Source organism: Petromyzon marinus, unplaced genomic scaffold (genome assembly GCF_048934315.1).
Source record: "Petromyzon marinus isolate PM22_M1 ecotype Great Lakes invasive population unplaced genomic scaffold, UKy_Petmar_22M1.pri1.0 PM_Scaffold_485, whole genome shotgun sequence".
Lineage (NCBI taxonomy): Eukaryota > Metazoa > Chordata > Hyperoartia > Petromyzontiformes > Petromyzontidae > Petromyzon > Petromyzon marinus.
The window spans coordinates 5,263-67,907 of NW_027423485.1; the positions used below are offsets into that span (position 1 = coordinate 5,263).

The following is a 62,645-nucleotide window of genomic DNA, read 5'->3' on the forward strand; positions in this document are numbered from 1 at the left end:
CATGTCACACACACACACGTCACACGTGACACACACACGTCACACACACACGTCACACGTGACACACATACACGTCACACACACACGTCACACACACACGTCACACACACACGTCACACATCACATACACGTCACACGTCACATACACACGTCACACACACACGTCACACACACACGTCACACACACACGTCACACATCACATACACGTCACACGTCACATACACACGTCACACGTGACACACACATGTCACACACACACGTCACACACACACACGTCACACGTGACACACACACGTCACACATGACACACACATGACACACGTCACACACACAAGTGACACACATGTCACACACGCATGTCACAAGACCCGGGGAGATGTTGACTACCTCGCCAGGTATACAGGAGGTCACGTGTCACTCTCTCTCATCATCATCATCATCACGGTGGCTAGGTGAGATGTTGACTACCTCGCCTGGTCTACAGGAGGTCACGTGTCACTCTCTCTCATCATCATCATCACGGTGGCTAGGTGAGATGTTGACTACCTCGCCTGGTATACAGGAGGTCACGTGTCACTCTCTCTCATCATCACGGTGGCTAGGTGAGATGTTGACTACCTCGCCTGGTCTACAGGAGGTCACGTGTCACTCTCTCTCCCATCATCATCACGGTGGCTAGGTGAGATGTTGACTACCTCGCCTGGTCTACAGGAGGTCACGTGTCACTCTCTCTCTCATCATCATCACAGTGGCTAGGTGAGATGTTGACTACCTCGCCTGGTCTACAGGAGGTCACGTGTCACTCTCTCTCATCATCATCATCACGGTGGCTAGGTGAGATGTTGACTACCTCGCCTGGTCTACAGGAGGTCACGTGTCACTCTCTCTCATCATCATCATCACGGTGGCTAGGTGAGATGTTGACTACCTCGCCTGGTCTACAGGAGGTCACGTGTCACTCTCTCTCATCATCATCACGGTGGCTAGGTGAGATGTTGACTACCTCGCCTGGTCTACAGGAGGTCACGTGTCACTCTCTCTCTCTCATCATCACGGTGGCTAGGTGAGATGTTGACTACCTCGCCTGGTATACAGGAGGTCACGTGTCACTCTCATCATCATCATCACGGTGGCTAGGTGAGATGTTGACTACCTCGCCTGGTCTACAGGAGGTCACGTGTCACTCTCTCTCATCATCATCATCACAGTGGCTAGGTGAGATGTTGACTACCTCGCCTGGTCTACAGGAGGTCACGTGTCACTCTCTCTCATCATCATCATCATCAGTGGCTAGGTGAGATGTTGACTACCTCGCCAGGTCTACAGGAGGTAACGTGTCACTCTCTCTCATCATCACGCTGGCTAGGTGAGATGTTGACTACCTCGCCTGGTCTACAGGAGGTCACGTGTCACTCTCTCTCATCATCATCATCACGGTGGCTAGGTGAGATGTTGACTACCTCGCCTGGTATACAGGAGGTCACGTGTCACTCTCTCTCATCATCATCATCAGTGGCTAGGTGGAGATGTTGACTACCTCGCCTGGTCTACAGGAGGTCACGTGTCACTCTCTCTCATCATCATCATCACGGTGGCTAGGTGAGATGTTGACTACCTCGCCTGGTATACAGGAGGTCACGTGTCACTCTCTCTCATCATCATCACGGTGGCTAGGTGAGATGTTGACTACCTCGCCTGGTCTACAGGAGGTCACGTGTCACTCTCATCATCATCATCACGGTGGCTAGGTGAGATGTTGACTACCTCGCCTGGTCTACAGGAGGTCACGTGTCACTCTCATCATCATCATCACGGTGGCTAGGTGAGATGTTGACTACCTCGCCTGGTCTACAGGAGGTCACGTGTCACTCTCTCTCATCATCATCACGGTGGCTAGGTGAGATGTTGACTACCTCGCCTGGTCTACAGGAGGTCACGTGTCACTCTCTCATCATCATCACAGTGGCTAGGTGAGATGTTGACTACCTCGCCTGGTCTACAGGAGGTCACGTGTCACTCTCTCTCATCATCACGGTGGCTAGGTGAGATGTTGACTACCTCGCCTGGACTACAGGAGGTCACGTGTCACTCTCTCTCATCATCATCACGGTGGCTAGGTGAGATGTTGACTACCTCGCCTGGTCTACAGGAGGTCACGTGTCACTCTCATCATCATCACAGTGGCTAGGTGAGATGTTGACTACCTCGCCTGGTATACAGGAGGTCACGTGTCACTCTCTCATCATCATCATCACGGTGGCTAGGTGAGATGTTGACTACCTCGCCTGGTCTACAGGAGGTCACGTGTCACTCTCTCATCACCACCATCACGGTGGCTAGGTGAGATGTTGACTACCTCGCCTGGTATACAGGAGGTCACGTGTCACTCTCTCTCATCATCATCATCATCACGGTGGCTAGGTGAGATGTTGACTACCTCGCCTGGTCTACAGGAGGTCACGTGTCACTCTCTCATCATCATCATCACAGTGGCTAGGTGAGATGTTGACTACCTCGCCTGGTCTACAGGAGGTCACGTGTCACTCTCTCTCATCATCACGGTGGCTAGGTGGAGATGTTGACTACCTCGCCAGGTCTACAGGAGGTCACGTGTCACTCTCTCTCTCTCATCATCATCACGGTGGCTAGGTGAGATGTTGACTACCTCGCCTGGTCTACAGGAGGTCACGTGTCACTCTCTCATCATCATCATCACAGTGGCTAGGTGAGATGTTGACTACCTCGCCTGGTCTACAGGAGGTCACGTGTCACTCTCTCTCATCATCATCATGGTGGCTAGGTGAGATGTTGACTACCTCGCCTGGTCTACAGGAGGTCACGTGTCACTCTCTCTCATCATCATCACGGTGGCTAGGTGAGATGTTGACTACCTCGCCTGGTCTACAGGAGGTCACGTGTCACTCTCTCTCATCATCATCATTAGAGTGGCTAGGTGAGATGTTGACTACCTCGCCTGGTCTACAGGAGGTCACGTGTCACTCTCTCATCATCATCACAGTGGCTAGGTGGAGATGTTGACTACCTCGCCTGGTCTACAGGAGGTCACGTGTCACTCTCTCATCATCATCATCACAGTGGCTAGGTGAGATGTTGACTACCTCGCCTGGTCTACAGGAGGTCACGTGTCTCTCTCATCATCATTAGAGTGGCTAGGTGAGATGTTGACTACCTCGCCTGGTCTACAGGAGGTCACGTGTCACTCTCTCTCATCATCATCACAGTGGCTAGGTGAGATGTTGACTACCTCGCCTGGTATACAGGAGGTCACGTGTCACTCTCTCTCATCATCATCATTACAGTGGCTAGGTGAGATGTTGACTACCTCGCCTGGTCTACAGGAGGTCACGTGTCACTCTCTCATCATCATCACGGTGGCTAGGTGAGATGTTGACTACCTCGCCTGGTGTACAGGAGGTCACGTGTCACTCTCTCTCATCATCATCATCACGGTGGCTAGGTGAGATGTTGACTACCTCGCCTGGTCTACAGGAGGTCACGTGTCACTCTCTCTCATCATCATCATCATTAGAGTGGCTAGGTGAGATGTTGACTACCTCGCCTGGTCTACAGGAGGTCACGTGTCACTCTCTCATCATCATCACGGTGGCTAGGTGAGATGTTGACTACCTCGCCTGGACTACAGGAGGTCATGTGTCACTCTCTCTCATCATCATCATCAGTGGCTAGGTGAGATGTTGACTACCTCGCCTGGTATACAGGAGGTCACGTGTCACTCTCTCTCTCATCATCATCATCACAGTGGCTAGGTGAGATGTTGACTACCTCGCCTGGTCTACAGGAGGTCACGTGTCACTCTCTCATCATCATCATCACGGTGGCTAGGTGAGATGTTGACTACCTCGCCTGGTATACAGGAGGTCACGTGTCACTCTCTCTCATCATCATTACGGTGGCTAGGTGGAGATGTTGACTACCTCGCCTGGTCTACAGGAGGTCACGTGTCACTCTCTCTGTCATCATCATCACGGTGGCTAGGTGGAGATGTTGACTACCTCGCCTGGTCTACAGGAGGTCACGTGTCACTCTCTAATCATCATCATCACGGTGGCTAGGTGAGATGTTGACTACCTCGCCTGGTCTACAGGAGGTCACGTGTCACTCTCATCATCATCATCACGGTGGCTAGGTGAGATGTTGACTACCTCGCCTGGTCTACAGGAGGTCAAGTGTCACTCTCTCATCATCATCATCATCACAGTGGCTAGGTGAGATGTTGACTACCTCGCCTGGTCTACAGGAGGTCACGTGTCACTCTCTTTCATCATCATCACAGTGGCTAGGTGAGATGTTGACTACCTCGCCTGGTCTACAGGAGGTCACCTGTCACTCTCTCTTATCATCATCACGGTGGCTAGGTGAGATGTTGACTACCTCGCCTGGTCTACAGGAGGTCACCTGTCACTCTCTCTTATCATCATCACTGTGGCTAGGTGGAGATGTTGACTACCTCGCCTGGTCTATAGGAGGTCACGTGTCACTCTCTCCCATCATCATCATCATCACGGTGGCTAGGTGAGATGTTGACTACCTCGCCTGGTATACAGGAGGTCACGTGTCACTCTCTCTCATCATCATCATCAGTGGCTAGGTGAGATGTTGACTACCTCGCCTGGTATACAGGAGGTCACGTGTCACTCTCTCTCTCATCATCATCACGGTGGCTAGGTGAGATGTTGACTACCTCGCCTGGTCTACAGGAGGTCACGTGTCACTCTCTCTCATCATCATCATCACAGTGGCTAGGTGAGATGTTGACTACCTCGCCTGGTATACAGGAGGTCACGTGTCACTCTCTCTCATCATCATCATCATTAGAGTGGCTAGGTGAGATGTTGACTACCTCGCCTGGTCTACAGGAGGTCACGTGTCACTCTCTCTCATCATCATCACGGTGGCTAGGTGGAGATGTTGACTACCTCGCCTGGTCTACAGGAGGTCACGTGTCACTCTCATCATCATCACGGTGGCTAGGTGAGATGTTGACTACCTCGCCTGGTCTACAGGAGGTCACGTGTCACTCTCATCATCATCATCACGGTGGCTAGGTGAGATGTTGACTACCTCGCCTGGTATACAGGAGGTCACGTGTCACTCTCTCTCATCATCATCATCACGGTGGCTAGGTGAGATGTTGACTACCTCGCCTGGTATACAGGAGGTCACGTGTCACTCTCTCTCATCATCATCATGGTGGCTAGGTGAGATGTTGACTACCTCGCCTGGTCTACAGGAGGTCACGTGTCTCTCTCATCATCATCATGGTGGCTAGGTGAGATGTTGACTACCTCGCCTGGTATACAGGAGGTCACGTGTCACTCTCTCTCATCATCATCATGGTGGCTAGGTGAGATGTTGACTACCTCGCCTGGACTACAGGAGGTCACGTGTCACACTCTCTCTCATCATCATCACAGTGGCTAGGTGAGATGTTGACTACCTCGCCTGGTCTACAGGAGGTCACGTGTCACTCTCTCTCATCATCATCACGGTGGCTAGGTGGAGATGTTGACTACCTCGCCTGGTCTACAGGAGGTCACGTGTCACTCTCTCTCTCATCATCATCATCACAGTGGCTAGGTGAGATGTTGACTACCTCGCCTGGTCTACAGGAGGTCACGTGTCACTCTCTCTCATCATCATCACAGTGGCTAGGTGGAGATGTTGACTACCTCGCCTGGTCTACAGGAGGTCACGTGTCACTCTCTCTCATCATCATCACCACGGTGGCTAGGTGAGATGTTGACTACCTCGCCTGGTCTACAGGAGGTCGTGGGTTTAATCTTTGACCCTGACGATGCCTGCTGCTGCTGTATATTTGGAGTCTCTCTCGCTGTGATAGTAACTGCGTGGATTTATATAGACTACTATACACTACACTATACACTACTATACACTACTACACTATACACTACTATACACTACACTATACACTACTACTATACACTACACTACTGTACACTACACTACTGTACACTACTATACACTACTACTATACACCACTGCTATACACTACTATACTCTACACTACTATACATACTACACTACTATACACTACACTACTGTACACTACTATACATACTACACTACTATACATACTACACTACTATACACTACACTACTATACACTACACTACTATACACTACACTACTATACACTACACTAATATACACTACTATACACTACACTGCTATACACTAATATACACTACTACTATACACTACACTAATATACACTACACTACTATACACTACTGTACACTACTACTATACACTACACTACTATACACTATACTAATATACACTACTATACACTACACTGCTATACACTACACTCTACACACACTACTACACTATACACTACACTACTATACACTACATCACTATACACTACTACACTATACACTACTGTACACTACTACACTACTACACTATACACTACTACACTATACACTACTGTACACTACTAAACACTACTACTATACACCACTGCTATACACTACACTACTACTATACACTACTATACTCTACACTACTATACATACTACACTACTATACACTACACTACTGTACACTACTATACATACTACACTACTATACATACTACACTACTATACACTACACTACTATACACTACACTAATATACACTACTATACACTACACTGCTATACACTAATATACACTACTACTATACACTACACTAATATACACTACACTACTATACACTACTGTACACTACTACTATACTATACACTACACTACTATACACTACACTAATATACACTACTATACACTACACTGCTATACACTACACTCTACACACACTACTACACTATACACTACACTACTATACACTATGCATCACACTACTATACACTACTACACTATACACTACTACACTATACACTACTGTACACTACTACACTATACACTACTACACTATACACTACTGTACACTACTATACACACTACACTACTATACACTACACTGCTATACACTAATATACACTACACTCTACACTACTATACACACTACACTACTATACACTATGCATCACACTACTATACACTACATCACTATACACACCACTATACACTACTATACACTACATACTACACACTACTATACACCACTATATAAACTACCAAGTACTCTATAAACGACCACATTCGGTGAATGTTTACAAACTAATTGTTTTTACCAAACTCCCCCGGCTAGGCCTCGCCGATCTTTCCCATTCATTTCGTGAAGCCTGCCCCTTGCCTGAGTCGTCCGCCTTGCACGCCTCCACACGCCGACACTGCTATACACCGCTATCAATCAACTACTGCTATATAAACTACTATATAAACTACCAAGTACTCCATAAACGACCACATTCGGTGAATGTTTACAAACTAATTGTTTTTACCAAACTCCCGCGGCTAGGCCTCGCCGACCTTTCCCATTCATTTCGTGAAGCCTGCCCCTTGCCTGAATCGTCCGCCTTGCAAAATTAAACAACAAAAACAACCCCCTCCCTCTACCCACGGAGGGCTTTACACCACCGCCGACTTTACTGAGCGTTTACCAGGTCCGTAATTTGATGGGGTTTTTTTGTTGTTAGTTGCGACGTGAGGGCGAGGAGAGATTTTATGTTAAAATGTTTTTACCTCATTTCGATTGAAGCCGTTGAAAAGCAAATGGCGGCTTTGGGTGGAGGGGGGGGGGAATTTTCTCCGTTGCCCATGGTAACGGGGGGGTGGTGGGCGGGGCTGGTGGGAATCAATTCGTTGTTTGTTGATGATTCTTAAACGTACGGAATCGTTCGCGGCCGGTGTTGAAATCTACGGGATGAGGATCGATTCCCGATTAGAACTTGAATCGATTTTAGATTCGTAATCGACTCCGCCAACGACCATTGAAAACCCCCCCCACCGACGACAACGATCGGTTTCACTAAAAAATGACGGCATCGATTCATTAGGCAGTGGAGGATTCGATAACGGATCGAATCGTTCCACGGACGCGTTGAAAACCTACGGCGCTAGGATCGATCCTTCCTCTTACATTTTCGACTCCACCACCGAATCAATGGAAGCCCCTCCCACAATTGAACCTCATGGAAGGACCCGCCCCCTCATACCGGGCCATATTTATTTATTTATTTTGGTATAGCCCTGTGAGCCATTCGCCTCTTGAATCGTCTACAACCAGAACAGTTTTAAATATAAAACAATAAAAATATATTCTTCGTTCTTTGGGTAAAGTCACCACCACGTAGATAGGGAAAAAATAAAATACTAAAAATGTAAAACAATAAAATTATTATTCTTGGTTCTTTGGGTAAAGTCACCACCACGTAGATAGGGAAACAATAAAAATATAAAACAATAAAATTATTATTCTTGGTTCTTTGGGTAAAGTCACCACCACGTAGATAGGGAAAAAATAAAATAATAAAAATGTAAAACAATAAAATTATTATTCTTGGTTCTTTGGGTAAAGTCACCACGTAGATAGGGAAACAATAAAATAATAAAAATATAAAACAATAAAATTATTATTCTTGGTTCTTTGGGTAAAGTCACCACCACGTAGATAGGGAAAAAATAAAATTATAAAAATATAAAACAATAAAATTACCATTCTTGGTTCTTTGGGTAAAGTCACCACGTAGATAGGGAAACAATAAAATAATAAAAATATAAAACAATTAAATTATTATTCTTGGTTCTTTAGGTAAAGTCACCACGTAGATAGGGAAACAATAAAATAATAAAAATATAAAACAATTAAATTATTATTCTTGGTTCTTTGGGTAAAGTCACCACGTAGATAGGGAAACAATAAAATAACAAAAATATAAAACAATAAAATTATTATTCTTGGTTATTTCGGTAAAGTCACCACCACGTAGAAGGGAAACAATAAAATAATAAAAATATAAAACAATAAAATTATCATTCTTGGTAGTTTCGTTAAAGTCACCACGTAGATAGGGAAACAATAAAATAATAATTCTGGGCTTAGCAATCATTGGAAGGATTTGATAAACCATTTCGGGTCTTAATTGATTGTTCACGTTTACGGTGGCTTTCAGACCGCACCCATTATTTTCGTCTCCCCCCTCCTCTTTTCCGAACATAGATGGACTCGTCCATCTGAACATAGATGGACTCGTCCGTCTGAACATAGATGGACTCGTCCGTGTGAACACAGATGGACTCGTCCATCTAAACACAGATGGACTCGTCCATCTGAACACAGATGGATTCGTCCGTCTGAACGCAGATGGACTCGTCCGTCTGAACGCAGATGGACTCGTCCGTCTGAACGCAGATGGGCTCGTCCGTCTGAACGCAGATGGACTCGTCCGTCTGAACGCAGATGGACTCGTCCGTCTGAACGCAGATGGACCCGTCCATCTGAACACAGATGGGCTCGTCCATCTGAACATAGATGGACTCGTCCATCTGAACACAGATGGGCTCGTCCATCTGAACACAGATGGACTCGTCCATCTGAACACAGATGGACTCTTCCATCTGAACACAGATGAACTCGTCCGTCTGAACACAGATGGACTCGTCCGTCTGAACACAGATGAACTCGTCCGTCTGAACACAGATGGACTCGTCCGTCTGAACACAGATGGACTCGTCCGTCTGAACACAGATGGACTCGTCCGTCTGAACACAGATGGACTCGTCCGTCTGAACACAGATGGACTCGTCCGTCTGAACACAGATGGACTCTTCCATCTGAACACAGATGAACTCGTCCGTCTGAACACAGATGGACTCGTCCGTCTGAACACAGATGAACTCGTCCGTCTGAACACAGATGGACTCGTCCATCTGAACACAGATGGACTCGTCCATCTGAACACAGATGGGCTCGTCCATCTGAACACAGATGGGCTCGTCCGTCTGAACACAGATGGACTCGTCCGTCTGAACACAGATGGACTCGTCCATCTGAACACAGATGGGCTCGTCCATCTGAACACAGATGGACTCGTCCATCTGAACACAGATGGACTCTTCCATCTGAACACAGATGGACTCGTCCATCTGAACACAGATGGACTCGTACGTCTTAACACAGATGGACTCGTCCGTCTGAACACAGATGGACTCGTCCATTGGAACATAGATGGACTCGTCCGTCTGAACATAGATGGACTCGCCCGTCTGAACATATATGGACTCGTCCGTCTGAACACAGATGGACTCGTCCATCTGAACATAGATGGACTAGTCCGTCTGAACACAGATGGACTCGTCCGTCTGAACACAGATGGACTCGTCCGTCTGAACACAGATGGACTCATCCGTCTGAACACAGATGGACTCGTCCATCTGAACGCAGATGGACTCGTCCGTCTGAACGCAGATGGACTCGTCCGTCTGAACGCAGATGGACTCGTCCATCTGAACGTAGATGGACTCGTCCATCTGAACACAGATGGGCTCGTCCATCTGAACACAGATGGACTCGTCCGCCTGAACACAGATGGACTCATATTCTTAGTTTTTTCGGTAAAGTCACGTTGAAGAGAAACAACAAAATAACAAAATATAAAAAAAAAAAAACAATAAAAAATTCTCACGACGTTTCGACCATAACTCAAACGGTCATCATCAGGTGTGTCGGTTTGCATAAATTTATTTTGAAAACGGCATATTTATTTATATATATAAAAATAACGTTTGCGTCACGCGCAACGATGGCAGTTTGCCAGGACTAGTCCATCTATTTTTTGAAAAGAGGAGGGGGGAGACGAAATTTGTTTTTATGTATGCTGTCTGAAAGGCACTGTAAGCGTGAACAATCAATCAAGAACTGAAATGATTTATCAAATCTTTCCAATGATTGCTAAGATAGAATCCATCTTCTCGGTTGAAATTGTCTCTGTGTTTGTATATGTGGATAGCCTCATGAACGAATCTCTCATGGAAGCCAGATGGCTTACAAAGAACCTCCGTCTTGGAAAAGTCAATGGCATGTGAGCCTACTGAATTAGAACAATGATCTGCTACGGCCGAGGTGTTGGTCCTACCGTGTTTAAGGTCTGCTTTATGTTCACGAATGCGGTCCGAGATATGGCGTTTGGTTTCTCCAATGTAACTACTACCACAGAGGCAACTTAGTTTGTAGACACCAGGGTATTGTATGTCCGGAATCACATCTTTTACAGACGGAACCAGATCACGGATTTTATGTAATGTGTTGAAACGGACCTGGATCTTGTGTTTATTCAAGATTTTGGAGATCTTTTTTGTGATCCCAGCAATGTAGGGTAAAGTGATGGTTTTGAAAGGCTCCTCAAGAGGGTTCTTCTTCATGGTTTGAGTGATAGCTTTGCGGATTGTATAGTCGGAGTAACCATTAGCCCTAAGAGCTTGGTGTACGTGCTTGAGTTCACTGCTTATGTGTTCCTGGTCGGATATGCATTGGGCTCTATGATACAGAGTCTTGATGAGAGAATTCTTCTGTGATGGATGGTGGTGGGAATCCGGTTTCAGATAAGCATCCGTATGGGTAGCTTTCCTGTAGACAGAGTGGCTCATTGAACCATCAGGTCTCTTTTTAATTAGGACATCCAAAAAAAGGTATCTTGCCATCTATTTCGACTTCCATGGTAAATCTGATGGCTGGGTGTATGGAATTGATGTGGTCGAAGAATTTGTCTAGAGCAGGCCGGCCATGTGGCCAGATGACAAAAGTGTCATCCACGTACCTCTTCCATAAGGTTGGGCGCAGAGTGGCAGTCTGGATGGCGTCAGTCTCAAATTTCTCCATGAAAATGTTAGCTATAACTGGAGAAAGGGGGGAGCCCATTGGGGTGCCCTCAGTTTGTTTGTAGAAAGTTCCATTCCAAGTGAAGTATGTATTGGTTAAACAGTGTCTCACCAGGGGGGGTACCTCAGTGTTTAGTCCTTGATGAACCAAGTCTTCAATGATTGCAATGGTGTCAGGTACAGGAACCTTGGTGAATAAGGAAACTACATCAAAACTGACAAGCAGGTCGTCTGGGGACAGGGAAATACCCTTGATTGTTGATACCAGGTGAGTAGAATTTTGTACCGCAGAGGTGGTCTTTCCAGTGAAAGGACGCAGGATTTCAGACAAAAAACGAGCTAGTTTGTAGGTGGGGGAGCTGATAGTAGAGACTATGGGACGAAGAGGTGTATCAACTTTATGTATTTTTGGTAAGCCGTATAATCTTGGTGGCCTGGCAGCAGAAGGTTTCAACGAAAACTGTTTAGATTGATCAATTAATGCGGTTGAATCAGAAATTATTTTGTTGGTTTGTGTGACGAGGCTGTTGGTGGGATCTCTTTTTATTTTTGTATAACTACCATCGTCGAGTAATTCTTTAATTTTGTTGTTGTATTCTATTTTATCCATGATAACAGTAGCATTGCCTTTGTCAGCTGAGAGAACTACAATATCATTCCTCTTTTTTAATTTATATAATTCAAAACGCTCATCTTTGCTGAGGTTGCTAGCTGGCATCTTAGCGTTTTTGAGGGTTGCAGCGATTTCAGATCTTGCTACGTCTGCAGCGATGTGACCCAGGCCCCTGAGAGCAACGTCTACTTGGGCAATTATATCATTAACTGGTATGTGTTTAGGTGTGACTGCAAAGTTTAGACCTTTAGCTAAAACGGATTTCAGACCATCGGAAATAGAACTGTTACTGCGATTAATTACGACTTTATTAACGTCTAACTTTTTGGTGTGTGGGTCCGGTCTTTTGTTTAAGAGGAGGTTAAATTTGGAAATCAGGTTTTCCTTACATTTGGTCGACATAGTAGCAGCTGAAGAGGCAGTCATATTGTCTACATGTTCCCAATCCGATGTGGACATTATTGCCGTCAATGATAAGTGTGATTTGTAGAGTGTCTTGTCTAACTGATCTAGTTCTGTGCGTATAAGTCTGATTTTTTCTGAGATAAGAGCTAAGCTAGTTTTGAAAAGAATTCGTTTCGCATTAGAAGAAGTTACAGTAGCAGAGGTGAGTGTAAATGCGATTGGTATTACCCCAGAGTCGCGGCATCTCTTCAGGAAGGTGAGAGACTCGATCAGCTGAGCTTTCTTATCCCGGAGTTTGTTGAAAGATCTTAAAGTTATGTGAAAACCCTCCCCGTAGAGGCGATTAAATTTTGATTTAAAGCTTTCGTGACTGCAGTAATTCATATTCTTAGTTTTTTCGGTAAAGTCACGTTGAAGAGAAACAACAAAATAACAAAATATATATAAAACAATAAAAAAAAAAATTCTCACGACGTTTCGACCATAACTCAAACGGTCATCATCAGGTGTGTCGGTTTGCATAAATTTATTTTGAAAACGGCATATTTATTTATATATATAAAAATAACGTTTGCGTCACGCGCAACGATGGCAGTTTGCCAGGACTAGTCCATCTATTTTTTGAAAAGAGGAGGGGGGAGACGAAATTTGTTTTTATGTATGCTGTCTGAAAGGCACTGTAAGCGTGAACAATCAATCAAGAACTGAAATGATTTATCAAATCTTTCCAATGATTGCTAAGATAGAATCCATCTTCTCGGTTGAAATTGTCTCTGTGTTTGTATATGTGGATAGCCTCATGAACGAATCTCTCATGGAAGCCAGATGGCTTACAAAGAACCTCCGTCTTGGAAAAGTCAATGGCATGTGAGCCTACTGAATTAGAACAATGATCTGCTACGGCCGAGGTGTTGGTCCTACCGTGTTTAAGGTCTGCTTTATGTTCACGAATGCGGTCCGAGATATGGCGTTTGGTTTCTCCAATGTAACTACTACCACAGAGGCAACTTAGTTTGTAGACACCAGGGTATTGTATGTCCGGAATCACATCTTTTACAGACGGAACCAGATCACGGATTTTATGTAATGTGTTGAAACGGACCTGGATCTTGTGTTTATTCAAGATTTTGGAGATCTTTTTTGTGATCCCAGCAATGTAGGGTAAAGTGATGGTTTTGAAAGGCTCCTCAAGAGGGTTCTTCTTCATGGTTTGAGTGATAGCTTTGCGGATTGTATAGTCGGAGTAACCATTAGCCCTAAGAGCTTGGTGTACGTGCTTGAGTTCACTGCTTATGTGTTCCTGGTCGGATATGCATTGGGCTCTATGATACAGAGTCTTGATGAGAGAATTCTTCTGTGATGGATGGTGGTGGGAATCCGGTTTCAGATAAGCATCCGTATGGGTAGCTTTCCTGTAGACAGAGTGGCTCATTGAACCATCAGGTCTCTTTTTAATTAGGACATCCAAAATCTTGAATAAACACAAGATCCAGGTCCGTTTCAACACATTACATAAAATCCGTGATCTGGTTCCGTCTGTAAAAGATGTGATTCCGGACATACAATACCCTGGTGTCTACAAACTAAGTTGCCTCTGTGGTAGTAGTTACATTGGAGAAACCAAACGCCATATCTCGGACCGCATTCGTGAACATAAAGCAGACCTTAAACACGGTAGGACCAACACCTCGGCCGTAGCAGATCATTGTTCTAATTCAGTAGGCTCACATGCCATTGACTTTTCCAAGACGGAGGTTCTTTGTAAGCCATCTGGCTTCCATGAGAGATTCGTTCATGAGGCTATCCACATATACAAACACAGAGACAATTTCAACCGAGAAGATGGATTCTATCTTAGCAATCATTGGAAAGATTTGATAAATCATTTCAGTTCTTGATTGATTGTTCACGCTTACAGTGCCTTTCAGACAGCATACATAAAAACAAATTTCGTCTCCCCCCTCCTCTTTTCAAAAAATAGATGGACTAGTCCTGGCAAACTGCCATCGTTGCGCGTGACGCAAACGTTATTTTTATATATATAAATAAATATGCCGTTTTCAAAATAAATTTATGCAAACCGACACACCTGATGATGACCGTTTGAGTTATGGTCGAAACGTCGTGAGAATTTTTTATTGTTTTTTTTTTTTATATTTTGTTATTTTGTTGTTTCTCTTCAACGTGACTTTACCGAAAAAACTAAGAATATGAATTACTGCAGTCACGAAAGCTTTAAATCAAAATTTAATCGCCTCTACGGGGAGGGTTTTCACATAACTTTAAGATCTTTCAACAAACTCCGGGATAAGAAAGCTCAGCTGATCGAGTCTCTCACCTTCCTGAAGAGATGCCGCGACTCTGGGGTAATACCAATCGCATTTACACTCACCTCTGCTACTGTAACTTCTTCTAATGCGAAACGAATTCTTTTCAAAACTAGCTTAGCTCTTATCTCAGAAAAAATCAGACTTATACGCACAGAACTAGATCAGTTAGACAAGACACTCTACAAATCACACTTATCATTGACGGCAATAATGTCCACATCGGATTGGGAACATGTAGACAATATGACTGCCTCTTCAGCTGCTACTATGTCGACCAAATGTAAGGAAAACCTGATTTCCAAATTTAACCTCCTCTTAAACAAAAGACCGGACCCACACACCAAAAAGTTAGACGTTAATAAAGTCGTAATTAATCGCAGTAACAGTTCTATTTCCGATGGTCTGAAATCCGTTTTAGCTAAAGGTCTAAACTTTGCAGTCACACCTAAACACATACCAGTTAATGATATAATTGCCCAAGTAGACGTTGCTCTCAGGGGCCTGGGTCACATCGCTGCAGACGTAGCAAGATCTGAAATCGCTGCAACCCTCAAAAACGCTAAGATGCCAGCTAGCAACCTCAGCAAAGATGAGCGTTTTGAATTATATAAATTAAAAAAGAGGAATGATATTGTAGTTCTCTCAGCTGACAAAGGCAATGCTACTGTTATCATGGATAAAATAGAATACAACAACAAAATTAAAGAATTACTCGACGATGGTAGTTATACAAAAATAAAAAGAGATCCCACCAACAGCCTCGTCACACAAACCAACAAAATAATTTCTGATTCAACCGCATTAATTGATCAATCTAAACAGTTTTCGTTGAAACCTTCTGCTGCCAGGCCACCAAGATTATACGGCTTACCAAAAATACATAAAGTTGATACACCTCTTCGTCCCATAGTCTCTACTATCAGCTCCCCCACCTACAAACTAGCTCGTTTTTTGTCTGAAATCCTGCGTCCTTTCACTGGAAAGACCACCTCTGCGGTACAAAATTCTACTCACCTGGTATCAACAATCAAGGGTATTTCCCTGTCCCCAGACGACCTGCTTGTCAGTTTTGATGTAGTTTCCTTATTCACCAAGGTTCCTGTACCTGACACCATTGCAATCATTGAAGACTTGGTTCATCAAGGACTAAACACTGAGGTACCCCCCCTGGTGAGACACTGTTTAACCAATACATACTTCACTTGGAATGGAACTTTCTACAAACAAACTGAGGGCACCCCAATGGGCTCCCCCCTTTCTCCAGTTATAGCTAACATTTTCATGGAGAAATTTGAGACTGACGCCATCCAGACTGCCACTCTGCGCCCAACCTTATGGAAGAGGTACGTGGATGACACTTTTGTCATCTGGCCACATGGCCGGCCTGCTCTAGACAAATTCTTCGACCACATCAATTCCATACACCCAGCCATCAGATTTACCATGGAAGTCGAAATAGATGGCAAGATACCTTTTTTTGGATGTCCTAATTAAAAAGAGACCTGATGGTTCAATGAGCCACTCTGTCTACAGGAAAGCTACCCATACGGATGCTTATCTGAAACCGGATTCCCACCACCATCCATCACAGAAGAATTCTCTCATCAAGACTCTGTATCATAGAGCCCAATGCATATCCGACCAGGAACACATAAGCAGTGAACTCAAGCACGTACACCAAGCTCTTAGGGCTAATGGTTACTCCGACTATACAATCCGCAAAGCTATCACTCAAACCATGAAGAAGAACCCTCTTGAGGAGCCTTTCAAAACCATCACTTTACCCTACATTGCTGGGATCACAAAAAAGATCTCCAAAATCTTGAATAAACACAAGATCCAGGTCCGTTTCAACACATTACATAAAATCCGTGATCTGGTTCCGTCTGTAAAAGATGTGATTCCGGACATACAATACCCTGGTGTCTACAAACTAAGTTGCCTCTGTGGTAGTAGTTACATTGGAGAAACCAAACGCCATATCTCGGACCGCATTCGTGAACATAAAGCAGACCTTAAACACGGTAGGACCAACACCTCGGCCGTAGCAGATCATTGTTCTAATTCAGTAGGCTCACATGCCATTGACTTTTCCAAGACGGAGGTTCTTTGTAAGCCATCTGGCTTCCATGAGAGATTCGTTCATGAGGCTATCCACATATACAAACACAGAGACAATTTCAACCGAGAAGATGGATTCTATCTTAGCAATCATTGGAAAGATTTGATAAATCATTTCAGTTCTTGATTGATTGTTCACGCTTACAGTGCCTTTCAGACAGCATACATAAAAACAAATTTCGTCTCCCCCCTCCTCTTTTCAAAAAATAGATGGACTAGTCCTGGCAAACTGCCATCGTTGCGCGTGACGCAAACGTTATTTTTATATATATAAATAAATATGCCGTTTTCAAAATAAATTTATGCAAACCGACACACCTGATGATGACCGTTTGAGTTATGGTCGAAACGTCGTGAGAATTTTTTATTGTTTTTTTTTTTTATATTTTGTTATTTTGTTGTTTCTCTTCAACGTGACTTTACCGAAAAAACTAAGAATATGAATTACTGCAGTCACGAAAGCTTTAAATCAAAATTTAATCGCCTCTACGGGGAGGGTTTTCACATAACTTTAAGATCTTTCAACAAACTCCGGGATAAGAAAGCTCAGCTGATCGAGTCTCTCACCTTCCTGAAGAGATGCCGCGACTCTGGGGTAATACCAATCGCATTTACACTCACCTCTGCTACTGTAACTTCTTCTAATGCGAAACGAATTCTTTTCAAAACTAGCTTAGCTCTTATCTCAGAAAAAATCAGACTTATACGCACAGAACTAGATCAGTTAGACAAGACACTCTACAAATCACACTTATCATTGACGGCAATAATGTCCACATCGGATTGGGAACATGTAGACAATATGACTGCCTCTTCAGCTGCTACTATGTCGACCAAATGTAAGGAAAACCTGATTTCCAAATTTAACCTCCTCTTAAACAAAAGACCGGACCCACACACCAAAAAGTTAGACGTTAATAAAGTCGTAATTAATCGCAGTAACAGTTCTATTTCCGATGGTCTGAAATCCGTTTTAGCTAAAGGTCTAAACTTTGCAGTCACACCTAAACACATACCAGTTAATGATATAATTGCCCAAGTAGACGTTGCTCTCAGGGGCCTGGGTCACATCGCTGCAGACGTAGCAAGATCTGAAATCGCTGCAACCCTCAAAAACGCTAAGATGCCAGCTAGCAACCTCAGCAAAGATGAGCGTTTTGAATTATATAAATTAAAAAAGAGGAATGATATTGTAGTTCTCTCAGCTGACAAAGGCAATGCTACTGTTATCATGGATAAAATAGAATACAACAACAAAATTAAAGAATTACTCGACGATGGTAGTTATACAAAAATAAAAAGAGATCCCACCAACAGCCTCGTCACACAAACCAACAAAATAATTTCTGATTCAACCGCATTAATTGATCAATCTAAACAGTTTTCGTTGAAACCTTCTGCTGCCAGGCCACCAAGATTATACGGCTTACCAAAAATACATAAAGTTGATACACCTCTTCGTCCCATAGTCTCTACTATCAGCTCCCCCACCTACAAACTAGCTCGTTTTTTGTCTGAAATCCTGCGTCCTTTCACTGGAAAGACCACCTCTGCGGTACAAAATTCTACTCACCTGGTATCAACAATCAAGGGTATTTCCCTGTCCCCAGACGACCTGCTTGTCAGTTTTGATGTAGTTTCCTTATTCACCAAGGTTCCTGTACCTGACACCATTGCAATCATTGAAGACTTGGTTCATCAAGGACTAAACACTGAGGTACCCCCCCTGGTGAGACACTGTTTAACCAATACATACTTCACTTGGAATGGAACTTTCTACAAACAAACTGAGGGCACCCCAATGGGCTCCCCCCTTTCTCCAGTTATAGCTAACATTTTCATGGAGAAATTTGAGACTGACGCCATCCAGACTGCCACTCTGCGCCCAACCTTATGGAAGAGGTACGTGGATGACACTTTTGTCATTTGGCCACATGGCCGGCCTGCTCTAGACAAATTCTTCGACCACATCAATTCCATACACCCAGCCATCAGATTTACCATGGAAGTCGAAATAGATGGCAAGATACCTTTTTTGGATGTCCTAATTAAAAAGAGACCTGATGGTTCAATGAGCCACTCTGTCTACAGGAAAGCTACCCATACGGATGCTTATCTGAAACCGGATTCCCACCACCATCCATCACAGAAGAATTCTCTCATCAAGACTCTGTATCATAGAGCCCAATGCATATCCGACCAGGAACACATAAGCAGTGAACTCAAGCACGTACACCAAGCTCTTAGGGCTAATGGTTACTCCGACTATACAATCCGCAAAGCTATCACTCAAACCATGAAGAAGAACCCTCTTGAGGAGCCTTTCAAAACCATCACTTTACCCTACATTGCTGGGATCACAAAAAAGATCTCCAAAATCTTGAATAAACACAAGATCCAGGTCCGTTTCAACACATTACATAAAATCCGTGATCTGGTTCCGTCTGTAAAAGATGTGATTCCGGACATACAATACCCTGGTGTCTACAAACTAAGTTGCCTCTGTGGTAGTAGTTACATTGGAGAAACCAAACGCCATATCTCGGACCGCATTCGTGAACATAAAGCAGACCTTAAACACGGTAGGACCAACACCTCGGCCGTAGCAGATCATTGTTCTAATTCAGTAGGCTCACATGCCATTGACTTTTCCAAGACGGAGGTTCTTTGTAAGCCATCTGGCTTCCATGAGAGATTCGTTCATGAGGCTATCCACATATACAAACACAGAGACAATTTCAACCGAGAAGATGGATTCTATCTTAGCAATCATTGGAAAGATTTGATAAATCATTTCAGTTCTTGATTGATTGTTCACGCTTACAGTGCCTTTCAGACAGCATACATAAAAACAAATTTCGTCTCCCCCCTCCTCTTTTCAAAAAATAGATGGACTAGTCCTGGCAAACTGCCATAGTTGCGCGTGACGCAAACGTTATTTTTATATATATAAATAAATATGCCGTTTTCAAAATAAATTTATGCAAACCGACACACCTGATGATGACCGTTTGAGTTATGGTCGAAACGTCGTGAGAATTTTTTTTTTTTTTTTTTATATATTTTGTTATTTTGTTGTTTCTCTTCAACGTGACTTTACCGAAAAAACTAAGAATATGAATTACTGCAGTCACGAAAGCTTTAAATCAAAATTTAATCGCCTCTACGGGGAGGGTTTTCACATAACTTTAAGATCTTTCAACAAACTCCGGGATAAGAAAGCTCAGCTGATCGAGTCTCTCACCTTCCTGAAGAGATGCCGCGACTCTGGGGTAATACCAATCGCATTTACACTCACCTCTGCTACTGTAACTTCTTCTAATGCGAAACGAATTCTTTTCAAAACTAGCTTAGCTCTTATCTCAGAAAAAATCAGACTTATACGCACAGAACTAGATCAGTTAGACAAGACACTCTACAAATCACACTTATCATTGACGGCAATAATGTCCACATCGGATTGGGAACATGTAGACAATATGACTGCCTCTTCAGCTGCTACTATGTCGACCAAATGTAAGGAAAACCTGATTTCCAAATTTAACCTCCTCTTAAACAAAAGACCGGACCCACACACCAAAAAGTTAGACGTTAATAAAGTCGTAATTAATCGCAGTAACAGTTCTATTTCCGATGGTCTGAAATCCGTTTTAGCTAAAGGTCTAAACTTTGCAGTCACACCTAAACACATACCAGTTAATGATATAATTGCCCAAGTAGACGTTGCTCTCAGGGGCCTGGGTCACATCGCTGCAGACGTAGCAAGATCTGAAATCGCTGCAACCCTCAAAAACGCTAAGATGCCAGCTAGCAACCTCAGCAAAGATGAGCGTTTTGAATTATATAAATTAAAAAAGAGGAATGATATTGTAGTTCTCTCAGCTGACAAAGGCAATGCTACTGTTATCATGGATAAAATAGAATACAACAACAAAATTAAAGAATTACTCGACGATGGTAGTTATACAAAAATAAAAAGAGATCCCACCAACAGCCTCGTCACACAAACCAACAAAATAATTTCTGATTCAACCGCATTAATTGATCAATCTAAACAGTTTTCGTTGAAACCTTCTGCTGCCAGGCCACCAAGATTATACGGCTTACCAAAAATACATAAAGTTGATACACCTCTTCGTCCCATAGTCTCTACTATCAGCTCCCCCACCTACAAACTAGCTCGTTTTTTGTCTGAAATCCTGCGTCCTTTCACTGGAAAGACCACCTCTGCGGTACAAAATTCTACTCACCTGGTATCAACAATCAAGGGTATTTCCCTGTCCCCAGACGACCTGCTTGTCAGTTTTGATGTAGTTTCCTTATTCACCAAGGTTCCTGTACCTGACACCATTGCAATCATTGAAGACTTGGTTCATCAAGGACTAAACACTGAGGTACCCCCCCTGGTGAGACACTGTTTAACCAATACATACTTCACTTGGAATGGAACTTTCTACAAACAAACTGAGGGCACCCCAATGGGCTCCCCCCTTTCTCCAGTTATAGCTAACATTTTCATGGAGAAATTTGAGACTGACGCCATCCAGACTGCCACTCTGCGCCCAACCTTATGGAAGAGGTACGTGGATGACACTTTTGTCATTTGGCCACATGGCCGGCCTGCTCTAGACAAATTCTTCGACCACATCAATTCCATACACCCAGCCATCAGATTTACCATGGAAGTCGAAATAGATGGCAAGATACCTTTTTTGGATGTCCTAATTAAAAAGAGACCTGATGGTTCAATGAGCCACTCTGTCTACAGGAAAGCTACCCATACGGATGCTTATCTGAAACCGGATTCCCACCACCATCCATCACAGAAGAATTCTCTCATCAAGACTCTGTATCATAGAGCCCAATGCATATCCGACCAGGAACACATAAGCAGTGAACTCAAGCACGTACACCAAGCTCTTAGGGCTAATGGTTACTCCGACTATACAATCCGCAAAGCTATCACTCAAACCATGAAGAAGAACCCTCTTGAGGAGCCTTTCAAAACCATCACTTTACCCTACATTGCTGGGATCACAAAAAAGATCTCCAAAATCTTGAATAAACACAAGATCCAGGTCCGTTTCAACACATTACATAAAATCCGTGATCTGGTTCCGTCTGTAAAAGATGTGATTCCGGACATACAATACCCTGGTGTCTACAAACTAAGTTGCCTCTGTGGTAGTAGTTACATTGGAGAAACCAAACGCCATATCTCGGACCGCATTCGTGAACATAAAGCAGACCTTAAACACGGTAGGACCAACACCTCGGCCGTAGCAGATCATTGTTCTAATTCAGTAGGCTCACATGCCATTGACTTTTCCAAGACGGAGGTTCTTTGTAAGCCATCTGGCTTCCATGAGAGATTCGTTCATGAGGCTATCCACATATACAAACACAGAGACAATTTCAACCGAGAAGATGGATTCTATCTTAGCAATCATTGGAAAGATTTGATAAATCATTTCAGTTCTTGATTGATTGTTCACGCTTACAGTGCCTTTCAGACAGCATACATAAAAACAAATTTCGTCTCCCCCCTCCTCTTTTCAAAAAATAGATGGACTAGTCCTGGCAAACTGCCATCGTTGCGCGTGACGCAAACGTTATTTTTATATATATAAATAAATATGCCGTTTTCAAAATAAATTTATGCAAACCGACACACCTGATGATGACCGTTTGAGTTATGGTCGAAACGTCGTGAGAATTTTTTATTTTTTTTTTTATATATTTTGTTATTTTGTTGTTTCTCTTCAACGTGACTTTACCGAAAAAACTAAGAATATGAATTACTGCAGTCACGAAAGCTTTAAATCAAAACAGATGGACTCGTCCGTCTGAACACAGATGGACTCGTCCATCTGAACACAGATGGACTCGTCCATCTGAACACAGATGGACTCGTCCGTCTGAACACAGATGGACTCGTCCGTCTGAACACAGATGGACTCGTCCGTCTGAACACAGATGGACTCGTCCGTCTGAACATAGATGGACTCGTCCATCTGAACATAAAAATAAAACGCCACTTTTTTCAAAATTTCTTGCTGTGGTTTTCACACCTGATGATGATTGCTTCTTGTGTTGCAGTCGAAACGTCGTGAGAATTTTATTGTTTTATGTTTTTAAATTATTTTATTGTTTCCCTATCTACGTGGTGGTGACTTTACCGAAAGAACCAAGAATAATAATTTTATTGTTTTATATTTTTATTATTTTATTGTTTCCCTATCTACGTGGTGGTGACTTTACCCAAAGAACCAAGAATAATAATTGTATTGTTTTATATTTTTATTATTTTATTGTTTCCCTATCTACGTGGTGGTGACTTTACCCAAAGAACCAAGAATAATAATTTTATTGTTTTATATTTTTATTATTTTATTGTTTCCCTTCTACGTGGTGGTGACTTTACCCAAAGAACCAAGAATAAACATTTTATTGTTTTATATTTTTATTATTTTATTGTTTCCCTTCTACGTGGTGGTGACTTTACCCAAAGAACCAAGAATAATAATTTTATTGTTTTATATTTTTATTATTTTATTGTTTCCCTTCAACGTGGTGGTGACTTTACCCAAAGAACCAAGAATAATAATTTTATTGTTTTATATTTTTATTATTTTATTGTTTCCCTTCTACGTGGTGGTGACTTTACCTAAAGAACCAAGAATAATAATTTTATTGTTTTATATTTTTATTATTTTATTGTTTCCCTTCAACGTGGTGGTGACTTTACCCAAAGAACCAAGAACAATAATTAGTATTGTTTCATATTTTTTTAGTTTATTTTACTGTTTAACCTATCTACGCATTGGTGACTTTACCCAATGAACCAAGAATATAAATCCCTGCAGTCACAAAAAACCCTAAATCAAAATCCATACAATACTGCTGCTACGCAGGTAAAGTATTGTACATGTCGCGCGTGACAATGCCAATACACGTGTGGTGATAACTCCATCGCGACATTCCAGGCGTGCACAGATCTGTCTTGTTCTTTTGACACACCCAGTCTCAACATCGTTGGAACATATCAAAGACGTTCACCCTGGGACTCCGAGCGTTCAAATAAGAGATTGAGCGAGTGGGTGAGTGGGTGTGTGGGTGAGTGAGTGGGTGAGTGAGTGGGTGAGTGGGTGGGTGAGTGGGTGAGTGAGTGGGTGAGTGGGTGGGTGAGTGAGTGGGTGAGTGGGTGGGTGAGTGGGTGAGTGAGTGAGTGGGTGAGTGAGTGGGTGGGTGAGTGAGTGGGTGAGTGAGTGGGTGAGTGGGTGTGTGGGTGAGTGGGTGGGTGAGTGGGTGAGTGGGTGGGTGAGTGAGTGGGTGGGTGAGTGAGTGAGTGGGTGAGTGGGTGGGTGAGTGAGTGAGTGGGTGAGTGAGTGGGTGAGTTGGTGGGTGAGTGGGTGGGTGAGTGAGTGGGTGGGTGAGTGGGTGAGTGGATGGGTGAGTGAGTGGGTGGGTGAGTGAGTGAGTGGGTGAGTGAGTGGGTGGGTGAGTGAGTGGGTGAGTGGTGAGTGAGTGGGTGGGTGAGTGGGTGAGTGAGTGAGTGGGTGTGTGAGTGAGTGGGTGGGTGAGTGGGTGGGTGAGTGAGTGAGTGGGTGAGTGGGTGGGTGAGTGAGTGGGTGGGTGAGTGAGTGAGTGGTGAGTGAGTGAGTGGGTGAGTGAGTGGGTGGGTGTGTGGGTGAGTGGGTGGGTGAGTGGGTGGGTGAGTGGGTGGGTGAATGGGTGAGTGGTTGAGTGGGTGGGTGAGTGGGTGAGTAAATGGGTGAGTGGTTGAGTGGGTGGGTGAATGGGTGTGTGAGTAGGTGCACCTAGTCTGGCACCTGCTGTGTATGTCACGTGACCTCCTCCTGGTGTCTGTTTTTGTGTGTGTGTCTGTGTGTGAGTCTGTGTGTGTCTGTGTGTGAGTCTGTTTGTGTGTGAGTCTCTTTGTGTGTGTCTGTGTTTGTCTGTGTGTGTCTATGTGTGTCTGTGTGTGTGTCTAAGTCTGTGTGTGTGAGTCTGCTTGTGTGTGTCTGTGTGTGTCTCTGTGTGTCTGTGTGCGAGTCTCTGTGTGTGTCTGTGTGCGTGTCTCTGTGCGTGTCTCTGTGCGTGTCTCTGTGCATGTCTGTGTGTGTCTCTGTGTGTCTGTGTGTGTCTCTGTGTCTGAGTCTCTGTGTGTCTGCGTGTGAGTCTCTGTGTGTGTGAGTCTCTGTGTGTGTCTGTGTGTGAGTCGTTGTGTGTCTGTGTGTGAGTCTCTGTGTGTCTGTGTGAGTCTCTGTGTGTGTCTGTGTGTGAGTCTCTGTGTGTGTCTGTGTGTCTCTGTGTGAGTGTCTGTGTGTGTGAGTCTCTGTGTGTCTGTGAGTCTCTGTGTGTCTGTGTGTGAGTCTCTGTGTGTGTCTGTGTGTGAGTCTCTGTGTGTGTCTGTGTGTGAGTCTCTGTGTGTCTGTGTGTGAGTCTCTGTGTGTGTGTCTCTGTGTGTGTCTGTGTGTGTGTCTGTGTGTGTGTGTCTGTGTGTGAGTCTGTGTTTGTGTGTCTCTGTGTGTGTGTCTGTGTGTGTCTGTGTGTCTGTGTGTGTGTCTGTGTGTGTGTGTCTGTGTGTGTGTGTCTGTGTGTGTGTGTGTCTGTGTGTGTGTCTGTGTGTGTGTGTGAGTCTCTGTGTTTGTGAGTCTCTGTGTGTGTGTGTCACTGTGTGTGTGTCTCTGTGTGTGTCTGTGTGTGTGTCACTGTGTGTGTGTCACTGTGTGTGTGTGTCTGTGTGTCTGTGTGTGTGTGTCTGTGTGTGTGCCACTCTTTCATTGACAACTCAGAGAAGTCGGATTGGGAATGATTAATAGAATGTTTTTTATTTCACAAGGTGACACACAGACACAGACAGACACACACACAGACACAAACAGACACAAACACACGCACAAACACACACAGACACACACACACACAGACACACAAACACACACAGACAGACACACACACACAGACAAACACAGACACACACACACAGACACACACACACATAGACACACACACAGACACACAGACACACACACAGACACACACACAATGCAAAGTGACATCTTGCCTGTCTGTCCTGTCTCTGTGTGTCTCTGTGTGTGTCTCTGTGTGTGTCTCTGTGTGTGTCTCTGTGTGTGTCTCTGTGTGTGTCTGTCTCTGTGTGTGTGTCTCTGTGTGTGTTTCTGTGTGTGTCTATGTGTGTCTCTGTGTGTCTCTGTGTGTGTGTCTCTGTGTGTGTCTCTGTGTGTGTCTCTGTTTCTCTATGTGCTTCTGTGTGTGTCTCTCTGTGTGTGTCTCTGTGTGAGTGTCTCTGTGTGTGTGTCTGTGTGTGTGTCTCTGTGTGTGTGTCTCTGTGTGTGTTTCTGTGTGTGTCTGTGTGTGTCTCTGTGTGTGTCTCTGTGTGTGTGTCTGTGTGAGTGTCTCTGTGTGTGTCTGTGTGTGTGTCTCTGTGTGTCTCTGTGAGTGTGTCTCTGTGTGTGTGTCTGTGTGTGTGTCTCTATGTGTGTCTCTGTGTGTGTGTCTCTGTGTGTGTCTCTGTGTGTTTCTCTGTGTGTGTCTCTGTGTGTGTGTCTCTGTGTGTCTCTGTGTGTGTCTCTGTGTTCGTGTCTCTGTGTGTGTGTCTATGTGTGTCTGTGTGTGTTTCTGTGTGTGTCTCTGTGTCTCTGTGTCTGTCTCTGTGTGTGTCTCTGTGTGTGTGTGTCTCTGTGTGTGTCTCTGTGTGTCTCTGTGTGTGTCTCTGTGTGTGTGTCTCCGTGTGTCTCCGTGTGTGTCTCTGTGTGTCTCTGTGTGTAACTGTGTGTCTCTGTGTGTGTCTCTGTGTGTGTCTCTATGTGTGTCTCTGTGTGTGTGTCTCTGTGTGTCTCTGTGTGTGTCTCTGTGTGTGTCTCTGTGTGTCTCTGTGTGTGTCTCTTTGTCTTCTTCGTGTCTCCACTTTAAGTTCACAGATTAGCTCCCAGCTTTGAAAGCTGCACACACACACACAGAGACACACACAGAGACACAGAGAGAGACACACAGAGACACACACAGAGACACAGAGAGACACACACAGAGACACACACAGAGAGACTCACACAGAGAGACTCACACAGAGACACACAGAGACACACACAGAGACACAGAGAGACACACACAGACACACACACAGAGACACAGAGAGACACACACAGAGACACACACAGAGAGACTCACACAGAGAGACTCACACAGAGAGACACACACAGAGACACTGAGACACACACACAGAGACACACACAGAGACACACAGACAGACACACACAGAGACTCACACAGAGACACACACAGAGACACACACAGAGACACACACAGAGAGACACAGAGACACACACAGAGACGCACACAGAGACACACACAGAGAGACACACAGAGAGACACAGAGACACACACAGAGACACACACACACACACAGAGACACACACAGAGACGCACACAGAAAGACACACACAGAGAGACACACACAGAGAGACACACACAGAGAGAGACACACACAGAGAGAGACTCACACAGAGACACACACACAGAGACACACACAGAGACGCACACAGAGAGACACACAGAGACACACACACAGAGACACACAGAGACACACACACAGACGCACACACAGAGACGCACACAGAGAGACACAAACAGAGACACACACAGAGAGACACACACACAGAGACACAGACACACACACGCAGAGACACACAGAGACGCACACAGAGAGACACAGAGACACACACAGAGAGACACACACAGAGACACAGACACACACACGCAGAGACACACAGAGACGCACACAGAGAGACACAAACAGAGACACAGACACACACACGCAGAGACACACAGAGACGCACACAGAGAGACACAAACAGAGACACACACAGAGAGACACACACAGAGAGAGACAGAGAGACACACACAGATACACAGACAGACACACAGAGAGACTCACACAGAGACACACAGAAACACACACAGAGACACAGAGAGAGAGACACAGTGACACACAGAGACTACATAGACACACTACTACATAGACACTACTACTACATAGACACTACTACATAGACACACTACTACATAGACACTACTACATAGACACTACTACTACATAGACACACTACTACTACATAGACACTACTACTACATAGACACACTACTACATAGACATACTACATAGACACTACTACTACATAGACACACTACTACATAGACACACTACTACATAGACACTACTACATAGACACACTACTACATAGACATACTACATAGACACTACTACAGAGACACACTACTACATAGACACTACTACATAGACACTACTACTACATAGATACTACTACATAGACACACTACTAGATAGACACACTACTAGATAGACACACTACTAAATAGACACTACTACTACATAGACACACTACATAGACACACTACATAGACACACTACGACATAGACACTACTACTACATAGACACTACTACTACATAGACACTACTACATAGACACTACTGCATAGACACTACTACTACATAGACACTACTACATAGACACACTACTACATAGACACTACTACATAGACACTACTATTACATAGACACACTACTACATAGACTACTACTACTACTACACAGACACACTACTACACAGACACACTACTACACAGACACACTACTACATAGACACACTACTACATAGACACACTACTACATAGACACTATTACATAGACACTATTACATAGACACACTACCACATAGACACACTACTAAATAGACACTACTACTACATAGACACACTACTACATAGACACACTACTACATAGACACTACTACATAGACACACTACTACATAGACACACTACTACATAGACACACTACATAGACACACTACTACATAGACACACTACTACATAGACACACTACTACAAAGACACTACTACATAGACACACTACCACATAGACACACTACTACATAGACACACTACTACATAGACACACTACATAGACACACTACATAGACACACTACATAGACACACTACTACATAGACACACTACTACATAGACACTACTACATAGACACACTACTACATAGACACACTACTACATAGACACACTACATAGACACACTACTACATAGACACACTACTACATAGACACACTACTACATAGACACACTACTACATAGACACACTACTACACATACACACTACATAGACACACTACTACATAGACACACTACTACATAGACACACTACTACATAGACACACTACATAGACACACTACATAGACACACTACAGACGCACTACTACATAGACACACTACTACATAGACACACTACTACATAGACACACTACATAGACACACTACATAGACACACTACTACATAGACACACTACTACATAGACACACTACATAGACACACACTACATAGACACACTACATAGACACACTACTACATAGACACACTACATAGACACACTACATAGACAAACCTGTTTGAGGAATTGAGTAGAATTCAAAAGTTCCGTAGAGCCGTAAGTTACACGCTTGCCCGGCTTAGTCTGCACACACAGTGACACACACAGTGACACACACAGTGACACACACACACAGTGACACACACAGTGACACACACACAGTGACACACACACAGTGACACACACAGTGACACACACACAGTGACACACACACAGTGACACACACAGTGACACACACAGTGACACACACACATTGACACACACAGTGACACACACACAATGACACACACAGTGACACACACAGTGACACACACACACACAGTGACACACAGTGACACACACAGTGACACACACAGTGACACACACACAGTGACACACACAGTGACACACACAGTGACACACACACAGTGACACACAGTGACACACACAGTGACACACACAGTGACACACACAGTGACACACACACAGTGACACACACAGTGACACACACAGTGACACACACACACAGTGACACACACACACAGTGACACACACACAGTGACACACACACAGTGACACACACAGTGACACACACACAGTGACACACACAGTGACACACACAGTGACACACACAGTGACACACACAGTGACACACACAGTGACACACACACAGTGACACACACAGTGACACACACACAATGACACACACAGTGACACACACAGTGACACACACACACACAGTGACACACAGTGACACACACAGTGACACACACAGTGACACACACACAGTGACACACACAGTGACACACACAGTGACACACACACAGTGACACACAGTGACACACACAGTGACACACACAGTGACACACACAGTGACACACACACAGTGACACACACAGTGACACACACAGTGACACACACACACAGTGACACACACACACAGTGACACACACACAGTGACACACACACAGTGACACACACAGTGACACACACACAGTGACACACACAGTGACACACACAGTGACACACACAGTGACACACACAGTGACACACACACAGTGACACACACACACAGTGACACACACACACACAGTGACACACACAGTGACACACACACAGTGACACACACAGTGACACACACAGTGACACACACACAGTGACACACACAGTGACACACACACACAGTGACACACAAAGACAGATACACTCACCTACTCACTAAGCCACTCACTCAGCCATCAACTCCCTCAGCCACTCACTCAGTCAGCCACTCACTCACTCAGCCACTCACTCACTCAGCCACTCACTCACTCAGCCACTCACTCACTCAGCCACTCAGTCAGCCACTCACTCACTCAGCCACTCACTCACTCAGCCACTCACTCAGCCACTCACCCACTCACTCACCCACTAACTCAGCCACTCACTAACTCAGGCACTCACTCATCCACTCACTCACTCAGCCACTCACTCACTCAGCCACTCACTCACTCAGCCACTCACTCACTCAGCCACTCACTCACTCAGCCACTCACTCACTCAGCCACTCAGTCAGCCACTCACTCACTCAGCCACTCACTCACTCAGCCACTCACTCAGCCACTCACCCACTCACTCACCCACTAACTCAGCCACTCACTAACTCAGGCACTCACTCATCCACTCACTCACTCAGCCACTCACTCACTCAGCCACTCACTCACTCAGCCACTCACTCAGCCACTCACTCACTCAGCCACTCACTCACTCAGCCACTCACTCACTCAGCCACTCACTCACTCAGCCACTCACTCATCCACTCACTCACTCAGCCACACACTCACTCACTCAGCCACTCACTCACTCAGCCACTCACTCAGCCACTCACTCAGCCACTCACTCACTCTCAGCCACTCACTCAGCCACTCACTCACTCAGGCACTCACTCAGCCACTCACTCACTCAGCCACTCACTCACCCACTAACTCAGCCACTCACTCACTCAGTCACTCACTCAGCCACTCACTCACTCAGCCACTCACTCAGCCACTCACTCACTCACTCAGCCACTCACTCACTCAGCCACTTACTCAGGCACTCACTCACTCAGCCACTCACTCAGCCACTCACTCACTCAGCCACACACTCACTCACTCAGCCACTCACTCACTCAGCCACTCACTCACTCTCAGCCACTCACTCAGCCACTCACTCACTCTCAGCCACTCACTCACTCAGCCACTCACTCAATCAGCCACTCACTCACTCAGCCACTCACTCACTCAGCCACTCACTCAGACACTCAGTCTGTGGGTCTCTGTGTGGTGAGTCTGTGGGTCTCTGTGTGGTGAGTCTGTGGGTCTCTGTGTGGTGAGTCTATGGGTCTCTGTGTGGTGAGTCTGTGGGTCTCTGTGTGGTGAGTCTGTGGGTCTCTGTGTGGTGAGTCTATGGGTCTCTGTGTGGTGAGTCTATGGGTCTCTGTGTGGTGAGTCTATGGGTCTCTGTGTGGTGAGTCTATGGGTCTCTGTGTGGTGAGTCTATGGGTCTCTGTGTGGTGAGTCTATGGGTCTCTGTGTGGTGAGTCTGTGGGTCTCTGTGTGGTGAGTCTGTGGGTCTCTGTGTGGTGAGTCTATGGGTCTCTGTGTGGTGAGTCTATGGGTCTCTGTGTGGTGAGTCTATGGGTCTCTGTGTGGTGAGTCTATGGGTCTCTGTGTGGTGAGTCTATGGGTCTCTGTGTGGTGAGTCTATGGGTCTCTGTGTGGTGAGTCTGTGGGTCTCTGTGTGGTGAGTCTGTGGGTCTCTGTGTGGTGAGTCTGTGGGTCTCTGTGTGATGAGTCTATGGGTCTCTGTGTGGTGAGTCTGTGGGTCTCTGTGTGGTGAGTCTGTGGGTCTCTGTGTGGTGAGTCTATGGGTCTCTGTGTGGTGAGTCTATGGGTCTCTGTGTGGTGAGTCTGTGGGTCTCTGTGTGGTGAGTCTGTGGGTCTCTGTGTGGTGAGTCTATAGGTCTCTGTGTGGTGAGTCTGTGGGTCTCTGTGTGGTGAGTCTATGGGTCTCTGTGTGGTGAGTCGATGGGTCTCTATGAGTGAGCCTGTGGGTCTCTGTGTGGTGAGTCTGTGGGTCTCTGTGTGAGTGAGTCTGTGGGTCTCTGTGTGGTGAGTCGATGGGTCTCTGTGTGGTGAGTCTGTGGGTCTCTGTGTGGTGAGTCTATGGGTCTGTGTGTGATGAGTCTGTGGGTCTCTGTGTGGTGAGTCGATGGGTCTCTGTGTGGTGAGTCTATGGGTCTCTGTGTGGTGAGTCTATGGGTCTCTGTGTGGTGAGTCTATGGGTCTCTGTGGTGAGTCTATGGGTCTCTGTGTGGTGAGTCGATGGGTCTCTGTGTGGTGAGTCTGTGGGTCTCTGTGTGGTGAGTCTGTGGGTCTCTGTGTGGTGAGTCGATGGGTCTCTGTGTGATGAGTCTATGGGTCTCTGTGTGGTGAGTCTATGGGTCTCTGTGTGGTGAGTCTGTGGGTCTCTGTGTGGTGAGTCGATGGGTCTCTGTGTGGTGAGTCTATGGGTCTCTGTGTGGTGAGTCTATGGGTCTCTGTGTGGTGAGTCTATGGGTCTCTGTGTGGTGAGTCTGTGGGTCTCTGTGTGGTGAGTCGATGGGTCTCTGTGTGGTGAGTCGATGGGTCTCTGTGTGGTGAGTCTATGGGTCTCTGTGTGGTGAGTCTATGGGTCTCTGTGTGGTGAGTCTGTGGGTCTCTGTGTGATGAGTCTGTGGGTCTCTGTGTGGTGAGTCTATGGGTCTCTGTGTGATGAGTCTGTGGGGCTCTGTGTGGTGAGTCTATGGGTCTGTGTGGTGAGTCTATGGGTCTCTGTGTGGTGAGTCTGTGGGTCTCTGTGTGGTGAGTCTATGGGTCTCTGTGTGGTGAGTCTATGGGTCTCTGTTTGGTGAGTCTGTGGGTCTCTGTGTGGTGAGTCTATGGGTCTCTGTGTGTCACTGTGTGTGTGTCACTGTGTGTGTCACTGTGTGTGTCACTGTGTGTGTGTGTCACTGTGTGTGTGTGTCACTGTGTGTGTGTCACTGTGTGTGTGTCACTGTGTGTCACTGTGTGTGTGTCACTGTGTGTGTGTCACTGTGTGTGTCACTGTGTGTGTCACTGTGTGTGTGTCACTGTGTGTATCACTGTGTCACTGTGTGTGTGTCACTGTGTGTGTGTGTCACTGTGTGTGTCACTGTGTGTGTGTGTCACTGTGTGTGTCACTGTGTGTGTGTCACTGTGTGTGTCACTGTGTGTGTCACTGTGTGTCACTGTGTGTGTCACTGTGTGTGTGTGTCACTGTGTGTGTCACTGTGTGTGTGTCACTGTGTGTGTCACTGTGTGTGTGTCACTGTGTGTGTGTGTCACTGTGTGTGTGTGTCACTGTGTGTGTGTCACTGTGTGTGTCACCTTGATGTAGTCCATCAGATTCTGGTACTCAATGTAGTTCCCACCTCCGATCATGAAGACAACAGCCTACACAGACACAGCCACCGGTGACCTCGCTCACACGACCACCGGTGACCTCGCTCACAGGACCACCGTTGACCTCGCTCACACGACCACCGGTGACCTCGCTCACACGACCACCGGTGACCTCGCTCACACGCCCACCGGTGACCTCGCTCACACGACCAACCGGTGACCTCGCTCACACAACCAACCGGTGACCTCGCTCACACGACCAACCGGTGACCTCGCTCACACGACCACCGGTGACCTCGCTCACACGACCAACCGGTGACCTCGCTCACACGACCAACCGGTGACCTCGCTCACACGACCAATGGTGACCTCGCTCACACGACCACCGGTGACCTCGCTCACACAACCAACCGGTGACCTCGCTCACACGACCACCGTTGACCTCGCTCACACGCCCACCGTTGACCTCGCTCACACGACCAACCGGTGACCTCGCTCACACGACCACCGGTGACCTCGTTCACACGACCACCGGTGACCTCGCTCACACGCCCACCGTTGACCTCGCTCACACGCCCACCGTTGACCTCGCTCACACGCCCACCGTTGACCTCGCTCACACGCCCACCGTTGACCTCGCTCACACGCCCACCGTTGACCTCGCTCACACGCCCACCGTTGACCTCGCTCACACGCCCACCGTTGACCTCGCTCACACGACCACCGTTGACCTCGCTCACACGCCCACCGTTGACCTCGCTCACACGCCCACCGTTGACCTCGCTCACACGCCCACCGTTGACCTCGCTCACACGACCACCGTTGACCTCGCTCACACGCCCACCGTTGACCTCGCTCACACGCCCACCGTTGACCTCGCTCACACGCCCACCGTTGACCTCGCTCACACGCCCACCGTTGACCTCGCTCACACGCCCACCGTTGACCTCGCTCACACGCCCACCGTTGACCTCGCTCACACGCCCACCGTTGACCTCGCTCACACGCCCACCGTTGACCTCGCTCACACGCCCACCGTTGACCTCGCTCACACGACCAACCGGTGACCTCGCTCACACGACCACCGGTGACCTCGCTCACACGCCCACCGGTGACCTCGCTCACACGCCCACCGGTGACCTCGCTCACACGACCACCGGTGACCTCGCTCACACGCCCACCATTGACCTCGCTCACACGACCACCGGTGACCTCGCTCACACGCCCACCGGTGACCTCGCTCACACGACCAACCGGTGACCTCGCTCACACGCCCAACCGTTGACCTCGCTCACACGACCACCGGTGACCTCGCTCACACGACCAACCGGTGACCTCGCTCACACGACCACCGGTGACCTCGCTCAAACGACCACCGGTGACCTCGCTCACACGACCACCGGTGACCTCGCTCACACGACCACCGGTGACCTCGCTCACACGACCACCGGTGACCTCGCTCACACGACCACCGGTGACCTCGCTCACACAACCAACCGGTGACCTCGCTCACACGACCAACCGGTGACCTCGCTCACACGACCACCGGTGACCTCGCTCACACGACCAACCGGTGACCTCGCTCACACGACCAACCGGTGACCTCGCTCACACGACCAATGGTGACCTCGCTCACACGACCACCGGTGACCTCGCTCACACAACCAACCGGTGACCTCGCTCACACGACCACCGTTGACCTCGCTCACACGCCCACCGTTGACCTCGCTCACACGACCAACCGGTGACCTCGCTCACACGACCACCGGTGACCTCGTTCACACGACCACCGGTGACCTCGCTCACACGCCCACCGTTGACCTCGCTCACACGCCCACCGTTGACCTCGCTCACACGCCCACCGTTGACCTCGCTCACACGCCCACCGTTGACCTCGCTCACACGCCCACCGTTGACCTCGCTCACACGCCCACCGTTGACCTCGCTCACACGCCCACCGTTGACCTCGCTCACACGACCACCGTTGACCTCGCTCACACGCCCACCGTTGACCTCGCTCACACGCCCACCGTTGACCTCGCTCACACGCCCACCGTTGACCTCGCTCACACGACCACCGTTGACCTCGCTCACACGCCCACCGTTGACCTCGCTCACATGCCCACCGTTGACCTCGCTCACACGCCCACCGTTGACCTCGCTCACATGCCCACCGTTGACCTCGCTCACACGACCACCGTTGACCTCGCTCACACGCCCACCGTTGACCTCGCTCACACGCCCACCGTTGACCTCGCTCACACGACCAACCGGTGACCTCGCTCACACGACCACCGGTGACCTCGCTCACACGCCCACCGGTGACCTCGCTCACACGACCAACCGGTGACCTCGCTCACCTCCTGGAAGGGATTTTTGCTTCGGGCTGTTGAGCTGCAGACAAACAAACACAAAGTGACACACACAGTGACACACACACAGTGACAGTGACACACACACAGTGACACACACACAGTGACAGTGACACACACACAGTGACACACACACACAGTGACACACACAGTGACACACACAGTGACACACACACAGTGACACACACACACAGTGACACACACACACAGTGACACACACAGTGACACACACACAGTGACACACACACAGTGACACACACACAGTGACACACAGTGACACACACAGTGACACACACAGTGACACACACACACAGTGACACACACACACAGTGACACACACACACAGTGACACACACAGTGACACACACACACAGTGACACACACAGTGACACACACAGTGACACACACAGTGACACAAACATAGTGACACACACAGTGACACACACACACAGTGACACACACACAGTGACACACACAGTGACACACACAGTGACACACACACAGTGACACACACAGTGACACAGTGACACACACACAGTGAGACACACAGTGACACACACACAGTGACACACACAGTGACACACACAGTGACACACACACACAGTGACACACACAGTGACACACACAGTGACACACACAGTGACACACACAGTGACACACACAGTGACACACACAGTGTGACACACACAGTGACACACACACAGTGACACACACAGTGACACACACAGTGACACACACACAGTGACACACACAGTGACACACACAGTGACACACACACAGTGACACACACAGTGACACACACACAGTGACACACACACAGTGACACACACAGTGACACACACACAGTGACACACACACAGTGACACACACACAGTGACACACACAGTGACACACACACAGTGACACACACAGTGACACACACACAGTGACACACACAGTGACACACACACAGTGACACACACACAGTGACACACACAGTGACACACACACAGTGACACACACAGTGACACACACAGTGACACACACACAGTGACACACACACACAGTGACACACACACAGTGACACACACAGTGACACACACACAGTGACACACACACAGTGACACACACAGTGACACACACACAGTGACACACACAGTGACACACACACAGTGACACACACAGTGACACACACACAGTGACACACACACAGTGACACACACAGTGACACACACACAGTGACACACACAGTGACACACACACAGTGACACACACAGTGACACACACAGTGACACACACACAGTGACACACAGTGACACACACACAGTGACACACACACAGTGACACACACACACAGTGACACACACACAGTGACACACACACAGTGACACACACACACAGTGACACACACAGTGACACACACACACAGTGACACACACACAGTGACACACACACAGTGACACACACAATACCTGTCATTTCCACGGATCAGCTTTGGGTCAAAGTATCGGTAATCATCCGTCTCCTAGGGCATTGTGGGTAAAAAAAAAATATCAGACCCCCCCATGAGTGAGTGGACTAGTCCAGAGTTCACCCCCCCTACGAGTGAGTGGACTAGTCCAGAGATCACCCCCCTATGAGTGGACTAGTCCAGAGTTCACCCCCCCTATGAGTGAGTGGACTAGTCCAGAGATCACCCCCCCTATGAGTGGACTAGTCCAGAGTTCACCCCCCCTATGAGTGAGTGGACTAGTCCAGAGATCACCCCCCCTATGAGTGAGTGGACTAGTCCAGAGCTCACCACCCCCCCCCCCCCTACGAGTGAGTGGACTAGTCCAGAGATCACCCCCCTATGAGTGGACTAGTCCAGAGTTCACCCCCCCCTATGAGTGAGTGGACTAGTCCAGAGATCACCCCCCCTATGAGTGGACTAGTCCAGAGTTCACCCCCCCTATGAGTGAGTGGACTAGTCCAGAGCTCACCACCCCCCCCCCCCATGAGTGAGTGGACTAGTCCAGAGATCACCCCCCCTATGAGTGAGTGGACTAGTCCAGAGATCACCCCCCCTATGAGTGAGTGGACTAGTCCAGAGTTCACCCCCCCCCATGAGTGAGTGGACTAGACCAGAGATCACCCCCCCCTATGAGGGAGTGGACTAGTCCAGAGATCACCCCCCCCCTATGAGTGAGTGGACTAGTCCAGAGCTCACCCCCCCCTATGAGTGAGTGGACTAGTCCAGAGCTCACCCCCCCCCCCATGAGTGAGTGGACTAGTCCAGAGTTCACCCCCCCTATGAGTGAGTGGACTAGTCCAGAGATCACCCCCCCTATGAGTGAGTGGACTAGTCCAGAGTTCACCACCTCCGCTATGAGCGAGTGGACTAGTCCAGAGATCACCCCCCCCCCCTATGAGCGAGTGGACTAGTCCAGAGATCACCCCCCCCTATGAGTGAGTGGACTAGTCCAGAGCTCACCCCCCCTATGAGTGAGTGGACTAGTCCAGAGCTCACCACCCCCCCCCCCCCCCCCCCCCATGAGTGAGTGGACTAGTCCAGAGTTCACCCCCCCTATGAGTGGACTAGTCCAGAGTTCACCCCCCCTATGAGTGAGTGGACTAGTCCAGAGTTCAACCCCCCTATGAGTGAGTGGACTAGTCCAGAGCTCACCCCCCCCCTATGAGTGAGTGGACTAGTCCAGAGTTCACCCCCACTTTATGAGTGAGTGGACTAGTCCAGAGATCACCCCCCCTATGAGTGAGTGGACTAGTCCAGAGTTCACCCCCCCTATGAGTGAGTGGAAAAGTCCAGAGCTCACCCCCCCCCCTATGAGTGAGTGGACTAGTCCAGAGTTCACCCCCACTTTATGAGTGAGTGGACTAGTCCAGAGATCACCCCCCCTATGAGTGAGTGGACTAGTCTAGAGTTCACCCCCCCTATGAGTAAGTGGACTAGTCCAGAGTTCACCCCCCCATGAGTGAGTGGACTAGTCCAGAGTTCACCCCCCCCTATAAGTGAGTGGACTAGTCCAGAGATCACCCCCCCCTATGAGTGAGTGGACTAGTCCAGAGATCACCCCCCTATGAGTGAGTGGACTAGTCCAGAGATCACCCCCCCTATGAGTGAGTGGACTAGTCCAGAGTTCACCCCCCCTATGAGTGAGTGGACTAGTCCAGAGTTCACCCCCCCTATGAGTGAGTGGACTAGTCTCTGTGTGTGTGTGGGGGGAGTGAGGTTGGGGCAGTCCATTCACTTACGGGGGACGCCTTCATCTCCATCAGCCTGTCCAGTAGGCAGGTGGCCGGAAGCTTCTGTGCAGATACATGCAGGGTGGGTGGGTGAGTGTGTGAGTGGGTGGGTGAGTGGGTGGGTTAGTGGGTGGGTTAGTGGGTGGGTGGGTGAGTGAGTGGGTGGGTGGGTGAGTGAGTGGGTGAGTGGGTGGGTTAGTGGGTGGGTGGGTGGGTGGGTGAGTGAGTGAGTGGGTGAGTGAGTGGGTGGGTGGGTGAGTGAGTGGATGGGTGAGTGAGTGAGTGAGTGGGTGGGTTGGTGGGTGAGTGGGTGGGTGAGTGGGTGGGTGGGTGGGTGAGTGGGTGGGTGAGTGAGTGGGTGAGTGGGTGGGTGAGTGGGTGAGTGGGTGAGTGAGTGAGTGGGTGAGTGAGTGGGTGAGTGAGTGGGTGGGTGGGTGAGTGGGTGGGTGAGTGGGTGGGTGAGTGAGTGGGTGAGTGGGTGGGTGAGTGGGTGGGTGGGTGAGTGGGCGGATTGGCTCCTCCCCTCATGGCGTCTGTGTCCACCACAGGGGCTAAACGGGGGCTCTGGACGGGTGCGAGGGGCTGGTAACCCCTCCACCTTCAATTAATTATCACTAAACCACGTCTAAAATATCTAACTTGTCGGCCTCTGTGGAGGAGGCTCGTGAAGGATGCTACTGGGCAGTTGGAGGCAGTCGCCCTCCAACAACAACGGAGGGCGGAGGAGCGACGCTCACAACAACGAGCGGAGCGCCGGGTGGCTAAAGCACAGCAGGTTGGCACAGTAGGGGGCACAGGTGGTGCATCAGCCAGTCATCTCAGTCGACCCGTGGCACCTGGGTCTGCCCCGTGACCTCCTGCCAGCGGGCGTTCGACACTTCACGTGGCCTCAAGGTGCACATGGCCTGGCACAAGCGTCGTGGTGACGTCACCGCCACTTAGTGGCGAATGGCGGTTGTTGTTGTTGTTGTGTGTATGTGTGTGTGTCTATCTGTGTGTGTGTCACTGTGTGTGTGTGTCACTGTGTGTGTCACTGTGTGTGTGTCACTGTGTGTCACTGTGTGTGTGTGTCACACTGTGTGTGTCACTGTGTGTGTCACACTGTGTGTGTCACTGTGTGTGTCACTGTGTGTGTCACACTGTGTGTGTCACTGTGTGTGTCACTGTGTGTGGGTGTCACTGTGTGTGTCCGTACGTGTCTCTTGATCACCAGATTCTTGACTCCCTCCATGACGAATTGTGACCCCGTGTTCACCAGCCGAGAGAACATACTGACACACACAGTGACACACACAGTGACACACACAGTGACACACACAGTGACACACACACACAGTGACACACACAGTGACACACACACACAGACACACACACAGTGACACACACAGTGACACACACACAGTGACACAGTGACACACACACAGTGACACACACACAGTGACACACACAGACACACACACACAGACACACACACACAGACACACACACACACAGTGACACACACACAGTGACACACACAGACACACACACACACACAGACACACACACACACAGTGACACACACACACACAGTGACACACACACAGTGACACACACAGTGACACACACAGTGACACACACACACACACAGTGACACACACACACACAGTGACACACACACACACAGACACCCAGACAGACACACACAGTCACACACACAGTGACACACACACACACAGTGACACACACACAGTGAGACACATACATAGACACTCACACACACACAGTGACACACACAGTGACACACACACACATAAACACACATACACTCATACATAGACACACACACAGACACACACACACACAGTGACACACACAGACACACACAGACACCCAGACAGACACACACAGTGACACACACACACACACACCCAGACAGACACAGACAGACCCCCAGACAGACAGAGAGAGACAGAGAGAGACAGAGAGAGAGAGGGAGAGGTGTCTACCTGATGGTGTTGGTTCCACCCCCTGTGTACGAGGTGGTGGAGGAGCTGATGCTGGTCGAGGTCATCCTGGAGAAGCTCCTGGGCACACAGGGGGGGGAGAACCACTGGGGGTGAGCTGGGGGTGGTGAGCTGCTGGTGAGGTGGTGGTGAGGTGGTGGTGGTGAGGTGGTGGTGAGTACCAGTGGTGAGGTGGTGGTGAGGTGGTGGTGAGTACCAGTGGTGAGGTGGTGGTGAGCTGGTGGTGAGGTGGTGGTGAGGTGGTGGTGGTGGTGAGCTGGTGGTGAGGTGGTGGTGGTGGTGAGGTGGTCACACAGGGGGTGAGGTGGTGGTGAGCTGGTGGTGAGGTGGTGGTGAGGTGGTGGTGGTGGTGAGCTGGTGGTGGTGGTGAGCTGGTGGTGGTGGTGAGCTGGTGGTGGTGGTGAGCTGGGGGTGGTGAGGTGGTGGTGAGGTGGTGGTGGTGGTGGTGAGCTGGTGGTGAGGTGGTGGTGGTGAGGTGGTGGTGGTGAGGTGGTGGTGAGGTGGTGGTGAGCTGGTGGTGAGGTGGTGGTGTAGTAGTAGTGGTGAGGTGGTGGTGGTGGTGAGCTGGTGGTGAGGTGGTGGTGAGGTGGTCACACAGGGGGTGAGGTGGTGGTGAGCTGGTGGTGAGGTGGTGGTGGTGAGGTGGTGGTGAGGTGGTGGTGAGCTGGTGGTGAGTACCAGTGGTGAGGTGGTGGTGAGGTGGTGGTGAGGTGGTGGTGAGCTGGTGGTGAGGTGGTGGTGGTGAGGTGGTGGTGGTGGTGAGGTGGTGGTGGTGTGGTGGTGAGCTGGTGGTGAGCTGGTGGTGAGCTGGTGGTGAGGTGGTGGTGAGGTGGTGGTGAGGTGGTCACACAGGGGGTGAGGTGGTGGTGAGCTGGTGGTGAGTACCAGTGGTGAGGTGGTGGTGAGGTGGTGGTGGTGAGCTGGTGGTGAGGTGGTGGTGGTGAGCTGGTGGTGAGGTGGTGGTGAGGTGGTGGTGAGCTGGTGGTGAGGTGGTGGTGGTGAGCTGGTGGTGGTGTGGTGGTGTAGTAGTAGTGGTGAGTGGTGAGCGGTGAGTGGTGAGTGAGTAGTGGTGAGTGAGTAGCGGTGAGTGGTGAGCATTGAGCGGTGAGTGGTGAGTGAGTAGCGGTGAGTGGTGAGTGGTGAGTGAGTAGCGGTGAGTGGTGAGTGGTGAGTGAGTAGCGGTGAGTGGTGAGTGGTGAGCGGTGAGTGGTGAGCGGTTGAGTGAGTAGTGGTGAGTGGTGAGCGTTGAGCGGTGAGTGGTGAGTGAGTAGCGGTGAGTGGTGAGTGGTGAGTGAGTAGTGGTGAGTGAGTAGTGGTGAGCGGTGAGTGAGTAGTGGTGAGCGGTGAGCGTTGAGCGGTGAGTGAGTAGTGGTGAGTGGTGAGCGGTGAGTGAGTAGTGGTGAGTGTTGAGCGGTGAGTGGTGAGCGGTGAGTGGTGAGTGGTGAGCGGTGAGTGGTGAGTGGTGAGTGAGTAGCGGTGAGTGGTGAGTGGTGAGCGGTGAGTGGTGAGTGAGTAGCGGTGAGTGGTGAGCGGTGAGTGAGTAGTGGTGAGCGGTGAGTGGTGAGCGGTGAGTGGTGAGCGGTGAGTGGTGAGCGGTGAGTGAGTAGTGGTGAGTGAGTAGTGGTGAGTGGTGAGCGTTGAGCGGTGAGTGGTGAGCGTTGAGTGGTGAGTGGTGAGTAGTGGTGAGTGGTGAGCGTTGAGTGGTGAGTGGTGAGTGAGTAGTGGTGAGTGGTGAGCGGTGAGCGGTGAGTGGTGAGTAGTGGTGAGTGGTGAGTGGTGAGTAGTGGTGAGTGGTGAGTGGTGAGTAGTGGTGAGTGGTGAGCGTTGAGCTGTGAGTGGTGAGTGGTGAGTGGTGGTGAGTGGTGAGTAGTGGTGAGTGGTGAGTAGTGGTGAGTGGTGAGTAGTGGTGAGTGGTGAGTAGTGGTGAGTGGTGAGTAGTGGTGAGTGGTGAGTGGTGAGCTCACCTCCACCGACGGATGTAGGTGAGTGGAGTGAGGTCACAGCCACCGCGTTCAAGTCCAACGCTGAACGCATCAAGTTCAGCCTGCGGGCACATAGCACAAGGCTCACTGAGGCTCATAGAGCCAGACTAAGGCTCCCACAGGGTTCAGTGTTAATCACTGAGGCTCATAGAGCCAGACTAAGGCTCCCTCCCTCAGAGTTCAGTGTTAATCACTGAGACTCACAGAGCCAGACTAAGGCTCCCTCCCACAGGGTTCAGTGTTAATCACTGAGGCTCCCACAGGGTTCAGTGTTAATCACTGAGACTCACAGAGCCAGACTAAGGCTCCCTCCCACAGGGTTCAGTGTTAATCTGTGAGACTCACAGAGCCAGACTGAGGCTCCCACAGGGTTCAGTGTTAATCACTGAGGCTCACAGAGCCAGACTAAGGCTCCCACAGGGTTCAGTGTTAATCACTGAGACTCACAGAGCCAGACTAAGGCTCCCTCCCACAGGGTTCAGTGTTAATCACTGAGACTCATAGAGACAGACTAAGGCTCCCTCAGGGTTCAGTGTTAATCACTGAGACTCACAGAGCCAGACTAAGGCTCCCTCAGGGTTCAGTGTTAATCACTGAGGCTCATAGAGCCAGGCTAAGGCTCCCACAGGGTTCAGTGTTAATCACTGAGACTCACAGAGCCAGACTAAGGCTCCCTCCCACAGGGTTCAGTGTTAATCACTGAGACTCACAGAGCCAGACTAAGGCTCCCACAGGGTTCAGTGTTAATCACTGAGGCTCACAGAGCCAGACTAAGGCTCCCACAGGGTTCAGTGTTAATCACTGAGGCTCACAGAGCCAGACTAAGGCTCCCACAGGGTTCAGTGTTAATCACTGAGGCTCACAGAGCCAGACTAAGGCTCCCACAGGGTTCAGTGTTAATCACTGAGACTCACAGAGCCAGGCTAAGGCTCCCACAGGGTTCAGTGTTAATCACTGAGGCTCACAGAGCCAGACTAAGGCTCCCACAGGGTTCAGTGTTAATCACTGAGACTCATAGAGCCAGACTAAGGCTCCCTCAGGGTTCAGTGTAAATCACTGAGGCTCACAGAGCCAGACTAAGGCTCCCACAGGGTTCAGTGTTAATCACTGAGACTCACAGAGCCAGACTAAGGCTCCCTCCCACAGGGTTCAGTGTTAATCACTGAGGCTCACAGAGCCAGACTAAGACTCCCATAGGGTTCAGTGTTAATCTGTGAGACTCACAGAGCCAGACTAAGGCTCCCACAGGGTTCAGTGTTAATCACTGAGACTCACAGAGCCAGACTAAGACTCCCTCCCACAGTGTTCAGTGTTAATCACTGAGGCTCATAGAGCCAGACTAAGGCTCCCACAGGGTTCAGTGTTAATCACTGAGGCTCACAGAGCCAGACTAAGGCTCCCTCCCTCAGGGTTCAGTGTTAATCACTGAGGCTCACAGAGCCAGACTAAGGCTCCCTCCCTCAGGGTTCAGTGTTAATCACTGAGGCTCATAGAGCCAGACTAAGACTCCCACAGGGTTCAGTGTTAATCACTGAGGCTCACAGAGCCAGACTAAGGCTCCCACAGGGTTCAGTGTTAATCACTGAGACTCACAGAGCCAGACTAAGGCTCCCTCAGGGTTCAGTGTTAATCACTGAGACTCACAGAGCCAGACTAAGGCTCCCACAGGGTTCAGTGTTAATCACTGAGACTCACAGAGCCAGACTAAGGCTCCCTCCCACAGGGTTCAGTGTTAATCACTGAGGCTCACAGAGCCAGACTAAGGCTCCCACAGGGTTCAGTGTTAATCTGTGAGACTCACAGAGCCAGACTAAGGCTCCCACAGGGTTCAGTGTTAATCACTGAGACTCACAGAGCCAGACTAAGACTCCCATAGGGTTCAGTGTTAATCTGTGAGACTCACAGAGCCAGACTAAGGCTCCCACAGGGTTCAGTGTTAATCACTGAGACTCACAGAGCCAGACTAAGACTCCCTCCCACAGTGTTCAGTGTTAATCACTGAGGCTCATAGAGCCAGACTAAGGCTCCCATAGGGTTCAGTGTTAATCACTGAGGCTCATAGAGCTAGACTAAGGCTCCCACAGGGTTCAGTGTTAATCACTGAGGCTTATAGAGCCAGACTAAGGCTCCCTCAGGGTTCAGTGTTAATCACTGAGGCTCCCACAGGGTTCAGTGTTAATCACTGAGGCTCACAGAGCCAGACTAAGGCTCCCTCCCACAGGGTTCAGTGTTAATCACTGAGACTCACAGAGCCAGACTAAGGCTCCCACAGGGTTCAGTGTTAATCACTGAGACTCACAGAGCCAGACTAAGGCTCCCTCCCACAGGGTTCAGTGTTAATCACTGAGACTCACAGAGCCAGACTGAGGCTCCCACAGGGTTCAGTGTTAATCACTGAGACTCACAGAGCCAGACTAAGGCTCCCACAGGGTTCAGTGTTAATCACTGAGACTCATAGAGCCAAACTAAGGCTCCCACAGGGTTCAGTGTTAATCACTGAGACTCATAGAGCCAGACTAAGGCTCCCTCCCACAGGGTTCAGTGTTAATCACTGAGACTCATAGAGCCAGACTAAGGCTCCCACAGGGTTCAGTGTTAATCACTGAGGCTCCCACAGGGTTCAGTGTTAATCACTGAGGCTCACAGAGCCAGACTAAGGCTCCCACAGGGTTCAGTGTTAATCACTGAGACTCACAGAGCCAGACTAAGGCTCCCTCCCACAGGGTTCAGTGTTAATCAGTGAGGCTCACAGAGCCAGACTAAGGCTCCCACAGGGTTCAGTGTTGATCACTGAGGCTCACAGAGCCAGACTGAGGCTCCCACAGGGTTCAGTGTTAATCACTGAGACTCACAGAGCCAGACTAAGGCTCCCTCCCACAGGGTTTAGTGTTAATCACTGAAACTCATAGAGCCAGACTAAGGCTCCCACAAGGTTCAGTGTTAATCACTGAGACTCACAGAGCCAGACTAAGGCTCCCTCAGGGTTCAGTGTTAATCACTGAGACTCACAGAGCCAGACTAAGGCTCCCAAAGGGTTCAGTGTTAATCACTGAGGCTCACAGAGCCAGACTAAGGCTCCCACAGGGTTCAGTGTTAATCACTGAGACTCATAGAGCCAGACTAAGGCTCCCTCAGGGTTCAGTGTTAATCACTGAGACTCACAGAGCCAGACTAAGGCTCCCACAGGGTTCAGTGTTAATCACTGAGACTCACAGAGCCAGACTAAGGCTCCCACTGGGTTCAGTGTTAATCATTGAGGCTCACAGAGCCAGACTAAGGCTCCCACAGGGTTCAGTGTTAATCACTGAGACTCACAGAGACAGACTGAGGCTCCCACAGGGTTCAGTGTTAATCACTGAGACTCACAGAGCCAGACTAAGGCTCCCACAGGGTTCAGTGTTAATCACTGAGACTCACAGAGACAGACTAAGGCTCCCACAGGGTTCAGTGTTAATCACTGAGACTCACAGAGCCAGACTAAGGCTCCCACAGGGTTCAGTGTTAATCACTGAGGCTCACAGAGCCAGACTGAGGCTCCCACAGGGTTCAGTGTTAATCACTGAGGCTCACAGAGCCAGACTGAGGCTCCCACAGGGTTCAGTGTTAATCACTGAGACTCACAGAGCCAGACTAAGGCTCCCACAGGGTTCAGTGTTAATCACTGAGACTCATAGAGCCAGACTAAGGCTCCCACAGGGTTCAGTGTTAATCACTGAGACTCACAGAGCCAGACTGAGGCTCCCACAGGGTTCAGTGTTAATCACTGAGACTCATAGAGCCAGACTAAGGCTCCCACAGGGTTCAGTGTTAATCACTGAGACTCATAGAGCCAGCCTAAGGCTCCCTCCCACAGGGTTCAGTGTTAATCACTGAGGCTCACAGAGCCAGACTGAGGCTCCCACAGGGTTCAGTGTTAATCACTGAGGCTCACAGAGCCAGACTAAGTCTCCCACAGGGTTCAGTGTTAATCACTGAGACTCATAGAGCCAGACTAAGGCTCCCACAGGGTTCAGTGTTAATCACTGAGACTCACAGAGCCAGACTAAGGCTCCCTCCCACAGGGTTCAGTGTTAATCACTGAGGCTCACAGAGCCAGACTGAGGCTCCCACAGGGTTCAGTGTTAATCACTGAGGCTCACAGAGCCAGACTGAGGCTCCCACAGGGTTCAGTGTTAATCACTGAGACTCACAGAGCCAGACTGAGGCTCCCACAGGGTTCAGTGTTAATCACTGAGGCTCACAGAGCCAGACTAAGGCTCCCTCAGGGTTCAGTGTTAATCACTGAGACTCATAGAGCCAGACTAAGGCTCCCTCAGGGTTCAGTGTTAATCACTGAGACTCATAGAGCCAGACTAAGGCTCCCACAGGGTTCAGTGTTAATCACTGAGACTCATAGAGCCAGCCTAAGGCTCCCTCCCACAGGGTTCAGTGTTAATCACTGAGGCTCACAGAGCCAGACTGAGGCTCCCACAGGGTTCAGTGTTAATCACTGAGGCTCACAGAGCCAGACTAAGTCTCCCACAGGGTTCAGTGTTAATCACTGAGACTCATAGAGCCAGACTAAGGCTCCCACAGGGTTCAGTGTTAATCACTGAGACTCACAGAGCCAGACTAAGGCTCCCTCCCACAGGGTTCAGTGTTAATCACTGAGGCTCACAGAGCCAGACTGAGGCTCCCACAGGGTTCAGTGTTAATCACTGAGGCTCACAGAGCCAGACTGAGGCTCCCACAGGGTTCAGTGTTAATCACTGAGACTCACAGAGCCAGACTGAGGCTCCCACAGGGTTCAGTGTTAATCACTGAGACTCATAGAGCCAGACTAAGGCTCCCACAGGGTTCAGTGTTAATCACTGAGACTCACAGAGCCAGACTAAGGCTCCCTCCCACAGGGTTCAGTGTTAATCACTGAGGCTCACAGAGCCAGACTGAGGCTCCCACAGGGTTCAGTGTTAATCACTGAGGCTCACAGAGCCAGACTAAGGCTCCCACAGGGTTCAGTGTTAATCACTGAGGCTCCCACAGGGTTCAGTGTTAATCACTGAGACTCATAGAGCCAGACTAAGGCTCCCTCCCACAGGGTTCAGTGTTAATCACTGAGACTCACAGAGCCAGACTAAGGCTCCCACAGGGTTCAGTGTTAATCACTGAGACTCACAGAGCCAGACTAAGGCTCCCACAGGGTTCAGTGTTAATCACTGAGACTCACAGAGCCAGACTAAGGCTCCCTCCCACAGGGTTCAGTGTTAATCAGTGAGGCTCACAGAGCCAGACTAAGGCTCCCACAGGGTTCAGTGTTGATCACTGAGGCTCACAGAGCCAGACTGAGGCTCCCACAGGGTTCAGTGTTAATCACTGAGACTCACAGAGCCAGACTAAGGCTCCCTCCCACAGGGTTTAGTGTTAATCACTGAAACTCATAGAGCCAGACTAAGGCTCCCACAAGGTTCAGTGTTAATCACTGAGACTCACAGAGCCAGACTAAGGCTCCCTCAGGGTTCAGTGTTAATCACTGAGACTCACAGAGCCAGACTAAGGCTCCCAAAGGGTTCAGTGTTAATCACTGAGGCTCACAGAGCCAGACTAAGGCTCCCACAGGGTTCAGTGTTAATCACTGAGACTCATAGAGCCAGACTAAGGCTCCCACAGGGTTCAGTGTTAATCACTGAGACTCACAGAGCCAGACTAAGGCTCCCACTGGGTTCAGTGTTAATCATTGAGGCTCACAGAGCCAGACTAAGGCTCCCACAGGGTTCAGTGTTAATCACTGAGACTCACAGAGACAGACTGAGGCTCCCACAGGGTTCAGTGTTAATCACTGAGACTCACAGAGCCAGACTAAGGCTCCCACAGGGTTCAGTGTTAATCACTGAGACTCACAGAGACAGACTAAGGCTCCCACAGGGTTCAGTGTTAATCACTGAGACTCACAGAGCCAGACTAAGGCTCCCACAGGGTTCAGTGTTAATCACTGAGGCTCACAGAGCCAGACTGAGGCTCCCACAGGGTTCAGTGTTAATCACTGAGGCTCACAGAGCCAGACTGAGGCTCCCACAGGGTTCAGTGTTAATCACTGAGACTCACAGAGCCAGACTAAGGCTCCCACAGGGTTCAGTGTTAATCACTGAGACTCATAGAGCCAGACTAAGGCTCCCACAGGGTTCAGTGTTAATCACTGAGACTCACAGAGCCAGACTGAGGCTCCCACAGGGTTCAGTGTTAATCACTGAGACTCATAGAGCCAGACTAAGGCTCCCACAGGGTTCAGTGTTAATCACTGAGACTCATAGAGCCAGCCTAAGGCTCCCTCCCACAGGGTTCAGTGTTAATCACTGAGGCTCACAGAGCCAGACTGAGGCTCCCACAGGGTTCAGTGTTAATCACTGAGGCTCACAGAGCCAGACTAAGTCTCCCACAGGGTTCAGTGTTAATCACTGAGACTCATAGAGCCAGACTAAGGCTCCCACAGGGTTCAGTGTTAATCACTGAGACTCACAGAGCCAGACTAAGGCTCCCTCCCACAGGGTTCAGTGTTAATCACTGAGGCTCACAGAGCCAGACTGAGGCTCCCACAGGGTTCAGTGTTAATCACTGAGGCTCACAGAGCCAGACTGAGGCTCCCACAGGGTTCAGTGTTAATCACTGAGACTCACAGAGCCAGACTGAGGCTCCCACAGGGTTCAGTGTTAATCACTGAGGCTCACAGAGCCAGACTAAGGCTCCCTCAGGGTTCAGTGTTAATCACTGAGACTCATAGAGCCAGACTAAGGCTCCCTCAGGGTTCAGTGTTAATCACTGAGACTCATAGAGCCAGACTAAGGCTCCCACAGGGTTCAGTGTTAATCACTGAGACTCATAGAGCCAGCCTAAGGCTCCCTCCCACAGGGTTCAGTGTTAATCACTGAGGCTCACAGAGCCAGACTGAGGCTCCCACAGGGTTCAGTGTTAATCACTGAGGCTCACAGAGCCAGACTAAGTCTCCCACAGGGTTCAGTGTTAATCACTGAGACTCATAGAGCCAGACTAAGGCTCCCACAGGGTTCAGTGTTAATCACTGAGACTCACAGAGCCAGACTAAGGCTCCCTCCCACAGGGTTCAGTGTTAATCACTGAGGCTCACAGAGCCAGACTGAGGCTCCCACAGGGTTCAGTGTTAATCACTGAGGCTCACAGAGCCAGACTGAGGCTCCCACAGGGTTCAGTGTTAATCACTGAGACTCACAGAGCCAGACTGAGGCTCCCACAGGGTTCAGTGTTAATCACTGAGACTCATAGAGCCAGACTAAGGCTCCCACAGGGTTCAGTGTTAATCACTGAGACTCACAGAGCCAGACTAAGGCTCCCTCCCACAGGGTTCAGTGTTAATCACTGAGGCTCACAGAGCCAGACTGAGGCTCCCACAGGGTTCAGTGTTAATCACTGAGGCTCACAGAGCCAGACTAAGGCTCCCACAGGGTTCAGTGTTAATCACTGAGGCTCCCACAGGGTTCAGTGTTAATCACTGAGACTCATAGAGCCAGACTAAGGCTCCCTCCCACAGGGTTCAGTGTTAATCACTGAGACTCACAGAGCCAGACTAAGGCTCCCACAGGGTTCAGTGTTAATCACTGAGACTCACAGAGCCAGACTAAGGCTCCCACAGGGTTCAGTGTTAATCACTGAGACTCACAGAGCCAGACTAAGGCTCCCTCAGGGTTCAGTGTTAATCACTGAGGCTCATAGAGCCAGACTAAGGCTCCCTCCCACAGGGTTCAGTGTTAATCACTGAGACTCACAGAGCCAGACTGAGGCTCCCACAGGGTTCAGTGTTAATCACTGAGACTCACAGAGCCAGACTAAGGCTCCCACAGGGTTCAGTGTTAATCACTGAGACTCACAGAGCCAGACTAAGGCTCCCACAGGGTTCAGTGTTAATCACTGAGGCTCACAGAGCCAGACTGAGGCTCCCACAGGGTTCAGTGTTAATCACTGAGACTCATAGAGCCAGACTAAGGCTCCCACAGGGTTCAGTGTTAATCACTGAGGCTCACAGAGCCAGACTGAGGCTCCCACAGGGTTCAGTGTTAATCACTGAGGCTCATAGAGCCAGACTAAGGCTCCCACAGGGTTCAGTGTTAATCACTGAGACTCACAGAGCCAGACTGAGGCTCCCACAGGGTTCAGTGTTAATCACTGAGACTCACAGAGCCAGACTGAGGCTCCCACAGGGTTCAGTGTTAATCACTGAGACTCACAGAGCCAGACTAAGGCTCCCACAGGGTTCAGTGTTAATCACTGAGACTCACAGAGCCAGACTAAGGCTCCCTCCCACAGGGTTCAGTGTTAATCACTGAGACTCACAGAGCCAGACTAAGGCTCCCACAGGGTTCAGTGTTAATCACTGAGACTCACAGAGCCAGACTAAGGCTCCCTCCCACAGGGTTCAGTGTTAATCACTGAGGCTCATAGAGCCAGACTAAGGCTCCCACAGGGTTCAGTGTTAATCACTGAGGCTCACAGAGCCAGACTTAGGCTCCCACAGGGTTCAGTGTTAATCACTGAGGCTCACAGAGCCAAACTAAGGCTCCCACAGGGTTCAGTGTTAATCACTGAGACTCACAGAGCCAGACTAAGGCTCCCACAGGGTTCAGTGTTAATCACTGAGGCTCATAGAGCCAGACTAAGGCTCCCACAGGGTTCAGTGTTAATCACTGAGACTCACAGAGCCAGACTAAGGCTCCCACAGGGTTCAGTGTTAATCACTGAGGCTCACAGAGCCAGACTAAGGCTCCCACAGGGTTCAGTGTTAATCACTGAGACTCACAGAGCCAGACTGAGGCTCACCTCTGACGGAGGATGAGGTGAGCAGATGTAGTGAATGAGGAAAAGCCGCATCTTATCTTCAGGAGTTCCAGCTGATAGACAAGTGGAGAGAGACACGGGGAGAGAGACACGGGGAGAGAGACACGGGGAGAGAGACACGGAGAGAAAGAGAGACACGGGGAGAGACACACGGGGAGAGAGACACGGGGAGAGAGAAACACGGGGAGAGAGACACGGGGAGAGAGACACGGGGAGAGAGACACGGGGAGAGAGACACGGGGAGAGAGAGACACGGGAAGAGAGACACAGGGAGAGAGAGACACGGGGAGAGAGACACGGGGAGAGAGAGACACGGGGAGAGAGAGAGAGAGAGACACGGGGAGAGAGACACGGGGAGAGAGACACGGGGAGAGAGACACGGGGAGAGAGACACGGGGAGAGAGACATTGGGAGAGAGAGACACGGGGAGAGAAACATGGGGAGAGAGACACGGGGAGAGAGACACGGGGAGAGAGACACGGGGAGAGAGAGACACGGGGAGAGAGAGACACGGGGAGAGAGACACGGGGAGAGAGACACGGGGAGAGAGAGACACGGGGAGAGAGAGACACGGGGAGAGAGACACGGGGAGAGAGAGACACGGGGAGAGAGACACGTAGAGAGAGAGAGACACGGGGAGAGAGACACGGGGAGAGAGAGACACGGGGAGAGAGACACGGGGAGAGAGACACGGGGAGAGAGACACGGAGAGAAAGAGAGACACGGGGAGAGACACACGGGGAGAGAGACACGGGGAGAGAGAAACACGGGGAGAGAGACACGGGGAGAGAGACACGGGGAGAGAGACACGGGGAGAGAGACACGGGGAGAGAGAGACACGGGAAGAGAGACACAGGGAGAGAGAGACACGGGGAGAGAGACACGGGGAGAGAGAGACACGGGGAGAGAGAGAGAGAGAGACACGGGGAGAGAGACACGGGGAGAGAGACACGGGGAGAGAGACACGGGGAGAGAGACACGGGGAGAGAGACATTGGGAGAGAGAGACACGGGGAGAGAAACATGGGGAGAGAGACACGGGGAGAGAGACACGGGGAGAGAGACACGGGGAGAGAGAGACACGGGGAGAGAGAGACACGGGGAGAGAGACACGGGGAGAGAGACACGGGGAGAGAGAGACACGGGGAGAGAGAGACACGGGGAGAGAGACACGGGGAGAGAGAGACACGGGGAGAGAGACACGTAGAGAGAGAGAGACACGGGGAGAGAGACACGGGGAGAGAGAGACACGGGGAGAGAGACACGGGGAGAGAGACACGGGGAGAGAGACACGGAGAGAAAGAGAGACACGGGGAGAGACACACGGGGAGAGAGACACGGGGAGAGAGAAACACGGGGAGAGAGACACGGGGAGAGAGACACGGGGAGAGAGACACGGGGAGAGAGACACGGGGAGAGAGAGACACGGGAAGAGAGACACAGGGAGAGAGAGACACGGGGAGAGAGACACGGGGAGAGAGAGACACGGGGAGAGAGAGAGAGAGAGACACGGGGAGAGAGACACGGGGAGAGAGACACGGGGAGAGAGACACGGGGAGAGAGACACGGGGAGAGAGACATTGGGAGAGAGAGACACGGGGAGAGAAACATGGGGAGAGAGACACGGGGAGAGAGACACGGGGAGAGAGACACGGGGAGAGAGAGACACGGGGAGAGAGAGACACGGGGAGAGAGACACGGGGAGAGAGACACGGGGAGAGAGAGACACGGGGAGAGAGAGACACGGGGAGAGAGACACGGGGAGAGAGAGACACGGGGAGAGAGACACGTAGAGAGAGAGAGACACGGGGAGAGAGACACGGGGAGAGAGAAACACGGGGTGAGAGAGACACGGGGTGAGAGAGACACGGGGACAGAGAGACGCGGGGAGAGAGAGACACGGGGAGAGAGAGACACGGGGAGAGAGAGACACGGGGAGAGAGAGACTCGGGGAGAGAGAGACACGGGGAGAGAGACACGGGGAGAGAGAGACACGGGGAGAGAGAGACACGGGGAGAGAGAGACACGGGGAGAGAGACACGGGGAGAGAGACATGGGGTGAGAGAGACACGGGGTGAGAGACACGGGGAGAGAGACACGGGGAGAGAGACACGGGGAGAGAGACACGGAGAGAGAGACACGGGGAGAGAGAGACACGGGGAGAGAGACACGGGGAGAGAGACACGGGGAGAGAGAGACACGGGGAGAGAGACACGGGGAGAGAGACACGGGGAGAGAGAGACACGGGGAGAGAGAGACACGGGGTGAGAGACACGGGGAGAGAGAGACACGGGGAGAGAGAGACTCGGGGAGAGAGACACGGGGAGAGAGACACGGAGAGAGAGACACGGGGAGAGAGAGACACGGGGAGAGAGACACGGGGAGAGAGACACGGGGAGAGAGAGACACGGGGAGAGAGACACGGGGAGAGAGACACGGGGAGAGAGAGACACGGGGAGAGAGAGACACGGGGTGAGAGACACGGGGAGAGAGAGACACGGGGAGAGAGAGACTCGGGGAGAGAGACACGGGGAGAGAGAGACACGGGGAGAGAGAGACACGGGGAGAGAGAGACACGGGGTGAGAGAGACACGGGGTGAGAGAGACACGGGGAGAGAGACACGGGGAGAGAGAGACACGGGGAGAGAGAGACACGGGGAGAGAGAGACACGGGGAGAGAGACACGGGGAGAGAGACACGGGGAGAGAGACACGGGGAGAGAGAGACACGGGGAGAGACACGGGGAGAGAGAGACACGGGGTGAGAGAGACACGGGGAGAGAGACACGGGGAGAGAGAGACATGGGGAGAGAGACACGTTGAGGGAGACACGGGGAGAGAGAGACACGGGAGAGAGGACACGGGGAGAGAGACACGGGGAGAGAGACACGGGGAGAGAGACACGGGGAGAGAGACACAGTGAGAGAGAGACACGGGGAGAGAGAGACACGGGGAGAGAGAGACACGGGGAGAGAGACACGGGGAGAGAGAGACACGGGGAGGGAGACAAGGGGAGAGAGAGACACGGGGAGAGAGACACGGGGAGAGAGACACGGGGAGAGAGACACGGGGAGGGAGACATGGGGAGAGAGACACGGGAGAGAGACACGGGGAGAGAGACACGCGGAGAGAGAGACACGCGGAGAGAGAGACACGGGGAGAGAGAGACACGAAGAGAGACACGCGGAGAGAGAGACACGGGGAGAGAGAGACACGGGGAGAGAGACACGGGGAGAGAGACACGGGGAGAGATACGGGGAGAGAGACACGGAGAGAGAGAGAGACATGGGGAGAGAAACATGGGGAGAGAGACACGGGGAGAGAGACACGGAGAGAGAGAGAGACATGGGGAGAGAAACATGGGGAGAGAGACACGGGGAGAGAGACACGGGGAGAGAGACACAGGGAGAGAGACACGGGGAGGGAGACGCGGGGAGGGAGACGCGGGGAGAGAGAGACACGGGAGAGAGAAACACGGGGAGAGAGACACGGGGAGAGAGACATGGGGAGAGAGACACGGGGAGAGAGAGACACGGGGAGAGAGACACGAGGAGAGAGAGAGACACGGGGAGAGAGAGACACGGGGTGAGAGACACGGAGAGAGAAAGAGACACGGGAGAGAGAGACACGGGAGAGAGACACGAGGAGAGAGAGAGACACGGGGAGAGAGAGACACGGGGTGAGAGACACGGAGAGAGAGAGAGACACGGGGAGGGAGACACGGGGGGGAGAGACACGGGGAGAGAGACACGGGGAGAGAGACACGGGGCGAGAGACACAGGGAGAGAGAGACACGGGGAGAGACACAGGAGAGAGACAGACTATTATTTGGATGCTGCCTGTGTGTGTCTGTGTGTGTGTCTGTTTGTGTGTGTCTGTGTGTTTATGTGTGGGTGTGTCTGTGTGTGTGTCTGTGTGTATACATATCTGTGTGTATATGTGTGTGTGTGTCTGTGTGTGTGTCGGTGTGTGTGAATGTTTGTATGTAACAGCACTTGCCCCTACAGCCCTGCAAGAGGCTAATTGGGAGAGCTTTGTCTGTGTGTCAGTGAGTGGGTGAGTGAGTGGGTGGGTGATTGAGTGGGTGAGTGAGTGTGTGGGTAAGTGAGTAGGTAAGTGAGTGAGTGAGTGGGTGACTGAGTGAGTGGGTGAGTGAGTGGGTGAGTGAGTGAGTGGGTGAGTGAGTAGGTGAGTGAGTGGTGAGTGAGTGAGTGAGTGGGTGAGTGAGTGAGTGAGTGAGTGGGTGAGTGAGTGAGTGGGTGAGTGAGTGAGTGAGTGCGTGGGTGAGTGAGTGAGTGGGTGGGTGAGTGAGTGGGTCAGTGGGTGAGTGAGTGGGTGAGTGCGTGGGTGGGTGAGTGAGTGGGTGAGTGGGTGAGTGAGTGGGTGAGTGAGTGAGTGGGTGAGTGAGTGAGTGAGTGGTTGAGTGAGTGGTGAGTGAGTGGGTCGGTGGGTGAGTGAGTGAGTGGGTGAGTGAGTGAGTGAGTGGGTGAGTGAGTGCGTGGGTGGGTGAGTGAGTGGGTGGGTGAGTGAGTGGGTCAGTGGGTGAGTGAGTGGGTGAGTGCGTGGGTGTGTGACTGAGTGGGTGAGTGGGTGAGTGAGTGGGTGAGTGAGAGGGTGAGTGAGTGGGTGAGTGAGTGAGTGGTTGAGTGAGTGGTGAGTGAGTGGGTCGGTGGGTGAGTGAGTGGGTGAGTGAGTGAGTGGGTGAGTGGGTGAGTGGTTGAGTGAGTGGTGAGTGAGTGGGTCGGTGGGTGAGTGAGTGGGTGAGTGGGTGAGTGGGTGGGTGAGTGGGTGAGTGAGTGAGTGAGTGGTTGAGTGAGTGGGTGAGTGAGTGAGTGGGTGAGGGGTGAGTGGGTGAGTGGTGGGTGAGTGGGTGAGTGAGTGAGTGGTTGAGTGAGTGGTGAGTGAGTGGGTCGGTGGGTGAGTGAGTGAGTGGGTGAGTGAGTGAGTGGGTGAGTGGGTGGGTGAGTGGGTGGCTGAGTGGCTGCCAAATGTGTCTCTCCACTAGGTACACTCAGCCCTGACTGACCGTCTGGATCCGTGATGAACTCCATGAGTGGTCTGTCAAGTGACAGTTTCCCCATCATCCGCTCCTCCAGCTCAAAGTACACATCCAGGCGGCGAGCCTAAACACAGACACGGCCATCGTGAACAACATTCACCACATCATGGTGGTGGTGGTGGTGGTGATGGTGGTGGTGGTGGTGGTGATGGTGGTGGTGGTGGTGATGGTGGTAGTGGTGTGAGTGTGGTGGTGATGGTGATGGTGGTGGTGATGGTGGTGGTGGTGGTGATGGTGGTGGTGGTGATGGTGGTGGTGGTGGTGGTGATGGTGGTAGTGGTGGTGGTGGTGATGGCAGTGATGGTGGTGGTGATGATGGTGGTGATGGTGGTGATGGTGATGGTGGTGGTGGTGATGGTGGTGGTGGTGATGGTGGTGATGGTGGTGATGGTGTGAGTGCGGTGGTGATGGTGATCGTGGTGGTGATGGTGGTGATGGTGGTGGTGGTGATGGTGGTGATGGTGGTGGTGGTGATGGTGTGAGTGTAATTGTGGTGATGGTGATGATGGTGATGATGGTGGTGATGGCGGTGATGGTGGTGGTGGTGGTGATGGTGGTGATGGTGGTGATGGTGGTGGTGGTGTGAGTGTGGTGGTGATGGTGATGATGGTGGTGATGGTGGTGGTGATGGTGTGAGTGTGGTGATGGTGGTGATGGTGTGAGTGTGGTGGTGGTGATGGTGGTGGTGGTGATGATGGTGGTGATGATGGTGGTGGTGATGGTGGTGGTGTGAGTGTGGTGGTGGTGTGAGTGTGGTGGTGGTGGTGGTGGTGGTGATGGGGTAGTGTGATTGTGGTGATGGTGGTGATGATGGTGGTGGTGATGGTGGTGGTGGTGATGGTGGTGATGGTGGTGATGGTGGTGGTGATGGTTGTGTGTGTGGTTGGTGGTGGTGGTGATGGTGGTGATGGTGTGAGTGTGGTGATGGTGGTGATGGTGTGAGTGTGGTGGTGATGGTGGTGATGGTGTGAGTGTGGTGGTGATGGTGGTGATGGTGGTGATGGTGTGAGTGTGGTGATGGTGGTGATGGTGTGAGTGTGGTGGTGATGATGGTCGTGATGGTGGTGATGGAAGTGATGGTGATGATGGTGGTGATGGTGATGATGGTGGTGATGGTGGTGATGATGGTGGTGATGGTGGTGATGATGTGAGTGTGATGATGATGATGTGAGTTGATGGTGGTGATGATGGTGATTGGAGGTGATGATGGTGGTGATGTTACTACACCTTAATGTGTTCTAACACAGCGGTAGCGATGTTGGTGTGAGTGTCGATTAGACGTTTCTTCTCCAGCAGCTCGGGCAGGGAGCTGCAATCACCATCATCATCATCATCAGCAACATCACCATCATCATCAGTAGCATCATCATCATCAGTAGCAACATCATCATCATCTGCAACATCATCATCAGTAGCATCATCATCAGGAACATCACCATCAGGCGCATCATCATCAGTAGCATCATCATCATCATCATCAGTAGCATCATCAGTAGCATCATCATCATCAGTAGCAGCATCATCAACAGTAGCATCATCATCATCAGTAGCATCATCAGCATCATCATCAGCATCATCATCAGTAGCATCATCAATGTTGATGGTGGTGATGGTGGTTGTGGTGATGGTGGTGATGGTGGTGGTGATGGTGGTGATGGTGGTGGTGATGGTGGTGATGATGGTGATGGTGGTGATGATGCTGGTGATGGTGGTGGTGATGGTGGTGATGGTGGTGGTGATGGTGGTGGTGATGGTGGTGATGGTAGTGATGGTGGTGGTGATGGTAGTGATGATGGTGGTGATGGTGGTGATGGTGGTGGTGATGGTGGTGATGATGGTGGTGATGGTGATGATGGTGGTGGTGATGGTGGTGGTGATGGTGGTGATGATGGTGGTGATGGTGGTGATGGTGATGATGGTGGTGATGGTGATGGTAGTGGTGATGGTGGTGATGATGATGGTGGTGGTGATGGTGGTGGTGATGGTGGTGGTGATGGTGGTGATGGTTATGGTGGTGGTGGTGGTGATGGTGGCGATGGTGGTGATGATGGTGGTGATGGTGGTAATGGTGGTGATGATGGTGGTGATGATGGTGCTGGTGATGATGATGCTGATGATGGTGATGATGGTGGTGATGGTCGTGATGGTCATGGTGGTGATGATGGTGGTGATGATGGTGATGATGGTGATGGTGGTGGTGATGGTGATGATGGTGGTGGTGGTGATGGTGGTGGTGATGGTGATGATGGTGGTGGTGATGGTGGTGATGATTGTGGTGATGATGATGGTGGTGATGGTGATGATGGTGGTGATGATGGTGGTGATGATGATGATGGGGTGATGGTGGTGATGGTGGTGGTGATGGTGGTGATGGTGGTGGTGATGGTTTTCATGATGGTGGTGGTGATGGTGGTGATGATGATGGTGATGATGGTTGTGGTGATAGTGGTGGTGATGGTGGTGTGTGTTGTGATGGTGGTGAAGGTGGTGATGGTGATGGTGGTGATGGTGGTGGTGATGGTGGTGATGGTGGTGATGGTGGGGTGGTGGTGATGGTGGTGATGGTGGTGATGGTGATGGTGGTGATGGTGGTGGTGATGGTGGTGATGGGTGGTGGTGATGGTGGTGGTGATGGTGGTGGTGGTGGTGATGGAGATGATGGTGATGGTGATGATGGTGATGGTGATGATGATGGTGATGATGGTGATGATGGTGATGGTGGTGATGGTGGTGATGGTGGTGGTGATGGTGATGGTGATGATGATGGTGATGATGGTGATGGTGATGATGGTGATGATGGTGATGGTGGTGATGGTGGTGATGGTGGTGGTGATGGTGATGGTGATGATGATGGTGATGATGGTGATGGTGATGATGATGGTGATGATGATGATGGTGGTGGTGATGGTGATGATGGTGATGGTGGCTCACCTGACCGATGATGTAAGCTGGTGCTGATGTGTCTGAGAGGAGGCTGATGGCCCCCGTCATCACCATCACCTTCCAGACCCTACCACCATCACACCACCATCACACACACACACACCACCATCACCATCACCACCACCACCACCATCACCACCACCACCATCACCACCATCACACCACCATCACACACACACACACCACCATCACCATCACCACCACCACCACCATCACCATCACCACCATCACCATCACCACCACCACCACCACCATCACCACCACCATCACCACCATCACACCACCATCACACACACACCACCATCACCACCACCATCACCACCATCACACCACCATCACACACACACCACCATCACCATCACCACCATCACACCACCATCACACACACCACCATCACACCACCATCACCATCACCACCATCACCATCACCACCATCACACACACACCACCATCACCACCATCACCATCACCACCATCACCACCACCATCACACCACCATCACCACCACCATCACCACCACCACCATCACCACCACCATCACCATCATCACCATCACCATCATCACCACCATCACACCACCATCACACACACACACACACACACCATCACCACATCACCACATCACCATCATCACCATCACCACCATCATCATCACCATCACCATCATCACCACCATCATCACCATCACCACCACCATCACCACCACCACCACCATCATCACCATCACCATCACCACCATCACCATCACCATCATCACCATCACCACCATCATCATCACCATCACCATCATCACCACCATCACACCACCATCACACACACACACACACCACCATCACCACCATCACCACCATCACACACACACACACCACCATCACCACCATCACCATCATCACCATCACCACCATCACCACCATCACACACACACACCACCATCACCATCACCACCATCACCATCACCACCATCACCATCACCACCATCACCATCATCACCACCATCACACCACCATCACACACACACACACACCACCATCACCATCACCACCATCACCATCACCACCATCACCATCACCATCATCACCATCACCACCATCATCATCACCATCACCATCATCACCACCATCACACCACCATCACACACACACACACACCACCATCACCACCATCACCACCATCACACACACACACACACACCACCATCACCACCATCACCATCATCACCATCACCACCATCACCACCATCACACACACACACCACCATCACCATCACCACCATCACCATCACCACCATCACCACCATCATCATCACCACCATCACCACCATCATCATCACCACCATCACCATCATCACCACCATCACCACCATCACCACCATCATCACCACCACCACCACCACCATCATCACCATCACCACCATCATCATCACCATCATCACCATCACCACCACATCACCATCATCACCACCACCACCACCATCATCACCATCACCACCATCATAACCATCACCATCACCACCACCATCACCACCACTACCACCATCATCACCATCACCACCACCATCATCACCATCACCATCACCACCACCATCACAACCATCACACACACCACCATCATCATCACCACCATCATCACCACCACCACCATCACCACCATCACCACCATCACACACACCATCACCATCACCACCACTATCACCACAACCATCATCACCATCTTCACATCATCATCATGATGCTGATGATGATGCTGATGCTACTAATGCTGCTGCTGATGCTGATAATGATGATGCTGATGATGATGATGCTGATGATGATGATGCTGATGATGATGTTACTGATAATGATGATAACGATGATGCTGATGACGATGATGATGTTACTGATGACGATGATGATGTTACTGATAATGATGCTACTGATGATGCTGCTGATGATGCTGCTGCTGATGATGCTGATGATGATGCTGATGATGCTGATAATGATGATGCTGATGCTCCCTGATGATGCTGATGCTGATGATGCTACTGATGCTGCTGATGATGCT

The 62,645-nt window shown here is 49.8% G+C and overlaps 1 protein-coding gene across 1 annotated transcript; it reads right to left on the reverse strand.

Moving 5' to 3' along the window:
- Positions 1-26,105: 26,105 nt before the first annotated feature.
- LOC142923404 (uncharacterized) lies at positions 26,106-59,945 on the reverse strand. The gene is made up of 12 exons (XM_076064492.1): positions 58,890-59,945; positions 57,630-57,726; positions 52,588-52,658; positions 43,750-43,829; positions 41,768-41,845; positions 40,975-41,050; positions 39,789-39,842; positions 38,009-38,061; positions 36,546-36,579; positions 34,171-34,236; positions 29,798-29,866; positions 26,106-27,265 (listed from the first exon to the last, which is right to left on the reverse strand). The coding sequence occupies exons 1-12, from the start codon at positions 59,811-59,813 to the stop codon at positions 27,239-27,241; spliced, it is 1,629 nt and encodes a 542-aa protein (XP_075920607.1). The 5' UTR covers positions 59,814-59,945; the 3' UTR covers positions 26,106-27,238.
- Positions 59,946-62,645: the final 2,700 nt, after the last annotated feature.

What these genes read in the sequence shown, in the direction of transcription:
- LOC142923404 (XM_076064492.1), bottom strand. Translation starts at nt 59,813, where the DNA reads ATGACCATCACGACCATCACCACCATCATCACCATCATCAGCATCATC. An exon ending in GTTCATCACGGATCCAGACG is followed by an intron (nt 52,659 to 57,629) that starts GTCAGTCAGGGC and finishes CTTGTCTATCAG; the next exon opens with CTGGAACTCCTGAAGATAAG. An exon ending in CTGATCCGTGGAAATGACAG is followed by an intron (nt 36,580 to 38,008) that starts GTATTGTGTGTG and finishes GTTTGTCTGCAG; the next exon opens with CTCAACAGCCCGAAGCAAAA.